The 59,697-nt window shown below is 47.7% G+C and overlaps 2 protein-coding genes across 3 annotated transcripts; both read right to left on the bottom strand.

Annotated features, from left to right (window-relative positions):
• Window positions 1-5,412: 5,412 nt before the first annotated feature.
• DHDDS (dehydrodolichyl diphosphate synthase subunit) lies at window positions 5,413-40,932 on the bottom strand. Of its 2 annotated transcripts, none has more exons than XM_086716123.1 (15): window positions 40,796-40,932; window positions 40,185-40,302; window positions 38,142-38,258; window positions 34,955-35,097; window positions 30,972-31,088; window positions 29,953-30,054; window positions 22,996-23,110; window positions 20,654-20,761; window positions 10,300-13,177; window positions 9,564-9,686; window positions 8,513-8,557; window positions 8,282-8,311; window positions 7,868-7,918; window positions 6,700-6,795; window positions 5,413-6,261 (listed from the first exon to the last, which is right to left on the bottom strand). In XM_086716123.1, the coding sequence occupies exons 2-9, from the start codon at window positions 40,245-40,247 to the stop codon at window positions 12,938-12,940; spliced, it is 1,005 nt and encodes a 334-aa protein (XP_086572249.1). In that variant the 5' UTR covers window positions 40,248-40,302; window positions 40,796-40,932; the 3' UTR covers window positions 5,413-6,261; window positions 6,700-6,795; window positions 7,868-7,918; window positions 8,282-8,311; window positions 8,513-8,557; window positions 9,564-9,686; window positions 10,300-12,937. The 2 variants fall into 2 exon arrangements, with proteins under 2 accessions (XP_086572249.1, XP_086572250.1); XM_086716124.1 differs by having other exon boundaries at window positions 10,300-13,174.
• Window positions 40,933-45,255: 4,323 nt separating this feature from the next.
• LIN28A (lin-28 RNA binding posttranscriptional regulator A) lies at window positions 45,256-56,147 on the bottom strand. Its single transcript, XM_025912103.2, has 3 exons — window positions 56,038-56,147; window positions 46,232-46,416; window positions 45,256-45,549 (listed from the first exon to the last, which is right to left on the bottom strand). Exons 1-3 carry the CDS (start codon window positions 56,113-56,115, stop codon window positions 45,330-45,332), a joined length of 483 nt encoding a protein of 160 aa, XP_025767888.2. The 5' UTR covers window positions 56,116-56,147; the 3' UTR covers window positions 45,256-45,329.
• Window positions 56,148-59,697: the final 3,550 nt, after the last annotated feature.

Here is a 59,697-nt window from a genome sequence, read left to right as displayed (position 1 = left end):
ATATTCATATATATAGATAGATAGATAGATAGATAGATAGATAGATGGCAGCAAAAGACTCCATTTTTATAAGTTTATTTATTTATTTATTTATTTATTTATTTATTTATTTAGAGAAAGCACGCCTGCGGGAGGGGCAGAGGGAGGGAGAGAAAGAATCCCAAGCAGGCTTCCCACGGTCAGTGCAGAGCCTGATATGTGGCTTGAATTCACAAACCGTGACATGACCTGAGCCAAAACCAAGAGTCAGACACTTAACCGACTGAGCCACCCAGGCGCCCCAGGCTTTGTCACCTTATTCTTTTGCACGTATTTGAAATTTTCCATGACAAAAAAAATTTTCCAAAGCCAAGTCACCACGATTTAGGCTCTCACTGGAAATGTATCATGATGGGGAGGGAAGGAAGTATCTGTCGTAACTTTCAGGTTTCTTGCTCGAGGAATGGAATGGGTGGTGGTGTTTTACCAGATCTAGGAAAAGTAGGGGAGGTGGGTTTGTGAACAAGAAGAGTTCTATTTTGATCATGTCGATTTGGGGTGCCTGTGGTATATCTGGGTGGGACTGCACAGAAGGTTGGTGGAAATACTCAAGAGAGATGTGGGCAGGGAATGAAAATGTGAGTCACTGGATGACATCATAGGGAGAAACTGTAGAGAAGGGTGCACAAAGGGATTTGAGGAGTGGTCAACTAGACTTACAGTATCTTAGAAACTGGAGGGCCCCAGAGAGGTCTAGAACAGCTTATATATATAATTTATTTTGAGAGAGAGAGAGAAAGAGCACACATGAGTGGGGAGGGGCAGAGGGAGAGAGAATCCCAAGCAGGCTCTGCGCTGCAGCACAGAGCTGGATGCAGCGCTCAATCTGGCAAGTCACGAGATCAGGACCTGAACTGAAATCAAGTCATACGCTTAACTGAGCCACCCAGGCCCCCCTAGGACAGTTTTTTTTAAGTTGACTATTTTAATATAATTTATTGTCAAGTTGGCTAACACTCAGTGTGTACAGTGTGCTCTTGGTTTTGGGGGTAGATTCCCATGGTTCATCACTTACATACAACACCCAGTGCTCATCCTAAGTGCCCTCCTCAATGCCCATCACCCATTTTCCCCTCTCCTCCACCCTCCCATCAACCCTCAATTTGTTCTCTGTATTTAAGAGTCTCTATGGTTTGCCTCCCTCCCTCCCTGTTTCTATTTTTTTTCCCCTTCCCTTCTCCCATGGTCTTCTGTTAAGTTTCTCAAGTTGAACAGCTTTTAAAAGAAGGGAACAGAGTCTTACCTCACGCTGTATACAAAAATGAACTCAGAATGTTTTAAGACTTCAATAGAAGAGCTAAAATTATTTAAAACTCTTAGAAGACACAGGTTTAAATAGTCTTTATGACCCTGGACTGGGCAACAGATTTAGATAGCACATCAAAGCACAAGCAATAAAAATTTAAGTAAACTGGACTTTACTAAAAACTGCTTTGTGTCAAATAACACTATCAAGTAAGTGAAGAAAATGCACAGAATGGGAGAAAACACTTGTAAATTGTGACTCTGGTAAGAATCTAGTATCCAGAGTATATAAAGGGGCTCCTGGCTGGCTCAATTCGTAGAGCGTGTGCCTCTCAATCATGGGATCATGAGTTCAAGCCCCATGCTGGGCGTAAAGTTTACTTAAAAAAAAGGTGGGGGTGGGGGGCATGGGCACCTGGGTGGCTCAGTTGGTTAAGTGTCTGACTCTTGATCTCGGTTCAGGTCATGATTTCTTGGCTACAGTTCATGAGATCGAGCCCCATGCTGGGCTCTGCACTGACAGCACAGAACCTGCTTGGGATTCTCCCTCCCTCTCTGCCTCTCCCCAGCTCATGTGCACATGCTCTCTCAACATAAATACACATTTAGGAAAAAAAAAAAAAAGGCAGAGGATTTGAACACTTAAAGTTAACAAATGTCCAATAAACATGGGAAAATGCCCAACATCTTACGATTAGGAAGATAAAAATCAAGAGGTGCCTGGGTGGCTCAGTTAAGCATCTGACTCTTGGGTTTCAGCTCGGGTTATGATCTCACAGTTTTGGGAGTTTGAGCCCCACATTGGGCTCTGCTCTGGCAGCACAGAGTCCGCTTGGGATTGTCTCTCCCTCCACTACTTGTACCATATCTCTATCTTTCATGGAATAAATTTAAAAAAAAAAAGGAAAATGCAAATCAATGCCACACCAAAATATCACTTCATACCCACCCTGATGCCTATAATTAAAAAAAGATGGGAAAATATGTGATGAGGATGTGGAGAAATTGGAACCCTCCTACATTGCCGGTGGGAATGTAAAATGGTGAAGCTGCTATGCGAAAGTGGTCTGGCCATTCCTCAAAAAATTAGAGATTCAACCCAGCATTTCTACTCCAAGGTATAAGCCTGAAAGAACTGAAAACACATGTCCACACAAAAATCTGTACACAATACAGTAGTATTCATAATAGCCCTAATGTGGAAACAACCCAAATGTTTGTCAACTGATCAACGAATGTATGAAATATGGGACAGGTTTTCCCCGCTACCCAAAAGTAGAGCATTCCAGTGAAACCTTTCCTAAGCCAAATGGTACAAAGTGAAGCAATTACCATTAATTATTAGGGAAACATTTTTGAGCTTTCCCAGACCCAAAAAATGTCAGGCTCTTCTGAGACCTTAGGATACTCTCGGTAATGGAAAACACAGGATAAATGGAGGTAAAGCAGAGATACACACAGTTTAAAGCTTAGTACAGTGGTTTGATGCAGAGTGTAATTCCTGGGGAAGGGGCCTTGCAGGGCCACCCCGGCTGCTCCGGGTGAGTGCTGCCTGGAGATGTGCTCATGACAAAACCAACAGCGAACACTATTTCCGTTTTGCCTTACTTTTTAGGTCTTTTGTGAAAGCAAAGTGGCATACTGTGAACTTTTAAAAAGTGGGAGATAGATCCGTAAAGTAAGGTTATCTGACAAGTAGAACGAAGAGCACTCTGTAGAAACTTGGTTTCTAACTACCCCATGCTAGGGCACCTGTCACAGGATGACACATTCTAGGATTCCCTGTAGGAGAAAGGTCCAGAAGGGGGGAATGGGGAGTGACTGTGAAGCACGGCGTTTCTTTTTCGAGTGATGAATATTCTGGAATTAGTGCTGATTGTTGCACAGCCTTGTGAATATCCTAAAAACCACTGAATTGTGTGCTTTAAAGTGGTGAATTTTTAATGTGGATTCTATCTCCACTTTGGACTTGTGCTCAGCAGATGCTGCAGTGAAGCCAGGCCAGGGGGTGCTTGGAGACCGTGGGACCCCAGCACAGCAGCGGCTGTCCACTCACTCACTGCACCTGCCCTCTTCCATCATCTACCCCTCCCCTATTTAAGTCCAGGGACTGGCTGCATCCTAAACAGATTGTGGCTTCACCTTTCTTGCCATGATTGGTTTGGGAGTAGGCAGGCCATCCAGTTCTGCCCAAAGAAACTCAGGTTGCCGAGGGGCTTCTGGGAAATAATTCAGGATTTTCAGGACAAACAGGTCTTCTGCCTCTGGATACTGGAGTGTCAAGTTGAGGCCCAGAGCAGCTGCCTTGGGAGGTGAGGTGGTTGGACAATGTACTGAGGGCAACAGGGCAGAAAAATTGGAAATAACCAGCTGGGTCCTTAGAACCACCCCACCTCAGGACTTCTCATAGGGAGACAGATCTTCCTCCAGTTGGAAGTCATTTTATTTTACTTAAAAGTCCAAAGCATCTATCCTAATACAGGTTATGGTGACTGTTCCCCACGGATGGGATAAAAGCTTGGGGATGGGGCCAGAGGGAGATGTGGCCATCTTATTATCGCACTGTGATCAAACTTAGTTCAGGTCAAGGCTGGCACTGAGCATGGTATTGTGGCGGTCTAAAATACCCTTACCATGTTTCCAAGCCTGGTGTCTTGGTTTCTAAGCCCAAGTACTCTCACGGTCCATAACTAGTCGAGTCGAGTCAGCCAAGTGTATCCCATGAAGGAAAAATAAAGCTCAAGCTCGCTCTACTCATCCAAATTTCTAGGTAGCAAAAATAGAGGGTTACTACTGGGTTTAACTTCAGCCAGTCACTCCACATCTGTGTTAACTAGAAGATGGGGGTTAAGACCTATACAAGATTGACACAAAGACTGTTAAGTAAGAGTATCTGGCTGAGCTCCTAGCATGGTCTATAGCTCAACACATTTTATTGCATATGAAATCCTACAAATATTGATTACAGGAACCCCAATTGTGGCTTTCTCAAATTCTGCAACTTCTACTCAAAGACCAAGCTGTTGTACCCCTAATAGTAGTCACGTTCCACCCTGGAAGACAACACCTCCCGAATAAGAATTAGGAATCTATAACCTAGAACTATTTCAGCAATAAAGAAAGCAAGTGGCTGCAAATTGCCCAGGTGGACAAATTTTACTTTATCCAAAAGATGCCTCCAAAAAGAAGTCAGAAGTTATTTTTAAATAAAGCTGGGGGGTTGAATCCAGATTTTGGCTACTCGCTCTATGTACACAGAACCCTGAACAAGTTTCTTCACCCGAGCTCATTTCCTCACTCATAAAAGGAGTGTTAACACTTGCATTACACAAGCATCCCGAGACCGACGACTGGAGGTAATACACAAAAAATTCACCAAGGAAGAGCTTAATAGGATAGCTCTACTCTTTTGACTAAGGGGATACACAAAGCAATCTAAGATATTTTTTTACAGTCTCCAATTTACTTTATTTCCCCCAAACGATAGAGGTGACCTGTGAAAGTGAATTCAAACTGCAAGCAACAATTTATCTTCTTGCTAGGTCACCAAGAGGAAAGGGGTTCTCTGCAGGGTTGCTAAGCTGAAGCAATCAGAAAAGTCCTCATTAACATCTGTTTTTGGAGCTAGAGCAGTTCACCAGCAAGGACACGAATTTAAGAAGTCCCAGAAGACTTGCAGGTCCGTTTACGAACAGAGTGTCATGATCGGTCTTACACACCCAATGGCCAGCTGTGTATAGACACAGAAGCACTTTTCCCTGACACAAGGACTAGAGCCGGACCTATTCATTTTCTCATTCTAGAGACTTTAAATGTGAATGAAGTGGAAAGGCTCTTCTGCTGTCAGCTACCAGGCCACAACCTCTGCCCTATCCAAAACTCTGCCTTTAAAAATACGCTTCAGAAGCAAGTACAGAAATCACTCCTCTGCTCCCAGCCACTCACCCCCAGTCCACTGCAGGGAGTTTTCCTAACTCCACCTAACACTGTGCTCTCCACCTACAGACGGACTCAAAACCAGAAACGGCCATCCCTGAAACCTCCACACCTCACACCAGAATGCATCCTGTCCCGAGAGACCTGGAGAAACCAGGCTCCCCCACTCCTGGGAAAAGATTAGAGGCAGCATTCCAAGCCAAACTGTATCCAGCTTTATTAAAGATACTTTTCATAAACAATCATGGTATTTCAGGCAGGACATGGGCAGACAATCGTTAACAGTATACAACAACTTTCAAACTCCCTTCTTCAATGGACTACCAAAATCAGAAAGCCACTATAAAACCCAATGAAATCTTCATTTGATGCTCTGAACAGGGAAAGTTTAGAGTGAGGGTTGACATTTCACATTTAGCATGTTGTTTAACAACTTTTCACAAGCCGACCCTGACTTTCAGGAAATGAAATGAAAATGGCAGAATTATCAATCTGAAGCTCCACAAGCTAAAAAAGGAACTCTTTTGAGGGATGCCATCTCCATGGTGACACTGTAAAGTCCAGATTGCCTGACATACTGGGAACCATTTCTTGGGGTCAGGTTCCAACAGGTCTCTGGGTTTAAGGGAGTCAAGTCTATGTTGAAGGCAGAGGGAGAAAAGGACATAAAAAATGAATTTTAGATTTTCCACCCTACAAGGCGTTTGTGCCAAGGTGGCTAATGTGTGTCAACATCAAGGAATTGCTCCTCCTGGGAACCAAGAGGAAGTTTCTCAGAACTAGAAGGGAATGGTGTTTTTCCCCTTGAATCAATCTAGCTTCGGAGATATTCTATTAGTGACATATGCCCTTCCCCCAAAACAACAATGAAGTGTTCTGTGTGCTAACAACATAGCTTAAAAAAAAAGTAAAACAAAATTCTGCATTTTTATAAAACTTGATAAAAAATAGTATTTCAAACTGTACAGTCACCAGAAGTACACAGTTATCAAAAATGCACACACTTCACTTGGCGTCTCCGGCACCTTCAGCTTTCTGTGCCTGGAAGAAAAAGATTAATACAACATTACCACCTGTAGATTGCAAAACTAGTTGCGTTCACATTCCATCCCTAGCATCACTTTGCTCCCAGGCCCAAGTTTGGGGTCTAGATCCTTGGTTACCTTGGTAGGTAACTTTCCTTCTGGACCTTACTGTAAAATTGGGAAAGGGGGCACATTAGAAGACTGGAGTTTATTCCCAGCTTGAAAACTCTACGGTGTAGCAGGAGCTTAGGACAAGGATCTCACACTACAGTGCCCTTTATTGGACCGCAAAGGTTTTAAGAGTCCAGAATTTAAGTTAAGAGAAAAACCACAAGCGAACTCTGGACTGAAAACCATACTTCAAGTGAGAGACACAGAAGAAAGGCAAGAAGAGCTTTTGGGATCACTAACGGATTCAGAGCGGACTTAACAAAAAGTGAAACGGCAGTCGTACCTGGTCTGTTTTGGCATCTCCATTCTCTGCTGGGTTATTCCCATCCTTGCCAGCATCAGCTTTCCCCTTTTTCCCTTTGGGTACCTTCTCTCCCTTCTAAAAAGGGGAGGGAGAAAAAAAAAAAAAAGCAGTTTCTTCTAACTTCCTATTAGCAGGGTATTGTCTGTAAAGTTCTGTTAAGTAGTAGAATTATTTATCAAAAGATAAAACACACACACACACACACACACACCCTATAAACCCCTCCGCACTGGGAAGGCCAAATTATCTATCACTTACTGTGGTCTTTAAGTATATGTGTCTATGTGGATGTAAAAGATAACTAAGCAGGGGCGCCTGGGTGGCGCAGTCGGTTAAGCGTCCGACTTCAGCCAGGTCACGATCTCGCGGTTCGTGAGTTCGAGCCCCGCATCAGGCTCTGGGCTGATGGCTCGGAGCCTGGAGCCTGTTTCAGATTCTGTGTCTCCCTCTCTGCCCCTCCCCCGTTCATGCTCTGTCTCTCTCTGTCCCAAAAATAAATAAAAACGTTGAAAAAAAAATTAAAAAAAAAAAAAAAGATAACTAAGCAAATAAAAATACTTGGGTTTCAAATGTACAATTTCCTCTAAATGGAGGACGTTCTCCCTGACTCTTGTTGTTTACGTATTTTTATTCTGATAAGAGTTCTTGATTAGAAAACATTACAAATGTCAGGAATAAGGCAAGCTAGCCAAACAATTTAGAAGATCCATTAATGGGGTGTCACCATGATGCTGAATTAAGACACTGAAGGACAGACCTCACTTGGTGAAAATGATCAATTCCAACGTTTTTTATTAAAAAAAAAATATCTTGAGAGCGGAAGAGATCACGAGAAGGGGAGAGTGGGGAGAGAGAGACAGACAGAATCCCAAGCAGGCTCCACGCTGTCAGCGCAGAGCCTGACGCGGGGCTCCATCTCCTGTGAGATAGTGACCTGAGCCGAAATCAAGAGTCAGGCGCTGAACCGAATGAGCCACCGAGACCGCCCCCCAACATAATTTTAATGCCCAGTCCAAATTAACTTTCTCACAGCTCAGGTTTGTGCCAAAGGGGACGCTGTTCTACAGCAGTACTCCCGTCAGCAACATGGGAAACTGCACAGCGTTCTGCAACACCTAGAAGCATCTGGTGTCTCCGCTCCACTCACCTTTGCAGGGGCCTTTTTAGGTTTGGGCTCTGGCTTTGGAGGAGCAGGTTTCTTTTATTTCGGAAAAAGAAGACGACACTATTAGTATGGTGGACCCAAGAGACAACCCATCCCCAAACCACGGTACCACTGGCAGAGAAGTTTCTCTTATTTCGTAAAGTTTTTCAGGCTGGCTTTCAGTTGGAATATCCGGTCTTCAGAAACCCACTTAACTAACACACGCAGGTGTCCCGCTCTCGCTACAGCCATCAGCATTTCAGAACCAGCAAATGTATCAAATGGGTGAGCGTCCACAATAGAGCGGATCATTCACAACCAGCCACTGACCCAAACCCATGGGACACAAAAGGAGATTGTTCTTAGTACTTTTTTAGTTTCAGGGATAAACACGATAATTTAACAGCAGACACTTACAGCAGATAACCTTGCAGATCTTCTCTGTGGCTATTAAGATAACGAAAATAAAAAAAATTAGAAATAGGGCAGTTGAACCACTCAGGAAAAATTATTAAAATTAAAAAATCCGTTTGTTCTAGACGACAGAAGCGGAGGGAGCTTAGGGTAATTCAGCACTAGGGGTATGGTTAAGCAAAGGAGCCCAAAGGCTTTGTTAAGACTCCAGAAGAGAGACGAAGAAAGACTTACCTCATCCTTCACCTTGGCTTTATCTCCTTTAGCATCCCCTTCAGCCTATAAAAAACAAACAAGACCTAAGAAAGTTGTAGCTTCTGAGGCCATTCTTAAAGGACTCACTAAGCTTAATTATCCCAAGGGAAAGAACTGAAGGGAAAGCCTTGCGCACAACTTCTCTAGGACAAGCAAATCTTCCGGTTTTAGCATCCCCAGTCCCGTGACGATGCCCAAAGTGCTCGGAGAGCGGACTGCTCTTCTGTGTAAGCGTCGCGCCCGAAGTGGCCCAGAGAGCGCAGGGACAGCGGGTCCCCGGGCCCCAGCCTGCCCAGAGTCTCCGTCGAGCCGCCCCGGGCGGCGCGCGCTAAACTGGAGCGAGAAGCGCGGACTAGCGCGGCCCGCGCCGCCGCGCCAGGGAGAAGCAACAGCTGCAGATGGTGCAAACAAACCCCTCCGGAGGCGGGGCCCGGGCGCCGTTACCATAGCAGCCGTCGAGGGCGGGAGACTGGAGGCGCGCGCAGCCGGGGGAACTCGTGGGCGGCAGCGGCGCGCACCGGCGCGAGTCTCGTGCGCCGGGGCCGTGGGCGGAGGCGGGGCCACACTGCGAAGCCCCGCCCCAAGGGACATGGGCCCCGCCCCCCTCACGGCGGCGGTTTTTTGGCGGCAGCGCGCTCCCCCGCCCGCCAAACCCGAGCGCCGCCTTCCCGCCCTTTCGGGTTTGAATTGCCCGCCCGCGGGGAGGGGAGGGGGCATGGCGATGGGGGAGGGGGCGCGGGGCGGGCACGTCGATCCCGAGGGGAGTGGGATAAACAGCCGCCAACATGGCTCCTCCCGCCGCGGCCGCCGCTCCTCCAATATGGCCTCTGGCGCCCGCGGGCAGCCGAGCCGCGCAGGGTTAGCCCGGGGCAGCCTGACACCGTCTCGAGCTCCTGTGTAGGGCGCCTGAGCCTGTCCCGGCCCGGTGCCGATCCTCGCGCCCCAAAGCCGGGGAAGCGGCAGCGGCGGCAGCAGCGGTGGTGGCGGCGGCAGTGGCGGCCCAGCGCCTGAGGGCCCTCGCGCCACGTACCTTTCTCTTGGGCATGGTGGCGACGGCGGCGGGACGTAGGCGCTGGACGCGGGGATGCAGCGGCGCGCGAGCTTTGGCCGGTCCGGGGGTCGTTCTCGCCTCCTCTTCTTCACACTGCTCGGGCTCCGGGGGGTTTATAAAGTTTTTATAGCGCTGGGAGCCCCGGACCGGTTAGAACCGGATTTCACCTCCCGCCGCCGCTCATTGGCCCAGCTGGGGTCACGTGGGCGGGGTTTAAACTCACCTCCTCTGGAGGGAGTGAGGAGGGGGGTACGGGGGGGGAGGGCGCGCGAGACGGCGGCGCGCCTAGGGGGTGGGGGCGCAGTGGGGGAGGCGCGCGTCGAAGGCAATAAACGAGGAGGGGGGGAGTGTGTGCGAGTCGGCGGGCTCTGCGTTTCGGCTCCCGCCAAGAGCTGGCTCTTGCAAACTACCAAGTTCCTTCCACCTTATGCAACCAAGCTACCCACTTCTCCAAGCCATGCGACACTTAGGGCGCATCTCGGCCGCTTTCCTTCCTGTTCCCGCTGGGGGCCCCAGAAGAAGGGTTCTCGAGGCCTGGCCGCACCACCCTTCTCCGCCGGAGGCGGGAGGAAGCGCGCGGCTTGGAGGCACAGGCTGCAATTCCCAGGGCCAAGGCTGACGCTGAAGTGGGGAAAGAGCGGGGAAGCCAGCTTGGCGCAGCCGGACGTGCATCCTTCCAAGCTGCCACTCCAAGGAATCCCTTCGTGCTCCTCACCTGGAAGGCGGTCCACTCGAGGTGGGGTGGGGGTCCGAGGGGGAGACTTGACACGCCGAGGTCCCTTTCGGGCGCAGTGGGGCAGGTAGGAGCTGTCCTTTCAGCACCCGTTTCTCAGCCGCCTCCCCAAATGCCAAGGAAGCCCCCCCACCCCGAAGCCTGTCGGGTGGCTCCTTTAGGTCCCTGTGTTCGCGGACCTCAAGACCCCGCTACAGAATGACGGAAAGCAGCCGCCTAGGCCTACCAGCACTCCCCTCCCCCTATGCTCCACCCGCTCCGGAGACATCAAGCTCAGCTGCCCCCACCCGACGCGGCCACCAAGCCTGGGCGCTGCAAACACAGCTGGCGAAATCCCTCCTTCCACACTGGCAGGCTGGCTTCCTCTCACTTGCGCGAGGACAAGGAGGGTGGAGGAGAGAGTCCGGGGATTAGGAAACAAGTAGAGGAACAGGTGTTGCGATGGCAAAGGGCTCTTCCACTGGCTCCCCCACCCCATGCGCCCCCAAAGCTGAGGATTCCGGAGGTCGCCAAGCGCACCTGCGAGAGGGCAGGCCATTGCAGCCGCAAAACAAGGTGTTCCCTCTGCTGTACTATTTGTAAACAAGTTATACATCTAAGAATTTTTAAAATTCTATTTGAAACCCAGGAGAACACGAGAACACAATAAATATCCTCAAGTGGGGGATTGGCTCACAGGTGAGACATTTAAATAGGTCCCACTTAGTTTCTTGAGGCAAAGGATGAGCCGGTTTGTACAAATCCTACCGGTAGAAAACAATCACAATGAGTTCATATCAACTGTTTGCAGCCCCTGCTCCTTGGCAGTGGTGATCCCTCCACCCCTACCCATCCCACTCTGTGTATCTTTCTCAGAATACAGGACCTAAGGCCAAAGAGATACCAGCTCCGTTAATCATCTGTACCCCATTCATATTGGGGCAAGTCAGACACAGAACGGAGACAGGACTCAATAGCCATGCTCACTGGGCAGATTCCGTTTGTTGCCTCCAGCCCCTCATTCCCGCCTTAATTGTAGGGCTCTGCATTATAGCCGCATAATTCATGCCTCCCTAATTAAGGCTGTCAACAGCCCCATTGTAAAGCTGGAAAATGTACAGCACCTGCTCTCTGGGAACCCTGTGCCAGGGATTGGTTGTGGGGAATGCCAGGTGTGTGTGGGGGGCTTGCCAAAGGGTGCATTGATTGGCTTCTCAATCGCAGTGTCTGGCATTTGTTTGATTCTGGGAGCAGGGATGATGGCCAAGGGGTCTCTTGTGCCAGGTATACTGGCACAGGAAGGGGAAGAGGAGACTGGAATACAGGGCAGTGGGGGGTTAAAGACTATGCTCTGAGCACTGCTTGCAAGACCCCACCTCTCCCCTAGAGGGAGGTGCTGGGGAAACAGTTCGCAGAAAGTGAAATGGGAAGGCTAAACGGAGTGGTGTTTGGTCGGTGTTAAAGGCTGGTGCTTGCTGCTCCAGGCACCTGAAGCAGAGTTGCTCAGGCAGACAGCTCTTCAAAGGCACTAATCCTCTCAGCAGCTCCGAAGCAAGGCCTGGCAGGGAGAGGACACAGCCCTTGACTTGGCCTTCTCCCTGCTGGGCAGCCCTGGCCCTAACAAGCTGAGACTCTGCCACACGGAGAATAAATCGTCTCGGGGGGACTTAAGGGGCCAGGTCCAAAACAGAGAAGCCTCAAAGGCTGAGGCGGTGGGAAGCAGAGTCTGGGATGGTGAGGACAGGCGTCAGTTGGGAGAAGTGCTTGTTCCTTTGCTCCGGGTCCTGTGAGGTGTTCCGGGGAAGGAGGCCTGTGGTGGATTAGATTCACCAGGGCCTAGAGGCCCTCCTGTTACCCTGTGGCCATGAAGGGGGCTGGTCGCACAGGGGCGTGGAGCCTGGCCCCGTGCCCTGCAAGAGGAGGAGAAAAGCTTGTGTGGGCTGAGTCGACAATAGGTAATTGGATTGTAATCACCCGCCTGGCTTCTGCGCGCCATTGGGGGCGCTGAGCCTTTCAGTGAGCAATCAGCACTGTGTGGTGGGAGGGGGTAGAGATTCAATAGCAAATCCCAGGTGGAGAGCCCAGGGGGAGGAGCAGCAGATGGGCAAATTTTCTTTCTGTCTCTCCCTCCCCTCCCTTGCCCAAATAACGCTGGCTGCCTATTAGCTATTTACCAGCAGATCCAAGGTGGGGCCAAATCTTTTGTGAAAGTCGGGTGGAAGGCTAAGATGGATGGGTAAAGGGCCAGGGTTTTGGGGAGACCTCCTCCCTGAAATTCTGTTATGTTGAAGGATGTGCTGGTGGAAAAGTGAAATGCATCTAGAACACAGGTAGAGGTGGTAGAGGCGGAAGGAGAGGGCAGCGAAGAACTGGGGCTCCCTGCTCTCCAAAGCTACAGGTGACCAGAGCTGGGTTTAGTGTACTTGTGGGAGGCCATCCCCTCAGTCCTCCCCAGGGGCCACTGTCCCGGGCGGCCCAGAAGGTGTATCTCTGGCCAGCAGACCTGGCCTCTGGGGCTCCCTTGCAAAGTAAAGGAAACACAGTTCATCCTTAGGAAGGAGGTGCCTTTCACCAAGAAAAGAAAGGGGAGTGGGGCCCTGGAGGCAGAGGGCAGGGCAAAGTGGCAGGAGGCCAGCCCCACTCAGGCTGATGCAGTGCCCAGACGTGCCAGCCAGTCAGCCCGCTTGAGTTCCAAGGCCTGCAGGAAGCCTTGGACCCGCTCTTCCCGTCTGGCTGAGAGTTTGTGCAAGCGAGTCCGTCGGAGCTGGGCGTCCCCACTGGCCTGGAGCCCCTCTTGCAGCAGCTGCTCTGTCACTGCGGCCTGGTCCCTCTCCAGCTGCTGCCTCTTCCGCTCCTCTGCATACATGTCTCGGGCCTTCTGCTAGAGGAAAAGCAGGGATTGGGAGATCATTTTTTAGGTGTGAGTGAACTGGGATGGAGGAGGTAGGGGGTGGGGCACCAGGCGGGCCAAGCTAAGTGGAACAATGGGGAGTTTGTACCAGATTTGGAAAAGCTTGGGAGTAGGTGTGCAGAGGTGGTGCCCGTGATGTATAAGCACGGCAGTTGGGGTTCTGGGTCCATCTTGGTTTGTTTTGGGTGGGAGCCTCTGTATTTCCTGAAATTCTTCTCAGGTTCACACTTGGAAGGGAACCAGGCAAATATGAGTCTGACTTCTGGTTCCCCCACAAACTAGCTTTGTGGCTTTGGGCAAATCCTCTCCTAACCTCATTTCTTCATCTATAAAGTGGGGGATGTGCCTACCTTGAAGAGTTTTAAGGATTAGCGATAATATATGCAAAACCCTCTCTAGCATATTAGCAGGCTCTCAAACAGAAACAGCAATTTCACAAGTTATTGTCTATTCTCTGCTGCTGGGAAGGCTCTATTCCTGCCTGGGGCAGGTCCGCTGGGTCATTTCCTTTGGCTTCCCAGGTCACTCTAAAGGTGCCATCCTCCCAGCTCCCTAAGCTGTTTTTCAGAGTTTGGCTCCAAACTTACCTCCTGTATAGAGACTGGCCTGACTCTTACAGCAAATGATCCTCCTATGAACACTGTGAGAAACGGGTTCAGCTCTCTTAAGCCACTTGCTGTTTTCTGCCTAGTAGAATAGGTTTTAGTGTCCATAGTCCATTTTTTTGTTAGAAACTCAGCACTTGAAGGCTCGGCAGAGCACCCTGGACTCCTGGAACCAACTCTCACACAGGTGATCGTGCTCCCTGGCAGCACTTCTCATATGTTTATGTATCTTCAGACAAACTCCTAAAAGGCAGAGACTGTGTGGCTTTTCCTCTCCGGCACTTGGGTGCCCTGTACTTGTGAAATACTTAATCGGCCGACCATATGATCCCAGGACGGCAGGGGAGATGCTCCCGGAGAGGGGAAAATCTCTTTGGAACAGAACCAAGGCCTTGCTGTGCCTCACTGATGGGCTCTGCTCCTGCTGTCCTAACCGGCCGCAGCGCCTTTGCACCAGAGCTCCTTCTGCCAGACCTATTCCATGTGTGAGAAACTAGACTTTGCTGCCGACCTGGCATTTCATACCCTGATGACCCTTACCACAGTCTACCTTGTATTTCAGTATTTGTGTACCTGTCTGTGTCCTGCTCAGCCTGTAAACCTGGATTGCTCTGTCTTCCCCCTTTAAAGAATATCTTACATGTGCACAAGCACTTGACCCTCACACGGGAGCTACTTTTTATCTGCTGGAGATGGACCTGGAAGTTCAGAGTGGAGAAGTGATTTGCTAGAGTCTCTCAGCAATAAAGATTCACTGCATGAATAAAGATGACAAGTGGAAATTCTGGAAAATCCCTCCCTAGGGTCCTACATGAACCCAGGCATCCAAGGGTACTCTTCTGTTAGGGTGATGAACTCACATGTGGAGCTACAAAGACTAAAATGGGTTTGAGAAGTCGCTGTGAATGCCTCCCGTCTTGCTGGAAGGGCTTCTTCCTGGCCTTGGTCAGGAGGAAACCTGGGTCTTGCATACAGGACCTTACTAGTGTGTGACGTACAAGATACGGTCTCAGCAATCCACGTGCTTGTGGGCCGATGAGGACACAGATCTATATACAAAGTCCCATAATACTAGGTAGAATGTGTAAGGGTCATCAGAGAAGCAAGAAAAAGGGCGATGTAGCTCAAAGAGAGACACTGTGGCTGATGGAGGTCAAGGAACAGTGACGCCTCATGGACAGACAGAATCTGAGCTGGACATGAACCAACGTGGAGGATTTGGATAAAGGTGGGGTGCATGGTGCCGGGGCGCGGGGGCCGGGGCGGGGGATTGGGCATCGGTCAGTGAGAATAGTGGCAAAGACACATGGAATGGATTGAAGAGCTTGACCAGGCCAGAGTGAGTCCTCTGCACAATGGGCAATCTGAGGAAGGATGAGGAAATGAACGCCTGACCCACGGCTGGCATTGATGGTTAGCTGCTCTTCCATTATCACTGCTCGCAGCCAGAGCTAAGTAGGTAAGTTCTGGCAGGCCAGAAAGGAGGGGAGTACCCGGCCACAGAGGGAAGAAAACATGCTGTGTGCAAAGTCACTGTGTGAGGCACAGGCTTCTTCTGAACGGCAAGCTCCAGACTGAGCGCTGGGAAGGAAGAGACTGCAGTCGAGGGAGAGCCTGGCCCCTAACTGCCAGGAATCAGTGATTCACTGTTAAGATGACACAGCCAGGGGAGATCCTTAAGACATTCTGTCCCACCTCCCCACTGTACAGACAAGGACACTGAGGCCAAAGTGGGGAGGGACTTGGCCTAGGTTACACAGAGGGATAAAGTTCCCTCTATTGGTTTCTCTATTACGGGAGCTTCTTGAGAGGTCTATGGGAATCGTGTGTTGTGCCTCTGGATGAGCTGCACTTTCTAGGGGTGGAGTGGAGAACCAGCGGCCTGCATATGGATGCCTGTCTGTCCAGCCTCCAAATGCTCTGGATCTACCTGCACAATTCAGAGGTGTTCGAAGTCTTCTCAGGTACTCAGTGTCAGAAAATCCAGGATCAAGAAGTCCTAATAGTCAATTTCTCTCTCCCTGACCATACTGCCCACTGTCCCTGTATAATGGCAAGTCAGGGCATTAATAATTTCCTTAGAGACTTTTTGTGCAGACCTTATGCGGTCTTGGTGCAAGAGCTCCATGGAGCTTGCTTTGAGAAATGGGGTTCTAACCTATTCATCTAAATCTCTCCTGGGCATTAAGCCTCTCTGCTCTTGTTTTCTCCTCAGCAGAGTGAGGGAACAAGATGTAATAGCCCCCCAGCACATAAATCCTTCAGTCCTCCACTACATTGCCTGGGCCTGGGCTGCAGGCATTTGGTTTCAAAACATTCATTAGCCAATGACAAGTCCTCCCATAAGTCCTCACTTGCCGCAGTCAACATGCCCAGGTCAGTAGCACGGGGGATGCATTACTGAGGGCTGCCTGAGACAGCTACCCCTGCCAGAAATACAATATACTGAAGCACCCCCAGGGGCTCCCTGCCTAGGGAACTGTACCAGGGACAGGATGAGCAGGGTGCCCTGAGTCTATGGCTTTTCTGGAGACAGGAGAACTCTGATGAAGAGCTCGGAGACACACGTGGGGAATGATGTTGGCCACCGTTCTCTGAAAAGGAACTCCTTTCCAGCTCTGCTCTCAGTATTTTAGGTGTATTAGCTTACTGAACCCTATCACAAACCAGTGAGGCAGGTATTATTATTAACATTACTCCTCTCATTTTACAGAGGAGGAAAATGATACTCTGAAGGGTGACAGTCAGTCACAGAACTAGTAGGCAGCACCATGATTCAAAGACAGGAATGCCTGAGACGATAGTTCAAGCTTTTAACTTTTCCAAAGAAGAAGATAGTGATTACCTGAGTAAATAAAATAAAGTAAAATAAAATAAAATAAAATAAAATAAAATAAAATAAAATAAAATAAAATAAAATAGAAATAGAAATAAAATAGTTGACTGATTCAGCCTTGTGTTTAATCTCTGACAAATGCACCAAAGGAAGTTCAGTGGAAGGGATGCCTGGGTGGCTCAGTTGGTTAAGCATCCAACTTTGGCTCAGGTCATGATCTTGTGGTTCATGGGTTCAAGCCCCATATCGGGCTCTGTGCTGACAGCTCAGAGCCTGGAGCCTGCTTCAGATTCTGTGCTTCCTTCTCCCTCTGCCCCTCCCCCCTTTCAAAAATGAATAAACTTAAAACAAAAAAAAGGAAGTTTAGTGGGAACATGTATCTTCTGCAACACCATTCTTACAGACTAGGTGAAACAAACACTTCAGTGACCCCTTATGGACCTTCCAACCATGCAGCTTGTAACTGAGGATCAGAGGCTCTGCACTGCCAGCCCCCCTCCCCTGCTGATGTTTTCCCTGTCCTACTGCATCTGAATCAAGATTTTTCCTTCTGCCAGCCCCCATTCTCTAGGGCCTATGGGTGATCACCTGGAGACCGCCAAGGTCCCCTCAGATACCAAGGTCTGGCCCCAAACAACTTGTAGCTGAGTCCCTGCGTCCCTTAACACGCACCAGGTACGCTCATCCCAGTGAGCTGCTCTAGGTCTAGAAGCCACTTTCCTGCCCTCTGCCCTGGCTTCCTGCAGGAAGAAAGACACACCATGCTGGGCTTAGAGCTACGGCGGCTCAGATTTTAACAGTGGGAATTTGGGAGATGGGACGGGAGCACAGACATGGAGGCAGAAAACTGAACAAGGAACCGGGAAGAAGAATCCAGTTTGGTCATACAATACAGGGTACACAGAAGGGAGACACTGGAAAGATCAGCAACCTGGTCTGAGGCCAGACTGGCGAGGATGTTGTTAGTTTGGAATCTACCCTCAGCTTCTGCTGAGGTGCTAAGATTTCTAGGAACAGAGCTCTGAGGACTCCTGGGTAGAGAAAGCCTGGCCAGGATCCCCAAAGGGGCTGCTAAAGAGTCAGGACAGTCAGTACCTCTGCTAGAACTTTGGTTTCCTCACTTTAAAAACTGTACCAGTAACGTTAGTATCTTACCTTCTTGCACTACATAGAATCTATGTCAAGGATGCCTGATGTGGTAAGAACTCAATAAATGTCTGCGGTTATGATTCACAGGTATATGACGGAACTCTTAATAGTCGTCCTCGAACATGTCCCCCCTCACCCCAGAAAACAGCAGAACTGTCCCCCCCAGCTGCCCAGGCCAAAGCCTAAATGTTTTGGTTCCTGGTAACATTAATATTTGTACTCATTTGTTTTATCCTCCAGGATACGTAAGAGTTTCAGACTTACAACATCAACATGATCACTAACAAAAACCTCTTAAATAATGTTTAAATTTCCTTTTGGTTTGTACTATCCTTAGAATACATCCCCCTAAAGATGTACGGTAGAGAACTATGTTTGGGTTACGTAACTTGGAATTATTTTCTCTATGGGTTCTATTATTGACTTAGAGTTACTTTCATTTGTTTCTGTTTTCACATTTCTTTTTCCCCATCTTGGTCCACTCAGCCCTCCCCCTCCCTACATCACTCCCCCCCCCCCCCCCCCCCCCCCCCGCCTCGAAGCACATTCTCTCACCTGGACTACTGTAGGAGCTTGGTCCTTGACTCCTGCCTCCCTGAAAATCCTGAGTGATTTTTGCAAAATGTAAATCAGATCCTGTCAGTCCTTTGATCGAAATTCTTCAGATGTGGTGCCATTGCCCACAGGCTCTATATAACCAGAGGCCTGACTCCCTCCCAGCCTGCCCCACACCCTTCTCTCTCACGCATGCTGGCCTGTCTGTTCTTCCGCGACCCAAACTTGATAACCTCCGTATCCTCGCACTGCTGTTCCTTTTGCAGAGAATAATTCCTTACCCCCAGGTTTTCACACGTTTGGCTACTTCTCGTCTTTTATATCATGGCATAAAAACCACCTCCTCAGAAAGGACTTCCTTGGCTGCTCCATTCAGTATCTCTTGCTTTCTTCATTACTAGCACACCACTCTACTTTGTGGCTTTATCACAATCTGAAATAATCTTACATATTTGTTGACTAGGTTATTATCTTCCTCAAGTAAGATTATAAGCTCCACGAAGGTAGGGACTCTCTAGTACCTGACTTATACTAGGCACTAGAGAAGAATGCAATGAATGAAATTGAGTCCTCTGACAGCCATGTGGGAAAGCATCTCAGAAACCCGAAATTACTATAAAAGGCTTCTGAACAGCCAAACCAGAGATAAGAATACCCATACACAAAAGCTCAGGCACCAAGAATTCTCTGGGCTTCAGAGACCGTTTACTCTTACTTCATAGACATATTTCTAACAAGCTTGACTGACTGGTTTCCTTGCCTATAGCTGATTTAAATCAGTAACTAGGAAGAGAAGGTGGGATGCTGCCAAAATTAGCCTCTTGACTGGTAAAAAAAAAAGGAGATGGAAGACGTACAAAAGCATACAAGAAATCCCAAAGCCAAGTATTTGGGGACCATCTAGCTTGGGCAAACAGTCCCCCCTTCAAGGGCATCGCTGTCCAAGGAAGTGCTTCAAGACGGCAGTTGCCATTATCATTATTAGCATCACTAGAATGTGATTATTCTAATCATCATCATCGTTAGCAAGGGCCTGGTATATAGGTGTCAAGGATTATGTACAAGACACATTTCAGAAAGTTTCCCATCAAAAAAGGATAGAGCAAAACAAAAAGGACAGACAAAAGTTTTGGTTCTTAAAGGAGCTTTGGTCATGTAGAAAATTCTGATACTCCTTCCCCACTGAGGGTGGATAATTGAGACTGTTGTTTTTCCCTTTACTTCAACAGAACTTCCTCTTTCAATTCCTCATATTCTGAGAAAACTGACGAAGCATATGACCAAAGCTTCGTGATTTGATGGACTTATTCCAGGAATTCTGGACTTGGGATTCATGGACAGGTTCTAGGGGTTATGTGAACTAAGTGTTTCAGTGATAGGTAGGATCCTACGCAAAATGCCACATGTTGGGTGTGATCTATGCAACTTTTCTAGGGAGATGGTCTACGGTTTTCATCAGATTCTCCAAGAGGATTAAGAAGCCTTAACTTAACATCATTGTTTCCTCCTGGCCATTATCTCTCTAGACTCAAGCACCAGCACCAGCTAAGGGTTCCAAAATCTGTGGCCTGGAGACAGTTACTCTGCCCCTCTCTTTCCATACTTGGAAAATGAAGACACCAAACCTGTGGGATTGCTGGAAGGGTTCAATGAGAAAACTTCCGCGAAAACAAGGAAGTGCCTCAGGAGACCCTCAAAGTTAGCCGCCATCATCACACACACTCCCATTATGATTATTAAGAATGCTCATCAGATGCCGGCGACTCTGCCTCCGAACAAAACCTGTTTCAAGATCTGGTGATCAAAGCTGAACTTCAACTCTTGGCAGAACACAATTTTGTATAATAGAAAGACAGTGCTATCTTGTCCTTAATCCCTTCTGGAAGAGGCTTGAATCTCGCATACTCCCACTTCTACAATCTTTGATTAGCTTAATACCGTCAGGAAATAACGGACAAGCTCACCGAGAAGCCTTTCCTGGGTTTCTGTGGCAAAGAGACTAAAGATGTGTAAGTTGAACCCCAGTTCCGTCTCTTATTGGTTATGTGTCCTTAACAAAATAATTTCGATGTATTCACTTGCACGAGTGGGGCTGATAATACCTACGTCATTGGGATCTTGGGGGCATTCAACAAGATGGTACCTATAAAATGTTCACAGTGCCTGACCACAGTAAATAAGCTGTAGCTACTATCATCACTAACATGCTTAGTAGCAAGTGCCTTGTGTAAGTAGTAGGTGGTCAATCAATGCTAACCTTTTCTTCTCTCACATCCAGTCAGACCAGCCCTGAGCTCTTACCTGGAGCATGCTATGGTTCATCTGGTACTGCAGGAGGGCCTCACAGAGGTTCCAAAATGTGTATTCCGGCCACAGAACGGGTTGGAACACCAAGCAGGAGTGGGAGGTCTGGTAAGCGGGGGAAGGAAGACAGTATAGTTTAGTAGCAGGTTGCTGGAACACCCTCTGGGTCAGGCTTCCAAAGGAGCGGGCTGAGCATGACCCAGGAGCCCGGAGATGAGCTGACACAGGCACCTTGAGCTGCCGCTGCCTCCGCTGCCAGCCCCAATTTACCTCACTCGTGGGGAGGGGTCATCTGAGGCACCTGCCCGCAGCGAGGCAGAACTAAAGCAAGACTAGATCAACATTCCCACCAGGATTTTTCTAAGAGCCAATTTTAGGACGATGAAATAACATCTGGATTATGTTATTGGCTCTTGGCCCTTAGAGGTCATCTGGGAGACATGTTGTCTGATAAAAGTCAGCAACGAACAAATGGTAGCTGCTGTTGTTATTTTTAAGTAGCAGAGCAGGGCACAGTGGTTAAGATCACGGGCTCTGGGGCCAGACTGCCCGGCTTTGGATCCTAGCTCCAGCATTTACCATCCATTTGACCTGAGGCAAGTTACTTAACCTCTCTGGGCCTCAGTCTCCTTGACTGTAAGACTGGGTAATAAGAATACCTGGTTTTTACAGTACTGTGAAACTTAAACGAGATCATGTACGTAAAACAGACTACAGAGCTGGGTGAACTTTAATAATAATCACTGATATACGAATCCCTTTTGGAACATCTTGACAGCCACTGCTTGATCCCCTCAGTAGTGAGGAATTCAGTGCCTCAAGAGGGACAACTTGAGTTGTCAGACAGCTTGTTATGCAAAACCAATGTCACCTTCCTTGGAACTTCTACCAAGGTCTCCGGTCTTTTCTCTGGAACAAGTTTGTTTCTTCTTCAAAGCGACATTCTTTCAAATATTTGAAGGCTAGATTACAGCTGCCTGTTATTTGTCCTCAAGGTTGTAATGACTTGTTCAGTTTGCCTTTGCCAACTATAAATTTGAAGACAGCAGGGATTATTTCTGACGTGGCCATTGCCATATTCCCAGCACAAAGGAGGAACTCTATTTTTTTCCGAGGGAATAAACTGTCACCATGCCTCCCTTTTTCAGACCTCTATCCTTCACTCATTCCTTATATATGACATGAGTTCCAGATTCCTTGGCATCCAGGTTGACAGGCTCTGTTAAATCCTCCAGTTTACCAATGCAGTCTTTTAAAACTCAGTGCCCAGAAGTAAACTTTCCAGACATGATCTGACCAGCAGAGTAGACCACAGAAACGTAAGCTGCACATGCTTTCTTTCAATATAGCCAAAGGCTGAAAGTATCTTCAGTAGCTAAATCATTTAAGACTATAGTCCATTAAAATTTCTGGAACTTGGGGCGCCTGGGTGGCGCAGTCGGTTAAGCGTCCGACTTCAGCCAGGTCACGATCTCACGGTCCGTGAGTTCGAGCCCCGCGTCAGGCTCTGGGCTGATGGCTCGGAGCCTGGAGCCTGTTTCTGATTCTGTGCCTCCCTCTCTCTCTGCCCCTCCCCCGTTCATGCTCTGTCTCTGTCTGTCCCATAAATAAATAAAAACGTTGAAAAAAAAATTTAAAAAAAAAAAAAAAAAAAAAAAATTTCTGGAACTTGCTTCTAAGTGGAGTCCCTCCGACCTCTCCTTGAACAAGGACTTCCTACAGTCATGTGCCACTTAGGGGCCAAGTTAACAGATGACGGGGATTTTCTAGCAAACGCAAACTGATTCGGCTGTGAGCTTTAGGGGGACCACTTACACTGGGGTAATGGAGCTGAGAGGCAACAGCAGGCCCCTAAGAAAGAGTCTGCATAGAGTTTATATTCCTTGTGGACTGTGCTTGCATAGACGCGGACATTAGTCTGAAGGAGACAGATGAGTAACTGCTCGAACCCAACGCAAGGTTCCAGCTCAGAGGCGCTGAAGTAACTGCTAGATTGCCAGGGCAGCAGCTTATGCTCAGGGACAGGGCAGAAGTCCAGTGCTTTGAACAGGGGCACAAGTGAGGTCTGCATCACAGCTGGATAGCCTTGATTTTCCTCTAGGCACTTTAGACAGCAAGAACCACCCAGGCTGGCAAAGCCAGGGACAGATGAGGAAGGGACAGCAAATGTTCCCAGGCACAGTCTGGACACACTTCTCCAGATTCCCCCAACCCCACAACCCCGGTTCTCTGGTATTAGCACAGCTTGGGGTGGGGATGAGCCCCACTTAATCCGCCCTGTGGGCACAGTCATGGCTTTCAGGCTGACATAAACACAAAGGTGGTTGCAAACGACTTACCTGCCAGAGCAAGAAGTCGCTGAGCCTCACTTCCCCAGAAGTCCGGATCAAGATGTCAGGGTGAGGGGAGTGGTTGGTATAGAGGCACTTATCAAGCAGAGACTCAGAAATATCACTAAGGTGAGTGAGGAAGAGACAAAGATAAGCACACATCTCTTTCTAGATTATTCTCGTGGTGAACTCATACTAAAGGCTTCCCAGTTTATAGAACACCATTAGCCAATACAAGCAGAAGGACCCTAACATCTAAATGAATGCATGATTTGAATCCTCACAACTACACAACGTATTTCTATCTTCATTTTATAGATAGGGAAACTGAGGCTAAGAAAAAATAAATAACTTGCTCAAGGTTATTTCACTACAGGCCTAAAATCGGATGCACCTATGAGACTACGTCCTTCACTTAAAACGTCTTGTTTTTTAAAATGCACATATCTGATCCTGCAATTTGATGCAATACTAACACAACTATTTTTAATAAGTATGAATCTAAATGCACTGATTGGGAAAGATGTCTCAGATCTAACGTTGAAAAAAGCAAGCCTCAGAAAATACACAATGCAGAAAACATATGCACACACTCAAATACTCACATATATGAATCTACGTATCTACAAAGAAAAAGTTTAGAAAGACACACACCATATTATTAATAGTGATCACTTCTGGAAGGTTGGATAAGAAGGAAAGACTATCTTTATGTACATTTGTTATTGTTGGAATTTATTATAAAGAACATCTTTTAAAACTTTTAAGTCATATGGGCCCTGAAACACTGCAAAAAATCCACACTACTTAGGGTTTAAAATGGGGCGCCTGGGTGGCGCAGTCGGTTAAGCGTCCGACTTCAGCCAGGTCACAATCTCGCGGTCCGTGAGTTCGAGCCCCGCGTCGGGCTCTAGGCTGATGGCTCGGAGCCTGGAGCCTGTTTCCGATTCTGTGTCTCCCTCTCTCTCTGCCCCTCCCCCGTTCATGCTCTGTCTCTCTCTGTCCCAAAAATAAATAAAAAACGTTGAAAAAAATATAAAAAAAAAAAAAAAAAAAAAAAAAGAACAGCAATACGCCCACCCCTCCTGTGTTTGTTAAGAGCTACTTTCTCAAGCAGACAGACATTTAGAAAGGTGAGATGGAATGGAGACAGAATGGGGACCGCCACTATGGAAAGAGGGTATTTGCAAGGCTGGTGTCTGCTGGGTCCAAGAACACTGTTTACTGGTCCTTGCCAAGCACCAAGAGGCAGAATTTGGAATCTCTAAGTGGTAAGACTTGTATCTTGGGAAGGGTCTAGCAAGTAAAAATTCTTAGTGGGAAGATTCTTCCAGGAGCAGGGTGAAAAAGAGAGATCTGGGAGGAGTATGTAAAACAAAACTCTACACCTACCAGCAGTGTGCCTTTGGGTAAGTCATTTCATCTCTCAGAGAGAGTGCTGCAAATCAGAGGGAGCTTTTTTTTTTTGGTAACATCATATGGGAAACGATACTCACTTATGACTTGCAAAACGAAGGGCTCTAATTCAGATTTCCCTGATAATCTGATAGTCCTGTCTTAGCAGCATGGTCTTAATCCTCTAATTAAGAAATTTGAGACGCTGTATAATCCATGTAATTTCTCGACTCCCTTATCTTTGAAATGGGCAAATCTGTCCTACCTACTTATAGGTTGTTTTAAGGGTCAAATGAAATGAAATACATTTTTTTAAAAAGTGATCTCTAGACTCAATGTGGGGCTCAAGCCCACGACCCCGAGTCACATGCTCAACTGACTGAGCTAGCCAGGTTCCCTGAGAAGTCATCTCTATTAAATAAAGTAAAATACCAACTTTCACCTATAAAATTAGAGCAGTTCACATTAAAAAAAAAAAAAAAAGCTTGACAAGAATAAGGCGAAATGGACACATCCAGACCCAAATCTGGAAGAAGCCATCTAAAATGCTGACAAGAGTTAAGTTTATAGATTTCGTTGGAGCCTTATTTGTAATAAGGAGAAATTAAAAACATCCTACATAACCAACAACTAGAATGATTAAGTAAATTAAAGCAAGATATATTCTGCGGCCATTAAAAACAACTTGAAAAATTATTGAAAACATGAGGCACGTGGGGCGCCTGGGTGGCTTAGTCAGTTAAGTGACCAGCTTAGGCTCAGGTCATGATCTCATGGCTTGTAGGTTCAAGCCCCGCGTCGAGTTCTGTGCTGACAGCTCAGAGCCTGGAGCCTCTTGGGATTCTGTGTCTCCCTCTCCCTCTGCCCCTCCCCCGCTCATGCTCTATCCCTCTCTCTCAAAAATAAACATTAAAAAAACAAACAGGCATGGAAAAGGGCTCATATTACAACATCAAGTGAACAAAGCATGATTCGGGTTGCAAAGTGTTCAGTGTGATTTCTTTGGTTATAAATACTTATGTCATTACTAGATTTGTGTTTTAAAAAGATGACTCTGGCTTAACCTCCAACCATAGCTGATCACTACTTTTGTGCATCCATTACTGTGGTACACAGCACCGTGGATTACTCATTTGTATACACGAACCACACTGTGGAGCTGCTTGAGGGCAAGCCCCTTGACACACTCATCTCTGTATTCTTGCTCTTCTAGCATAGGACCCTCTTGGGACAGAGACTCCATGTGTTTGAATAAATGAATGAATGAATCACTGAAAACAGATCTCAGAAATAAATACATGCTGGTTTTTGGAATGTGAGGAGCTTATAGGCTAAAAAAGTTTTTGACGGGCGCCTGGGTGGCTCTGTCAGTTAAGCCTCTGACTTCAGCTCAGGTCATGATCTCACAGCTGGGGAGTTCGAGCCCCGCGTCAGGCCCTGTGCTGACAGCTCAGAGCCTGGAGCCTGCTTTGGATTCTGGGTCTTCCTCTCTCTCTGCCCCTCCTCAGCTTGTGCGCTTCCTGTCTCTCTCAATAATAAGTAAATAAACTTAAATCAAACAAATTTTTAAAAGTAGAGACTAAAAATAACTTTTTTTTTTTTTTACGACGTACCTGCAAACACCCCAGAACCCCTCACAAGTAGTAGACATTGTCACAGTTTGATGGGAAAAATCAACTCCGTTGATTAAACTCACACACAAATACTTAAGCATACAGGAAGAGCTAGAAAGACATATTTAAAATCAAAGTATTGCCAGGAACATTGGGGTGGGATCCTGGAAGATCTAAATTTTCACCTTTATATATCCAGTAGTTTGCAAATCTCTGAACATGTATGGCCTTTATAAAAGTATGTGTGTACCGGGGCTCTGATCGGCCCAGTGTGAGTAGAACACCAAGCTTTCTAAGGTTGTAGCCTCCTTACCCTGGTGACCCTGCCCAGCCCATGCCATGTCTGCTTGACTAATCCCATGTAGGTAAGTTACTAAGCCATGCAGGGCAAAGAAAACAAATACGGGAAAACTTACGGAGCAAGAAGAAGAAGATAAAGGTCAGCGATTATAGCAATGTGTTCTGAGTATCAATACACTGAACTAGGAGGCAAGATCAGGCTCTAGTTCGGGGCATGAACACATACAAATCTACTTGCTAAATAGCATTCTTTCTTTGCAGAATAAACGTTTGTCTCTTTATTTATTTTTTAAGTTTATTATTTTGAGAGAGAGAGAGAGAGAGAGAGAGAGAGAGAGAGAGACACTATGCAAGCGAGCAGGGGAGGGGAAGAGAGAGAAAGAGAGAAAATCCCAAGCAGGCTCTGCGCTGTCAGCACAAAGTCCAAAGTGGGGTTTGAACTCACGAACTATGAGATCATGACCTGAGCCAAAACCAAGAGTCGGATGCTTAACTGACTGAGACACCCAGGTGCCCCAACATTTGTCTCTTTAAATGAAACATTCGGGGCGCCTGGGTGGCGCAGTCGGTTAAACGTCCGACTTCAGCCAGGTCACGATCTCACGGTCCGTGAGTTCGAGCCCCGCGTCAGGCTCTGGGCTGATGGCTCAGAGCCTGGAGCCTGTTTCCGATTCTGTGTCTCCCTCTCTCTGCCCCTGCCCCGTTCATGCTCTGTCTCTCTCTGTCCCAAAAATAAATAAACGTTAAAAAAAAAAAAAATTTAAATGAAACATTCACTATACAACACAATAATACTGTGAACAACTTTGAAATCACCCCACAAGTCAAGAATTAGAAAATTACAATGCACGTGCATCTACTCACACATCCTTCTTCTTACAGATCTCATCTTCCTGCCTGCCCTCTGCCAACTTAACCAGCATTTTCATTTTTTCCCCCCAACAGTTCATTTTCAATCCACGACCTAATTGACCTGTAGGAATCCTGTAGGATTCGAGCCTGTTGCTCCCACCAATGCTCCCACCCTCCCAACCTGCACCAACCAATTCCCTCTTCTCTTGGCTTCTGTAATACTGACTGCCTGGCTTTCTTCCTGCCTTTCTGGCGGCTCATCTTCTTTTCTCCTCAAGGCTCATTCTCCTCTACCCAGACAGCAGAGCTTAGAGTTTCTCGAAACTGCATTCTCAGCCCTCTCTCCTTCTCACTCTAGACTCTCCTCAATGTACTCATGCCCTCTTTGCTTCGGTTACCAACTGCTCACAGATGACCTCCACACTGATATGTCCAGTCCCCATCCCTCCTCACAACTGTCGATCTGAGAGCTATGTTCTACATCTACCATATATGCCAAATCACACTCCTGACCTTCCTCCTCATACTGGATCTGCCCTCAGGGGTCTGTGGCACAGGAAGGGCACCACTCTGCACTGTTCCAGAAGTCAAAAACCCTGCAGTCACTCATAACACATCCTTTCCCCAGACCCGGTCCATTAAGGCCTCTCGATTTTATCTATAACACTTCATGCAGTCGATTCGACCTCTTCCTCCTCCTCCTCTTCCTCCTCCACCCCCCCCACCCTCAGTTCCATTCTGGGTAATCTATACCCGAATTATTCTAACAGCCTTTCTGCAACTGACAAACTCCTCACATTACCTCTTCTGTCCCCAGTTACTGCTTTTCCTTCCTTCTTTCGTGACTTATTTCCTTGGCAAAGCCTTTCCTACCAGGTCTATTCCTCTTGCTATAAATTCTTTTTGTACTATACGCCAATGCTCATAGCATTTATCACATTATAATTGTATATGAATGTGCAAAATAGATTATTGTCTGTTTCCTTTACCAGAGCTCCTTGAGAACAGGAAATATGTATTTTTATTCTTACCACTGTACTCCCTCTGTGCAACAATGTGCTCGGCCTTTATGTGGCACTTTTAAAATGTTTGTTGAGTGAATAAATGACTGATTGAATGAATGAACTATGTGGCACAGAAAGACCACCCAGCTGTTGGAAAGAAAAAGGATTTATAGAATAATGTTAAAATCTGTCTCCTTATGGGGCACCTGGGTGGCTCAGTCTATTAAGTGTCTGACTTGATTTTTGCTCAAGTCATGATCTCATGGGTTCATGAGATCAAGCCCTGAGTCGGGCTCTGTGCTGACAGTGCAGATCCTGCTTGGGATTCTCTCTCTCCCTCTCTCTCTGCCCCTTCCCTGCTCTCTTGCACACATTCATTCTCTCTCTCTCTCTCTTGCTCAAAACAAGCAAACAAACATTTAAAAAAAAAAACCAAGGGGCGCCTGGGTGGCGCAGTCGGTTGAGCGTCCGACTTCAGCCAGGTCACGATCTCGCGGTCCGTGAGTTCGAGCCCTGCGTCGGGCTCTGGGCTGATGGCTCAGAGCCTGGAGCCTGTTTCCGATTCTGTGTCTCCCTCTCTCTCTGCCCCTCCCCCGTTCATGCTCTGTCTCTCTCTGTCCGAAAAATAAATAAATGTTGAAAAAAAAAAAAATTAAAAAAAAAAACCCAAGAAACAGAAAAACACCAAAAAGCCCCCACAAAAACCCTATCTCCTTTTCTTCTAATTCTATTCTCCCTGAGCAACTTTTTGATTTTTAATTAAGTTTCCCAGGTAAATCAAATTATTCCCAAGAAGGGAATCCAAAAAATTCCTGGGTCCCAAGATCCCAGATGCTAGAGGTAAAGGACAAGAACTCTGGAATCAGACAGCATTAGAAAGGAGTCACCTCTGGCGCTGACCGGCAGACTAGCCTGGGGGAAGGTCACTCTAATGCTCGGCTCAGTTTTCTCATCTATAAAATGGAGTCAAACACTCAAAGCTCTCACACAGGGGATTAATGACTGAATGAAATACAGCACATTACACACTGCCTGGGTTCTTTCTGCTGTTATTTTATTCTTGCTCTTATCAGTTTATTAATATTATTACCAAAGGTTACACTAATAATAACATGAGAGGGACCAAGTGGCTAGATGACTTCCAGCTCTAGAAATTAAGATCTCACATGTTATTTATGAGGAACAATTTTCTTTTCGAAAAATACCTGAGTCTTGCGTGAAACTGTAATATGAAGAGACCTAAGGACTATACCCCCCAACAAGCTGTGTTCCTGAAAAATCATTCTAGGAAAAACACTGCCAAAGGGCCAGGAGGACATCTTTTTCTTCTTCTTTTTTTTTTTTTCTAAAGATTTTATTTTTAAGTAATATCTACACCCATGTGGGGCTTGAACTCACGACCCTGAGATCAAGAGTCTCATGCTCTACGAAGTCAGCCAGCCAGCCAGGCGCCCCATGGAGGCCTATTTTTTTTTTTTTTTTTTTTTAATTCCAGTACAGTTAACACACTGTTATATTAGCTTCAGGTGTAAGAACATCATTTTTTAGTGAATGTCTCGGACGTGCTATCCATTATACCATTTTTCTGGGGCTTCTTAGTGTTTGGTGAACACAGAAATTCTGAAGTGGGCTATAACAAGCCAATCCTAAACTGTATGGGGGGGGGGGGGCAGGGGGGCAGGGGAATCATGCCCCAAATCTGTCCACATGTATCCCCGATTTGACTCCTGGCCCAAGTACATGGTGCGGGAAGTACACGCCTGGTTTCCCTACCAGTTACCACGCTAAACAACTAAGGGTACCTGGGGTCCAGCAGGCCTTGCTCCACTCCCCAGGCCATCTCTCTCACAGCATTACTGATCTCATGACGGGACGTGTATGCAAAGCAGACATTGAGGAAACACCTGAGAAAGGAAGATGAGAATAATTTAGCAGAGGACAGGGACTAAGGACTGGAGTCACTGCTTGCAGGGCACTGCTTCCCCACAAGAGCAAAAAATACCAAATGGCAATCATGGCTATCACTGAAAGGTGAGATGATGAATTGTGTTTTCCAAGTTTTCTTAGAATGACCATGTCATTAGTTTTGTAACAAGGTGAACACTAAATGACACATACGAGCCTCCCTCCTACTGCCAACCAGCTTTCAGAGGATGTAATCTACTGTGATATTAGCACAAGCAAAGTAGAATACGAGGCAAATCTCATGCAAACTAATCCACTGCCAAACACATATTATAATCCAAAGGCACACATAATGAAGTCTGGATTATTGAACTCTCTTCGCCTCTGCACCTGCGTGACCTCCCAATATCAACCTATTCATGGGTTAAAGGAGTGGAACAGGAAAAAAATTTCTTCAAGGATCTGTCTTCAGAGACAGAGATACAGTGTAGACAAAGGTGGGGTATCAGGTCCTGGCAAGTCCGGGCCGGTCCTCAAGAACCCTGATCCAGAGCTCAAGGCCATATCCACAGCTCATCCACCCTATAGCCCTCATTTCCGCCCTGTCCTCTGACAAGTAAAATAGTAATTATTATTATGTACATGTGCATATGTAAACATACATGTATATGTATATCTTGCGGGGGGATAGACACATGAAGGAAGAGAATGAAAAACTGTAAGTATGTGCACATTTAACATGGTATTAAGGACCATCTCTGGGCTGTGCAGCAGATGCAGGAAGTCTCTAAGCATCTCAAACCCCTCTTTGCCTCTTGTACCAAATGCACACCCAGAAAGACCCAGCACGTCTCCTTAAAGCTAGCAGGGAGTCCAAGATTGATACAGGTCCCTCAGGGGAAATCTGAACACTTACTTGTTGTAGTTCTTGGTGGCCTGTACCGCCTGTGCAATCAGCTCCTGGAGATCCAAGGGCAACAAATGCAGATCGCCCAGGACCCGGATGCATACCCCATGCTTCTGCAGTTTCTCCCTGGTCAGGAAAAGGAGGCGGGGTTGGAACAGAGAGCCTGTGGAGCTGGAAAACTGACGACACTCACCTCCCGGTTTCTAAGTGCTTTCCTGTGTGTGTCAAGCACTGTTCTATGCAGTATTCTGTGCAGTATTTCACTGCATCCCCTCCATGACTCTGACAGGAGTTCAGCACATTCCCCATTCTCCAGCAGGAAACTGAGGCTCAGGCACTATAGTCAGAGACCGCCCAAGGTCAAACGGCCATCAAGCGCGGTATCAGAAAAGAACGGAGTCCGTCTGGGGTGCCCAGGTGGCTCAGTCGGTTAAGCGTCTGACTCCATTTCGGCTCAGGTCATAATCTCCCATTTTGCGAATCTGAGCCCCGTGTCGGGCTCTGCGCTGACAGTGCGGAGCCTGCTTGGGAGTCTCTCTCTCCCCCCAGCCCCTCTCTCTCAAAACAAATATAAATAAACTTAAAAAAATAATTGGAAAAGAAACCCAGGTCTGTCTGATTTGGGAACCCGAACCCAAATTCTTTACCACACATTACACCGCTTCATGTGTCCTTGTGGGCAAGTTGCATTTTATGTACTTAGTCCCATTTTGACAGGAGAATAAACTCAAGGGGAGGAGCTGTATTATTCATTACTTCTGTACCTTCTGGTGAAATACGTTAATAACAGCAACATCTAACATTAAGTTTATGTTTACTAAGTGCCAGATGTTGGTCTAAGTGCTTCACACGCATCAACACATCCCACCCTTACATCAACCTTTGAGGCAGAGACCACTATCATTCCCCTTTTATTGACGAGGAAACTGAGGCACAGGGAGGTTAGGTTATTTGCTCAACCCCAGACAGCTGGTGGGTGGAACGCTGAATTTGAACCTAGGGAGTCTGGTTCCAGGGCCTGTCCTCTTCATCATGGCATTTCACTGCCTCCATACCGTAATTCCCAAACTCTGCACAGTGAGCATGAATTCAGTTACCCAACCAGCTTCCCTCACCTGGGGATGCTATGAAGAAACTCAATGACTAGCGTTTGGAAAATGGGAACTTAATAGCAAGAAGTATACTGTACGGTGGGGTATCAGGCATGTCCTGGAGAACCCTGATCCAGAGTGCAAGGCCACACCTTAACAGCTTATCCACTCTATAACCCTCATCACTTTTCTTCGAGGGTGAAGCAAGATCTAACCACCTATTTTTGAGAATCCACTGAAGCGGCCACGGTAGACAAATGTATACTCAGATCAAAGCAAAACCAGAATGAAAACAGATAGATTCAGGCCTAGAGCCAGCACTTACAAGCAGACCTTGTATAACCAATTAGCCTCTCTGAACCTCAGTTTCCCCTACCCCTTGAACTGGGGGGGGCGGTGATAACCATCCCTGCCATACTCTCCACACTGGCTTGTGTTGAGTAAGATAAAGTATGTGAAAGTGCTCGTTCTCAGACACAGACAGGTGACTTGAGTGACATCTATAGGGAAGGAGAGGCAAAAGCCCTGGCAAGGAGCCAGGAGATCTGGGTTCCCAATCCGGTTCTGCCATGAGGTTGCTGTGTGACCATGGGCAAGTCTTTCACTTCTGTTCATTCTAGGGTTGTTTCCCAACTGATGAAACTGAATTAGGTCAGTGGTTTTCCCAACCTTCTTTTCGCTAAAAGCTCTTTCTTCATAATAAGAATTACTCAGAAACCCAATATATACGACAAGTAAAATGCCAACCGGCACCCTGTGCCCTATTCCCTCTGGCTTCTTTGTATACCCACTGCTCAGAACTCTGAGGTTCTGGGGCACATTGTTGGAAAGCCACTGTTAAAATTTCTTCTTGTTCTGTCCAGGACTTTAGAACCTAAGACTGTTTCCTCTACTGCTGAATGAAGACAGCGATCTCAGTAACTCCTCTACCTCCGTGTATTTTGATCTTTCAGGAACTGTAAGATTACTTCCTGTGTTTCGGACGTCAGCGTAGTAGACCACAGCTCAGCTCTGGAGTTGGAAAGATCTTGTCTGTCTTGGCTCCGCCTATCCAATAGCTGTGTGACCCGGCAGGCAAACCTGAGCTTCTCTGGGTTTTACTTTCCTCCTCGCTACAATTGGGATGATAATATTTGTCTCACAGGATAATGTGAATATGAAATGAGAATACATGTTAGGCTCAGGACCTGGCACGTAGTATAAGCACTTTAAAAAGGTGAAATTAGGGACACCTAATTCCGTGTGGCTCAGTAGGTTACGCGTCCAACTTCGGCTCAGGTCATGATCTCACGATCCATGAGATCGAGCCCTACACCAGGCTCTGTACTGACAGCTCAGAGCCTGGAGTCTGCTTTGGATTCTGTGTCTCCCTTTCTCTCTGCCCCTCCCCTGCTCGCGCTCTGTTCTCTCCCCCCTCAAAAATGAATAAACTTAAAAAAAATTTTTTTAAAGGTGAAATTAGTGTGAATAACAGAAGAATCTGAACCACCCCCAGCCCCTTGGGTGGGAACTCTGAGCCACACGGGCTCTGCTGGGGACCAGGAAGCAATGTCTCTGGCTGAGTCTCATTATCCAATATGGACAGAGAAGCCTGGCCACCCTCCCACTACCAGACCCAGACAGGGACAGAGATGACAAAACTGTTCTAGGCCCAGCTCCACTGGTCTTCTAGGCTCTCTATTCTCTCTATTCTCTCCCTGGTCTCGGTATGGGAGGAGCTGGGCAGAAAAGGGCTGTTATGAAGACTCTGGGACAGTCCTGGCTGGAAAGGCTTCCACGCTTTCAAGCAGATAATCTCCATCAAACTTCTTCTCTGCCCCTGTCTGGCATTGCTCCCTACGTAAGCTTAAACTTCATGACAGCTAAGGATCGTACTGACTCTTCCCCGTAAAGGCCTCTTAGACATCATCTGTCCCTTCCAAGAGAACATGCAGAGCAATAGAGTAACTTTTCAGGGATGACTACGTGGCAGAAAAGGACTTTTTCAATGTTTCTCTCATGCTACTCCCTGATCACGGTTTATCGGTCATGGGGTAGAAATCTGATGCAAGTGGGCTATTAATTAAGGGCTTTAGTTCATTCTGGGCTGCTGTCTTGAAGCAGAGAAAGGTGGAATGCAGAGAGAAGGAAGAGGCGCCATCTAATGGATTTCAATTCCTGGTTTCAGTTTTGCCTGAGGCTGGCTATACTCATCCTTGCATTCTGCGAAATACCTCTATATCCTCAGATAATTAAATGCCCCCTTTAAAAAAGGGGGTGGTGGTGGTGGTGGAGAAAAACTAGCTTGCCGTCAAAGAGACCTGACTGGGGTGCCTGGGTGGCTCAGTCAGTTAAGCGTCTGACTCTTTGTTTCAGCTTAGGTCTTGCTCTTGTAGTTTGTGAGATCGAGCCCCACATCAGGCTCTGCATTGACAGCATGAAGGTGTTTGAGATTCTCTCTCTCTCTCTCTCTCTCTGCCTCTCCTCTACACACTCTTTCTCTCTCAAAATAAAATAAATGAATGGGGCGCCTGGGTGGCGCAGTCGGTTAAGCGTCCGACTTCAGCCAGGTCACGATCTCGCGGTCCGTGAGTTCGAGCCCCGCGTTGGGCTCTGGGCTGATGGCCCGGAGCCTGGAGCCTGCTTCCGATTCTGTGTCTCCCTCTCTCTCTGCCCCTCCCCCGTTCATGCTCTGTCTCTCTCTATCCCAAAAATAAATAAACGTTGAAAAAAAATTAAAAAAAAATAATAATAATAAAATAAAATAAATGAACATAAAAAAAAAGAGAGAGAGAGAGAGAGACCTGACTAACATTAAAAGGGTTTAGAGGTCCCTAAATAAGCCTCAGGTAAGAGCGTTGAGGGTCAGTGTGGGGCTGGAGGTGGTGTAGGAACACACTCCCCCATCCCATGGCATCTTACTGTTCTTCCATCAAGCGGCTGAACTTCTGCCGGGCCAGATCCATTAACCCGTCTACCTCACTCTTGGAGCGTTTGAAGTTCTCAATGCTGAACGCGTAGACCGTCACCTCTAGGATGCCCAGGTTCAAACACCAGCGCAGAGTCTGAGAGGGAGAAGGCAAGGAGCTAGGATACAAGGAAGGGAAATAAGAGATGCCTCCGCCCCGACTCAGTGTTGGAGGTTGAGAGGCAGACTCTTCTCCCCAAACCAGGTAAAGCTAGGACAACACCAGTGTTTCTGTCAGAATAGCAAACCAAGTAAGTAGAAAGCCACCACTTGAGAATATGAAAAATGTGAACTTAGTGAGGGAGTGCTATGCTGGTATTGTTGGTTTACTGGAAAGAACTCTTCACTGAGAGAGTTCTAGGTTCTAGTCTCAGACTCCACCATGCGCTTGCTATGTGACTGTAGGCAAATCATTTAACCTCTGTGGGCCTCAGTCTCCTTATCTGTAAAACAGGAGCACAGTCCATCCCTTGCAAGGTGGCTGAAGACCAATATAAAACACAAGGTTTTATTATTCTCAGCACAACTTCATTATTCCATTAGACTGAGAGGCTGAGGAGTTCTAAGAATACAGGCATCAAGTGCACAGCCGTGTAGCAGTGAAGTCTGCAAAGGGTTTTCGCATTCATTATTTCATTCGATTCTCCCAACAGCCCCTTGAGAATGTCATTACTGTTTTCATGCTTACTTTATAGATGAGAAAACCCGAGGCTCAGACAGTAGATGAAATGTGTCAGAAGGCCACAGCTCTACTATACGAGTCTGTTCTGTGAAGTTCTAGAACAGCAAGACCTCAACTCTAGTGACAGAAATCAGAACAGTGGTTGCCTGAAGAGGGGAAAAGGAAGTGGGACAGGGTTTGACTGGGAAGGGAGGGGCACAAGGGAACTTTCTGGAGAGGTGGAAATGTTCTGTCTTGACAGGGGTACAGATTAGACAGGTAAATGCAACTGTCAACCACACCCCCCCCCCCCCCCCATTCTGTGCATTTCACCGGATGAAATTATACTTCAGTGAAAAGAGAAGTGAAACTCCTATGTAAAGCCGGGCCCCTGGGGCTGCTCTAATTCAGAGTCACTAAGGGCAGAGAGCGGACTAGAGCTGAGAACGGCAGTGTTGAGACAGGGAGCCTGTCTCCACAGGGGACACAGACATTCAATCAGAACTGAACTTGAAGAAACAAAGCAGAAGAGCTGCCTTTCTAATCCCTTAACACACATACATGAAATTCGTTGCCACCTTGGGAAAATTACCTGTGAGAGCTTCACACCGGAACAGGCTCAGGCTCTACACACCTTACAGGGAAGCCACCCTTCGGCTGGCACATCTGGATCAGAACCTACCACTGACTGGAGTCAATATAGCTGTTAACAATCACAACTTCAACTTTTTGAGCGCTTCCTTTATGCTAAGTCCTGTGCTACGTGCTTTTCACTGTGCCATTTTGTTTATTCCTCGCATCATCTCTGGAGGTAGAGATTATTGCTGTTCTCATTTTACTGACGAAGAAACTGAGGCAAAGGGAAGCTGTGTAACCTGCTGCAGGCCGCAGCGCCCGGAAGCGGCAGAGCAAGGGTTACAATGAGTTCTGAGCGACTCCAGACCGTAAGCTCCTCGGCGCTAGGCAAATCTGCCTCTTACTTAGTCACAAAAGAGAAGCTGGGGTCAACAAACCAGAAGACCACCTCAGCGTGTTAGGGAGCCCCACAGCCACTTACTCAAGGCAAAAATATCAATGCTCTGGCATCAGGCCATGTTCTTGTGCTGGGAAGCTGAGGTCTGTCCAGACCATATTTCCATTCTTCTTAAAGTCAGCTTCACAACAACAGACAATATTCCATTCTTCTTGTTAAATTTAACGTTTTCCAATTTACAACAGGTATTAAAACTGTAAAACGGGGCACGTGCATGGCTCAGTCGGTTGAGCGACTGACTTCCGTCCAGGTCATGATCTCACGGTTCATGAGTTCAAGCTCCACATCGGGCTTGCTGCTGTCAGCACAGAGCCCACTTAGGATCCTCTCTCCCTCTCTCTCTACCCTTCTCCTGCTGTGCTTGCTCAAAAACAAAAAACAAAAAACAAACATAACTGTAAAACGCCCATGACCTTTGCTTAGAGTGATGACTCGGGCTGTCTGGCACTTTTCCCAGTGTAAGCACTAAAAGGCCTCAGGCAAATCAGGATAGGTATAGTCACCCTACCTTTGTTCCAGAAATGTCACTTCAAAAAATTTATTCTAAAATTGAACTGTTTAAGGGGCGCCTGGGTGGCTCTGTCAGTTAAGCATCTGACTCTTGGTTTTAGCTCAAGTCATGATCTCACGGTTCATGAGTTCGAGCCCCGCATCGGGCTCTGTGCTGACAGCGTGGAGCCTGTTGGGATTCTCTCTCTCTCCTCTCTCTGTCAAAACAAATAAGCTTAAAAAAATATATATTAAAAAAAATGAACTGTTATAATGTCTGGTAATAGTGGAGCAGCTAAACAAGTTATGTCAGATCCTTATGATAAAATATTCCACAGGCATTAAAACATATAGGTAGAAAACCTATGTATATACACCTAGAAAAGGACTTGCCAAAATCTCGTGTAAAACAAGGTGTCATTTTTTTTTTTTTAATTTTTTTTTTTTCAACGTTTATTTATTTTTGGGACAGAGAGAGACAGAGCATGAACGGGGGAGGGGCAGAGAGAGAGGGAGACACAGAATCAGAAACAGGCTCCAGGCTCTGAGCCATCAGCCCAGAGCCTGACGCGGGGCTCAAACTCACAGACCGCGAGATCGTGACCTGGCTGAAGTCGGTCGCTTAACCGACTGCGCCACCCAGGCGCCCCACAGATGTCATTTTTAGAAATGTTAAGTCATGTTAGAACATATTACAAGGACTGGGATGAGGCCCAGAAAACTATAAACTATTGATACACTAAGGTGTAAGGGAAGTCAATTTTGTTCTTGTTTCTAATATTTTGTGATGATTCACTCTGCAATTTGATTTCTGTTAATGTTGATATGAGACCCATAACAAGCAAGCAAGTGATAAAGAGCTATAAAAAAAATACTCTCAAACCACAGCAAACTCAGCACCTGATTTTCTAGCTACAGTCCAGCTCTCCATAGACCGTTCCCTGCCACCCACACTCACCTCAGCCAGCTTGTTGAAGCCCTGTGAGTGGCCTTCCTGCCGCTCTACTTGGCACTTCTTGGCGTAGCGACGGTTTCCATCCATTATAAAGGCAACGTGTTTGGGCACTGGGCCTGCCTGGGAAGTGAGAAGACAAATGATCGGCACAGAGAGCCACGAAACCCCAAGCTGATAGGCTTGAGTTCTATGATAAAAGCCCCCTGAGGAAGGGAACTGGGTATTCTGTGCTTTGGCTCAATAAATGGGTATTAAGCACTTTTTACTTATGTATGTATTTATTTATATGGAGCACTTACTATACGCCAAGTACTATGCTAGGCTTTTTATACTTCATCTAAGTTTTTTTTTTTTTTTCATATAAACCTATAAAGTAAATAGCAGTGTCTTCATTTCTTTTTTTTTTTTTTTAATTTTTTTTTTTTCAACGTTTTTATTTATTTATGGGACAGACAGAGACAGAGCATGAACGGGGGAGGGGCAGAGAGAGAGGGAGACACAGAATCGGAAACAGGCTCCAGGCTCCGAGCCATCAGCCCAGAGCCTGACGCGGGGCTCGAACTCACAGACCGCGAGATCGCGACCTGGCTGAAGTCGGACGCTTAACCGACTGCGCCACCCAGGCGCCCCAGCAGTGTCTTCATTTCACAGGTGGGAAAAAAAAGTCTCAGAGAGGTCAAGTGACTTCCACAAGTCACACAGCTAAGAAAAGGCAAAGTGGGAATTCACATTGAGGTCTGTATGCTTTTAGAACTCATTTTTAACCACATGCTCCTGACCACCACTTTGGTTTCGTGTCTCCACCTGGCAGGCACAGGAACGATATTGATGGCTGTGCAAGGGTATCCTCCACAGAAAAGAGGAATCCACTCGATCCAATCGCTGCCACACAGGAATGGGGGCCCGACGTCACTGATCTTCCAATTACATAAGAGAAGCCAAGCATCAGGACTTGTATCAAAATGTAAATGTCAGGAGCCATTTCAAAGCAAACAAAAAAGACATTTTGGGGGCCAACAAAACTTCTCATCTGGCGTATAGCAGCCTTTAGTTGTCTATCACAGCAAAAATTCACTCCTTAGCCTAATTCCACTGGCCTTAGGGCCTCTTCACTGACTGCTTCCTTTGCACCTCTCCAACAGTTTTGACTTTTGTCCTCAAGTTGTAGAATAAAAAATAAAAAAAATAAAAATTTCCAGCCAAATCATGTAGTTTGTTCTTCCCAACACATGACTGCAGTAGTTCCCCAAAAAGATACTTTCTACTTGCTTGCCTGCTTGAGATCATTTGGCATATGTGTGTGAGTGTGTATGTGGGGGGGAGGGGAGTGGGGGGAGGTTAGTATAAGGCTTTGCTGACTCCTAAATTCACTGCTACCCACTGCTTGACAGTCTGTGGTTGAAAGACAAAAATCAGGCTGGCTGGCTTAAATCTCAAACCTGTTATATGGACAAAATATAAATTGTTGCGATTCCTAGAGAAGAAGCAGAGGCAAGATTTGGGGAAGTAAGGGGGTGTAGAAACTGGAATGATCATAGTCCTCAAATGGCTGAAAACAGCCCCAGTAATAGCAGTAATTAAGAACTGCTAGACAGAGTGCTATTTTTGGTGTTATGTTTCCTCTCATCCAAAAACCACTATATAAAGTCACAGGTTAATACATGATACACTGGGACTTTTGGTCTGTTTGTCTGTCTCTAGAGCCCAAACTCTTAACCATCATTCTCTACTGCCACATCAAGGAAAGATTATTCTATCTAAATCCAGAGAACAGTACAAGGAAAAATAGATCAAAGTTCCAAGTAACAAACTTCGAACTGTAAGGAAGACCTAACAGTCTATGATATTGGGAGGTCCCGGTGTTCTTGAAAGCATGAAAATTAGGACAATTACCTGCCAGAAACACAGACCTGGAAGTTACCTTGCAATTCAGACTCTTCGGTTCCATTGCTAAATTCCTCTTAACATCATGGATTACTACTCCATGTTAATAACAGGTTTTGACACAAGATTACCCAACTAACCAGCAGGCCAACTGGTACTCACCTTTATGATGTTGGCACAGAACCGCTCCCAAAGTGACAACTCTCCTTCCTTGATCCATGACATAGCTCCTGCCCTGGCAGAGGATGAGCCCAGAACAAGAAGACACCAGCTCGGTAACCTTGGATAAACAAGAAAGAGAACAAATCACCAAAGCTTGCAAACAGCTTCAGATGACTGTGCAGAGTAGCCAGCATTAGGATCCAAAGACACTGGTCTAAGCCTATAACTCTTCACCACCCAGAGTTTATAGCGAATGAGACCTTTGGGGTAGAGGCCTTTCCCTAGTTCTGGCTTGGTAGACGTTGCTGCTATCCTCTTTTCCTTGGAAACTGCACCGACTTTTCTCGGACATCCAAGTCGCCTTCCTGCCACACCACAGTGCCTGCATCCTGATCCTTCCCCGCTTCTTCCTTCTCCATCCTCCCAGAGACCCTTTCTCATTCTGCGTTCCAACACACCAACCCCTTCAGGGGTTGCACCCGACACCTCCAACCTCAGAGGTCTCCCCATTATCATTCCCTCAATCATCTCCTCCACTAGCCCCTTTGTTTCTCCCACAGCCGCCCCCCCCGCCCCATCCCGCCCAGTCACCTCTCTCCTCTCTCGCTCACCGCTTAAACCCAGCACCTGCTCCACTCCACCCGGAACCTTCCGGCTGCTCCAGTGGCTCGACACTTCCTCACGACGTGGCGCTGGAAGAATATGTCATCGCCGGGCGCTGGAACACGCCCCCTCCCGCCACCCAATGGGCGGTGTCGGGCCCTGCGCCTGCGGGCTTGGAGGAGGGGCGGTGCTAACGTTCCGGCCAAAAGTCGCACTCCCGGAGGCGGGGCAGGGAAGAGCTGCGCTCACGTGACCGAGTGGGGCGGGCGGGTTCCGGGCCACGTGCTTGGGGACCCGGCCGGGAAAGGCGGGGCCGAGATCGCCTCGGGGAGCGGAGAGGTCTGTATCTCTCCGCAGATCGGGAGGCCTCGGGCGGGCTCCCCTAAAGAGCGAGAATTCGGGGATCCCCATGCCGAAGCGCAAGGGCGTTACAGCCGCTGGTGGCAGTTTAGGACTGCTGAGAAATGAGTTTGGGCGGTGTCCCGCACGCTGGAAGGCCTAGAGACCTGGCCCAAGTCTTTCAAATCCTGTATTTACTGTTTGCAGTTTTGTTTAGTGGATTTTAGTCATTTGGTAAATTCCTAGCTCTAGTCAGTCTCACAGACGCACTTACTATCAATCCATTTTGTGCTGATTTGTGCACTCATATTTTAAGATTTTCAGATTCTCAGGACCTACCCAGAGGAACTCAAAATAGGGTTGAGGCCAGAAAGCTCTGCTCTAAGAATGACTAATAAAATAACTGAGAGGCCATCGATTAACCTTGATAGAAAAATCATAGGCATTAAGCTCTGTACCAAACCTTTAAGGAAAACTGTTGCAGGAATTTGAGCACTCACAAAAGGAACTGAGTTCAATTTTCTGAAAATTAGAAAAGCAGGGGGAAAAAAACCCCAACTTTACAATTTCCAAAGAACCTTGTAGTTTCTCACTTTGTAATCTCATCCGAGGAACAAGGTAAGGAAGAGTTGCTGCACTGGTAACTCCTTAGTTCATCATGTGTCTGATGAAAGGGTTACTTTTAACACACATGATCAAAGAAAGCCCTAGAGATGAGTAACCCACCCATGAATAGTCTTAAGCTTTTCCATCCTTCCTGCTTTGCATCCTGGGAGCTAAGTTTCAGCCTAGCTGATTACTTCAGTTTTGCAGAAGACCATTTACTGAAGCCCTGTAATAGTTTGCTACTTTTAGCAGCTTCCATGGTCAGCTTTGACTTTTGGGCGTGAAATCTCTGGAGTGGGTATGTAATTTCTTGGCCTTGTTCTGCTGTTTCTGTGCACTTTGTGTAATAAATGGCGTGCCTCCAAGCAAGTTTTTTTCTTCTTAAATCCTTCCCTTGGGGGTGGGGGAACTAGATGTTTTAAAATACAATGTTCATTAGAAGGCTAGCACACTTGCACTCCAATAAAATGTTAACGTTTTTGTATAGCTAATCAGTGTTACTTCCTCTGGCCTCAATTTCCCTAGTTCCACATATTCCCCTCCCTGGGGTGCTACAGGGGGTTAATTAATTAAGATTTGTAAAAGGCTTTGAGGAGCAGGGGAGAAAGTATTAGGGTCTCATGCCCCAAGCCATGGCCCCATCCTTTCATCCCAGCCAGTGGCACAGGCAACCCCATTCTTATGCATGCCAAGCTCCTAATCCCCTCTTGAATGTGGCAGCTTCCAAGGAAAAGGACAAGAGGCCTTAACTAGAAACAAAAATCCACTGTAATGAGGTGCTAAGAGGACTGAATTTTCAGGATTCATTTCTAACAAAATGGCTGAACAGGAAACTTAATGGTTCTTCTGTGACTTCTGAGTCCCAATCCAAGAAGGTGGGAATTATGGAAGAAAAACACCCTAAATATCCAACAAGAGGACAGTTTCAGTACCAATAACTTTTTATTTATTCATTGGATTTTCCCAGGGTAAAAAGAGAAGGGAAAAGGGTCAGCATGTGTATTACAAAACAATAGCAGGTGGGGAAAGGAAGTACCCGGCACAGCAAAATCAACCACATAAACACCCCCCAGAGATGGAGTCACTAAAGCCCAAGGGGGGCTCAGTCTCCTGCAGTTCAAGAAATGAGGGGAAGGGATCAGGGAAAGAACAGATAGGTACAAGCTTTCCTACCCCAACCCACCCCCATAAGTTCAAGATTTCACACAAAGCTTTGGTTTCTAGCAGTAAACATGGAGTTACATTCGTTCGTCTCCTATTAAACAATCTTGTGGCCACTTTGACGTAAGTTTCTTGCACCTGCATAAAAATTCCTGAGTGACTTGGATTATACATTCATCTTCCCTTTCTTGGTCTCCAGACCCTATTTCTACATGGAAGGCCCCCCTCGTTGCTTTTGCTTCTCTCTACCCTAAGATTAGAGATTAAAGTAGGGTTGATCCATTCAAATACAAGTGTATTGGTATGAATCACATCAAGGAATGGTCTTGACACAAGATATTAGGAACAAGGGATGGAGTGTTTATAGCTTTTTCAGGGTTTAAAGGTATATGTGGGAGGGGGGCTGTTTTGGGGAGGGGGATAGGGTAGGAGTCAAGTTTTAAGAATAGAAGATCTGGTCCGAAATAGGAAATAGGGGAAGGAAACACAAAAGAAAGGATGGTTCAAGACCACCACACTTTAAGAGGGGTCACCAAGCTATGTTCCAGATTCTCTTCCTGGTGCAGAACCTTTTGTCAAAGATGCTTTGGCTATTTTTCTCAATACAAAAAAGTTTGTAAACAATAAAACCCCAAAAGAACATGGAGAAGACCAACACTTTATATTTACACAAACCAGACCACCTAGCAATCACCCAATCAGCTATTCGTGAAGTCCTACAAAACCCAGACAAATACGATATAACTAGCAGTTGGGGGGGGGGGGGGGGGAGCAGCGATTGGAGGAGACAAGAACCCAGGATCAGACACACATCACCCAATGCGTTCTATTGCATTTGCCCCGTTTCAACACAGTGAGGTAGGTTTGTGGTGATCTCACAGCATGTAAACGAAACCTTTTCTCCTTTAGCTACCACGACATTAATCACTGCTACAGCAGGGCAGGACACTGGCTCTGGGCACCATAACGCCATGGCTTATGGTCTCTCTGGAAGCCAATAAGAAAAGCCCAGAATTTACAAAAGTTGAGAAATTTAGCCTTTGCTTCATACATCCATCCCTGGGCAGCTCAAGATGGGTACAGAGGTATTGTTCTTAAAGCTATTCTTACCAACTCTTTTTTTTTTTTAAACACACACACACACACTCTCTCTCTCTCTCTCACACACACACACACCCTGTTGTGCATGGTAGGCCTAGCCCAATCCAGTGAAGGATGGATCTGGTATGTAAAGTGAGTCCCGTGCCCTGGGATTAGAAGTCTGGAACAGAAATCCTTTACTATACTTATAGACAGCCCTCTCCTAACCTTGGCTTTGGCTCTGCACCTTTTGGCTCGGTGCAGCCTCTTCAAACCTTCCTGTACCACCTTTTCCTGTTCGGACCAATTTCCAGTCTTCCGGTAGAAAGAGATCAAGTCATGGGGGCAACTGAGCCAAAACCTAGTCTCCCATGGAACATTGAAGGCGGAGGGGTTTTTAAGAGGACACTATGGCAGAAAAGCCAGTTCTATTTGGCAAAAATGAGGTAGTTCAATAGGCTATGCACTCCAAATAGTTGTTCTCCCTGATGATAAAACAAACAGTATTCCTGCCGTGCAGACCTGAAGCTGCTGCCGACTTATCCCTGAGATCGCTCATGTACCTGAGAACACAGTGCAGGAACGAGGGCCTTAAGATTAAAATACACAAAAGTACAAAACCAGAACATTTATATTACGAAAAAAAAAAGTTAAAATGCACAAGATACGTCATTCGCACACAGCTAGTGCAGTTGGCATCCTGGAGAAAGTGGGGCCCAAGGTGCGGTCATCCAAGGGAGCAAATAAATAAAATTCTATTGGCCCAGAATGGGGTGGGAGTAAGCTTAGGAACAGCAGGTCTGCAGCTGTTCACCCAACAGTCCCTTTGCCTGCGGTCACAACCCATTGCTCGGGAGAGTTCTCAGCATCTTATCCCAAGAGCAGGGTAGGGGACAAGTTGTGGAAAAAACCCTGCCTTACCCTTGAGAGATTCCCTCCCACAGAAAGTAGTGCTCCGTGGGTTGGGCCCATCCATCTGGTCTCATGCTTGATCTTTACATTCTGGCATGGGAAAAATTATTACTACGTATCCTTCTTTGAAAGGAAAACAACTTCCCTATCCAGACCACTTTCAGAAGCTGGAGATCTGGGGCAGCTAAAGCACATGGGGAGAGATTTTCCCCAGAACACGCTCACAAGCATTTGGATAGAGCATGGTTGGAGTTCATTTGCCTCACCCCTTCCCCCTACCCTGCCAAGAAGGAAGAGGGGGTGATGCTGTGGACCCCGGCCTGAGACACATGGCAGCGCCAGCTGCCCCCTACCCACCCTGTCCCCACTTTCTCCACTCTGCCGATTGATGCCTGCTCCTCAAAACTTCCTGATCACAAAAGCATAGCCCCCACCCACTGTAGCTCAATTCTGGGCCTCTGGGAGCAGGGCAGGGCTATGGATCTCTTCTTCTTCTTCCTCCCGAAAGTAGGCTGGCTTTCCCTGTGAGCTGGGGGCCTGCTGGGCTTTCAGTGGACACGAGGCCACCATGTGGCTGATGCTCTGGCAGAAGTGGCACTTCTTAGGCTGGGGTGGCAGCTTGCATTCCTTGGCATGGTGGTCTAGACCTCCACAGTTGTAGCACCTAGTACAAAGCAGGATGGTAAAGTTGAGAAAGGTGCGAGAGCAGAAGCCTTCCTCTGAGTGAGGACACCTGGGCTCTGATCAGTTACTATACTCACTCTCCTCCCTGGAAACCAATTTCCTCACTTACAAAAGGAAGACTTAGGACTAGGACTAGATACCTCTAAGTTCTTCCCAAATCTGTCATTGTCTAGATGGGATCTTCAGATTTATGTCCACTTGAAAATTCTGAAATAATCAAGGATGGGAAGTCATGGACCCCAACTGGGAACCGCAATTCACGAGATAGGGAAGACACTACCATACGCTTAAGAAACTGTACCAGTCATTCACTAAAAAGAGAGAAAATTAAAGGAGTCAGGCAACTATATGACCTGCTCCAGCACAGAGCAAAGACAAAAGAAACTAGCCACTTGGAGACCTAGTGAAGAAGCAACAGGTACATCCACCATCTTGTCCCCATCACTTAGACTTTCCCATCTGTGATCTTCTTTGCTTCTGAAATAATTAAGTGCCCTTCTCACCTACAGCCCTTTCCTCATCTCCCATACCCTAAGGCAGAAACGCCAAACACCCACACGTTGCCAGGGACTGCAGGCTTCATTGTGTCTTTGGCATCCTGGCCCAAGAAAGGGGCCAGATTGGGAGAACTCTCCCTAGTCCAGCCACCTTCCCGTCCATACCTGTCTCCCTTTGATCTGCGCTTCTGCATGTTCTTCCCTTTGGGCCGCCTCTCGCTCCCAATACAGAACACCCCACCGGGGCCCGTGACCCGGATAGATTCCAGGCCCTTAGCAGACTTCTTAAAGGTGAACTCCACGGCCTCACCCTCCTTGAGGCTCCGGAAGCCCTCCATGTGCAGCTTGCTCTGGGGAAGGGAAACATGGTAGATTTTAATGTTAGTCTCCATTCTTTTTTTTTTTTTTTTTTTCAACGTTTATTTATTTTGGGGACAGAGAGAGACAGAGCATGAACGGGGGAGGGGCAGAGAGAGAGGGAGACACAGAATCGGAAACAGGCTCCAGGCTCTGAGCCATCAGCCCAGAGCCCGACGCGGGGCTCGAACTCACGGAGCGCGAGATCGTGACCTGGCTGAAGTCGGACGTTTAACCGACTGCGCCACCCAGGCGCCCCTAGTCTCCATTCTTCCACCAAAAAACTGCATACACGCATTCTTTAAGGTACAAGTGTGATACTATTTCCATGTTATCAGTAAGAAATTATCCACTCAAAGAGCTACCACAATTAAGAACAAGCGATCCATGTTACATTAACAAAGAATAATCATTACATAAACAGATGCCATAACTTTTTTGCAGCTCTTGTCATTTAGACAAAAGTAGAACAGATGGAAAATTCTTAAACGTAACATTTATGAGAAATCAACAAATAGTGGCGCCTGGCTGGCTGGGTCAGCAGAGGATGAAACTCTTATCTCAGAGTTGTGAGTTCAAGCCCCATGCTGGGTGTAGAGTTAAAAAAAAAAAAAAAAAGATAGGTGGCTCAGAAGGCTGAGCGGCTGACTTTGGCTCAGGTCATGATCTCGAAGATCGTGGATTCGAGCCCCACGTCGGGGTCTGTGCTGACAGCGCAGAGCCTGGAGCCTGCTTCGTATTCTGTGTCTCCTTCTCTCTCTGTTCCTCCCCTGCTCACACCCTGTCTCTCTCTCTCTCTTTTTTTTTTAATTTTTGTTTTTGTTTTGAGAGAGAGAGAGAGAGAGAGAGAGAGAGAGCGCGCGTGTGAGCAGGGAGCGGCAGAGAGAGAGGGAAACACAGAATCCAAAGCAGTCTCCAGGCTCTGAGCTGTCAGCACAGAGCCAGCGTGGGGCTGGAATGCACGAACCGTGAGATCATGACGTGAGCCGAAGCCGGACGCTCAACCGACTGAGGCACCCAGGTGCCCCCCCCAGATTTTGATCTTTGCACTGAGATTGTGAAAGACAATGACCTGAGTTTTAAAAACACACACTGAAATATTTAGTGATAATGGTGCTTGATACCTGTAACCTATGATTTAGACACGATGTTACTGGCAAGTTAAAGGGAAAAGACAGTATGACCAAACCTGATGAATCAGTAAGTTTATAAGGGAAAGCCCACTAGGAAGTTCAAGTATATATAGAGAAATCAACAGGGAAGGGCAACAGTTCAATACCGTCAAGAAAATTACCTGTTTTAGCTATCAAGCCAGAATTCTACACTTTTATAGCACTTGTATGCAAACTACATTCCAGAGAAATTAAATATCAAAATGTTAAAGTATGGAACAACCTGTACAAGTCAAGACAGATAGACTGATAAAACTATAAAAAGCTACTATAAATCAGTAAGAAAAAAAGAATCACAGAATATAATGCCTAATACATTTTTGGATGAATTAATGAACCAAGAGGTAAATCTGAATTGTCTGACTTGGAAAGACAACCGGGTCATACCGATGAAGGAAAAAAGATCTAGCATGTTTGGAACAACCCCATTAATAGACTACATGTTTATATTAAAATTTAAAAATATCGACACTTGCAGAGAGCCCGGCAGCCTTCCCCAAAATAGGGAGTTATCACATAGCTAGTTGAGGCAATAAACGGGTCAGAAGAACCCAGGGTCCCGATTCAAAGCTCACAGTCCATTCTACCTTGCCACTTAATGCATCAACAGCAACACATTAGTGGAAGTGAAAGCCTCTCCCCAGAACAGACTTCATTATGGCTTACTCCATTAGAGTAAAAGATCCAAAGAGTGTGTCAAATGTCAACAAGGTGTAGTCGTAGAAAATAGGGATCAGAGAAGCAAAAGGGATCACTGTGCACCTAGTCTTGACATGAGGGAACATGAATAAGCAGCACTCTTATATTACGCAGGTGGTGGTTGGTAGGAGGAATATTTCAAACTGGGACTTAGGTGAGACATGCTCTTTAGCCAGCCTGGATCCCCACTTTCTCAATCGTGGACATTGTTGTTTTAATTTAGATGGCATTGCTTAAGACAAAGATCCCATGGAGGTAATTGGATAAAAGAGCATAGGGCTGAGTGCCAGACACACCGTAGAGTTCACGAAATGCTGGTTGTACCAATTTTTGGCTGCATGACCTTAGTCAATCATGCAGGTCTGGACCTCAGATCCTTCAGAGAATTGGGGTAACAGTAAGTTACCCATCTAGGCCTCTAATGAAGATTACGTGGGCATGGAAACATCGGGAATGTGCTCAGCAAATATTTCATGTATTATCTGTAGCTTTTGTCCACCAGTTCCACCATACGAATATCCTTTCCCTTCCTTTTTATTCCCCCAGGAACAGCCAGGGGACGTGATGACCTCTCCCCTCCCCCAATGCTGATGTGAGGCAAGGGGCAGAGCATTAAGACAGGAACTAAAAACACGGCAGAAAGGTGAAGGGCCCTTTCCCCTTTCCTGTTGCACAGAATCGACCTTGATTTGAAGGCAGATATGGCTGGTCTCTTATTCAGCTGGGATAAACCAGTTGTCAGGAGGTACAATCCCAGGTCCTCCCATTTGCCTAGTGGACTCGGAGGCCGGGACACTCCTAGTTCCAGCTGTGATTCAGCAGAGAAGTGATTAAGAACAAGGGTTTGGAGTCTGAGACCTGTTTCCTCCTTTCTGTGCTAACCTATAAAATGGAGCAAGTATTAATTTTATGGTGGCCCTATGAGGTTTTATGCATGAAGAGTAGTTAACACATAGCCTATCACACATAAATCCTCAGTGAGTGGCAATTATCATCAACCTCTTCAGACTGGATCAGGGCAGGGTAACAGTGAGAACGGAGTGTCAAGAGGCTCAAAATTTTAACTCGGGTTTTTAGTGCTAACTGTGGAAACTCAGATGGGTTTTTATACCCATCTACCCCTCCTAGGCTCACTGTGAGAACAAGAGAATACCAGTGGGGGCAATACGAAACTGACTGGTCCTCTCAGGTCACCCACTCCATCACTGGAGGATTTGAGGTTTATTTAAGACTGTCAAATTTAAAAATGTAACCCTGCAGGGACCTTACCGCAGAGATTTAGACTGGTGGTCTGCAGGGGTGGCTCCCTGCCCCCCCCCCCACCCTGCCCCTTTCTACAACACATAGTTTGAATTCCTCTCTTATCAGATAGGTAATCGCCGTGCAGCCCCACTGAGCTGGCCTCACAGGGCCAGCATCAGAAAGGAGCCTGAAATTCTTGCTACCACCCCCACCCCACCCCCAACCACACACAAAGCAGGGCCCCGCCCCTCTCCCCATCCCCTCCAAAAAAGAAAAGGCCTGGGGTGGGGGGGGAGGGGCAAAGCTTGAGCTCCCCCAATAGAGCCCAGCCCCAGGAAACAAAGAGTTGACACTGGTTGGTTCTGGTGGTCAGATTCCTGGAGTTCCAGAGGCTGTAGCTTCCCCGGCTCCCCCGACTCCCCCCTACCCCACATTCATCAGTTCCTTCCTCTCCATAATGGGGTTATGGTCACTGAGAGAAATGGATAGAGACACCTTTCTTCCAGTCAAGCCTGCTGGGTCGGCCAAAGTCACCGCCAGCAGGCATCCTCACTTCTCCCTGCCCTGCCATCCCAGGCTTCCAGGGATAGAAGGACACAGGAACCCCTCTATGTTACCTCCGGTCAAATCCTCTATGCGGGAACCCGAATGAGGGCCATTTATTCAGGTAAATTATTTTCAAGGTTGGTGGGGGAAGCAGGTTTCCTTCCTATCTTCCTCACCCAATTTGTTCAAGGCAGGAGGGCAGGCAGCCCACAAGGAGCCCACTCCGCAGGGGAGGATGGCATTTAATCAGACAGGAAACAGTTTGAAGGAGACCTTTCTTTTTTTGGATGGCAGGGAAGGACTTAGGCCAGTTAAATACTTCGACCTTCTGCTTCCTTAATACCTCACCACGGCCTCCACCACCCTTTCCCGTATCAGATACTCCATCCAGCATCGACCGCTGGCTTCAGCAGCAGTTGATACGAAGGAGCTTAGGGAACATGGTGTTGTGAAAAGCACACAGGAACCGGAGTTTCCCACAACTTGCTCTGTGGAAGTCAGACACATGCTGGTTCTTTAATCATTTGCAAAAGCAGGGGATCAGACTTCATGATAACCAGCCCCAACATTGCCCGGTTTTAGTCACATTGCTCCTTTCTACAGAAGTGGCAGGCAGAATTTGGGGGAAACTTGCTTTGGTCCCAGCGATCAAAGGTTGCACTCCCGGTTTTTCTGCATCACTCAGGCCCATTCCAGCTCCAGACTGTCGAGTGAGTGTCTATCCACTCAGTTCCAAGTGCCTAGCCATACACAAATATTTGTGGAATAAACCAAGTTGTCCACCGCCCCAAACTGCTGATATTCATCTAAGCTTACTATAGGCTAAGGAGAGCTCTAAGCACATCACATGTTGTAATGCATTGAACCTTCATATCAAGTCTGTCAGATAGGCCTCATTATGACCCCATATTACAGCTGAAGTCATGGAAGCAGAGAAGTAAAGCGTTCTCCAAATTCAGTGCACTGATTGCCATCAGCCTGACCCTACAGCCAGTGCTATGCAGTATAATGCAAGTCATATTTGTAAATAAACATGTTAGATGTAGATATTAAAACTTTCTGATAGCCACATAGAAGTAAAGGAAGCAGATGGAAGAAATGACTCAGTCCCGAATTGTCCCCATAGTCCTACCTGGGCTTCATTCCTGAAGGTAGGGTTTGGTAGGGGCTAGGAAACCAACCGGTTCTACCAGAAGCAGTTTATTTGATGATATGTCAGGGAGGGTTGAGGAAAGAGATCTGTCTGGAACCAAAGGCTGCCAGCAGAGACAACCCCCACCAGTCACCTCTGCTCAGACACAGCCAGGACTACCAGTTACTGCCTGGAGTTCTCCACCAGATGGTGCTGCTCATCAGCTGTCAGCATAAAGGCAGCCAGAGGGAGACTGGAGAGGAGAGTTGCTTGGTTTTGAACTGTGAACCAGAGATTTATCTCCCCAGCTTCTTAGGGCAGGCATCCTCGGTCCTCAGGAAGCAGTTAAGGGGACTGAACTTTCAAGGATAGGGCGCTGACTTCTCACCAGGTCCCCACCCACTCAAAGGGTGCAGAAGAAAGCGTCCTGGAGTTTTAAAGCCAGAAACCCAATTGTTCTTATGTTCTCTGCCGTTTACAAAAGCCACTAACTCTTCTTGGACTTTGATTTCCCGTCTGAATTAATTTAACTCCAAGCTGAGATAATTTGAAATGAATCTGTACAAATTTCATACTGTTCCTGAAAATTCTCTCTTCCTCTCCCATACCTCCTGACCCCAGACTTTAATATAGATAGTAATTGTTACTCCAGCTTGCAGGAAGAAGGGAGGGGTGGTGGTTTTGCCTAGAGCAGTTTCCCCCAAATATAACAGGGAATTCTAGTAGGGTGAGGACCTGGTGATAGTTTGGTTAGGAATGTTCAAGAAACAACCCTGCCCTGGGGAAAGTCACCAAAAAACCACTTCCGGGGCAAGGCAGTGTCACCAGCTAAAAAGGTTCCAAGTTTCTTCTATTGAAAACTTGCTCAGGATGGTGGCACAGCCTTTACTCGGGCCACGGTCAAGAAAGCATGGCTTTTCGGAAAGACAAGGACCCAAGAAGATTCCATAATGCTCAAACTCTACCAACTTTCTGAAAATCAAAATGATTCACTTACTTTAGTCTGATTTCTTTCCTATTAAGGTGAAAATGAAAAACTAACAAATCACCACCAAACCTGTGGCTTCACGTCCATAAGCAAAAATTAGAGAGTCCTATCTGGGTCTCAACACTTTTGACATTCACTCCAGTTCATGCTGCATGAAGAGCCCAGCCCTATTCTAGACATCAGTTCAGAGAAAGAACAGTAACATTCCCTCCCTTATTATGTCCAGTCTTTCTCTCTGGAGGAAGACCTCTACTGACCAGGACCCCAAACTTGTCCTCCCAATTCAGGAACTCCTTACTTCTTCATATTAGTTCCTTCTGCCCACCAAGTCCATACTAGGAAACTAGACAGCTAGTCCCTTTCTTCAAAGAGCTTATAGGTCAGAGGAGGAGATAAGACCAGCACATCACTGACTAGATATGAGGTGAGTAATCAGAGGCACCAACAAGGTTATAAACCAGGTGGGAAGAAAGCTCCCTCTACATTCTCCCCTCCCCACCCCATCCAGAAATTCCTAATCCAGATCCTGCCTGAGGTCGCTCTCTCCCACTCATCCTTTTCAGAAAAAGCAAGCCACGTGGCTTCAGCTGTTTCCACAGTTTCTCTATTGAAATTTTTTCTCCTGACCAAAACTCGGTCCCTCGGTCAGATTTGGGATCTTCTTTTGCCTCCAGGCCTTCCAATACAGTATTTTAGCTGGAAAGCCATTTTAAACATATTTGGATTCTGAGCAGCTGTAGAAGCAGGGAGGAATTTTCTTGTTTTCAAATTTCTACAAGTCTTGGGGGTTTGGGAGTTGAGCCACAGGAAACATGAGTTAAACCAAAACTCTTAAAATGGCTATTAAGATTTCAAAATTCTTAGTGAATCTTAGGAAAATAGTTTAGTGCTTTCTTGCACCTCCGTTCCCTGTAGAACTGCGTTTCTCAATTGAGGGGGGTTTTGCCTCCCAGGGGGCATTTGGCAATGTCTGGAGACATTTTGGGTTGTCACAACCGAGGGATGCTCTGAACAAAGAGTTATCCTTCTCAGAATATGTCAACAGTGTTGAGGTTGAGAAACCTCGGTTTAAGGGCTGGCCATCTGCCAATATTAGGATTCATAAACTCACCTAACCCTGGGGACAAGCAGAGAGTTCTAGATCTGAAAATCTGTGTCTGAATAAAAGGATTGTTTAGAGAAATCTCTTCACCTTTTTCTTTTTTTCCCCTTTAAGGCGAAGGGCAAGTTTTCTTTCCTACTTATCCACTGCTGGGGGTGCATAATGCATTTGAGAAAGAAGAGTGTGTCGGGAACCAAATAAGCCCAGCCTTGGAAAGGAAAATGTTAAATTGCTTTCCCCCCTTCTTCCTCTTTTCTTAGAAAGGGGCTTCCCGATCCTCCCTCCTGGCAGATGTTTATCTTAGGACAATTATCCTTCTCACCACATCAGGCTCCGAGGTACCCACCACCAGCAGCCAAAGGAGGGGAGGTTTTCTTGCTGAAGAGAGTGCCTTACCCCCCATGCACACACTGGGAACATTTTCCTTCCCTAGAAAAATTTTTAGGGATCATCCTTCATCTACTGAATTCTTCTCCAGTAGAGCCCCCAAGAGATATTTCACATTCCTCAAGTGCAGGGATTGTAATCACCAGTCTAACCGCTACCATAGAGTTTTGAGATCACCCCAAGCTCCGGCCGCTTGCTCCATAGGCTCAGGGAACTTCCAGTCATTGTCCTTCTAGAACTGTTTCGTGGAGGGTGTTGGGGGACTAAATTCTCAAGTCCTTATCCCAGCCCCACTCCCTCTTGATAACTTATTCCACTGTGGAATGTCCTTGGACATTCCAAGATCCCCAAGTCCAGGTTATCTCCCAGCTAACCCATCTGAAGGAGCATGGCGCAGGCTCCCCTCCCCAAAACCTGAAGGTCCCTGCTTTCCTCTATGCCACCCAATATTTTCCACTTGCTTTTGATCCTAAGGTTAAGTGGACTGAGGCACAGATTCATTTGTTCGGGAACACCTTCCTTGGGATTTGGATATCACCAAGGAAACCCAGATGATGAGGGGCTACATTCCTCCCAGATCCTATTCAGCAGCCTTTGGAAGGGAGGCAACAAAATTTGGGGTCTCTTTTACTCCAAGCCTCCCAAAGTTGGGGAAGCTGTCCAGTCCGTCTCCAGACCAAGAGATTTTAATCTCTTTGTGATCAGATAAATGGAAGAGTGGGAGAGCTGGCTACCCCGCTGAGGAGGGCCATTCAAAGCTGGTTCCTGTAATAAAGTGATTTAATAGATCTAAAGAGGCCAATTCCCTGCATTCTCCCACAATTACTTCCTGAGGGTTATCATTCACATATGTAAATGAGACAGGGAGGGGGGCAAAGCCACTAGTCAGAACTAGTTGTCTGATGGGGGGGGGGGGGCGTTAAGACTGGGGGGGAGGTCGAGGACACAGCAAGGAGGTGGCTAAGCATCCTGCTGTATACCCTCCCAGCAGATGTTCGAGTAGTCCAGTGACTCCAAGGTACCCAACATTAAGTGCCTCCCTGCATCCCATATCTCCCTTGTTTCCCCCCACTCTGTGTCCTCATTGAAGGCCATGCTCGGGGGACTTCCCTGCTGCCTCGGACCAGTCCACCCAGGATCTCCCTTCTTCACCCCTCCCCCTCCAGAATACCATCCCTCAGGCTCCAACCCTTAATCCCCACATCCTCCTTTCCCCTCCCCCTCAGCTCCTAAAGCCTACTTCCCTGAAGTAACCCCTCCCTGCCCGGCCTGGGTGTCAACCTACTGGACCTGAGATCATCAATTTCTCCTTCCCAGGTCCAACATGAAACCTCCAAAGGTGGAAGGGACACCAGCAGCAACTTCCTTTATGTGGTTGTTATGGGTGGCTGGTGTCCCAGGACCTCTGGGACACTTCTAAGATATTTAGGAGAGGGTGAGAGGAAGAGGCAGCCAGGGAGGAGGGAAACCTGAAGTCTCTGGCTCCTTGTTCGAGGCCGGAATGTTAGGACAGCAATCAATGGCTGTCTGGGGCCATAAATGCCAAGCAGAGAATAGGTCCAGAGGCTAGCCTCCCTCCACCCCCTGCCCTGCGACACTGAATTTCACCCCCACTGGGCTGCCTTGCTTTAACTGAGAACTTGGGGTTGTGACCTAACTCCCTCCCAGCCTGGACCAGGAGTCTAAGGCCTGGGCTCCTTAGGTTTTCCTTCCTGGAAGAAGTGGACGGCAAAAGCCCAGTAGGTGAACTGTGTGCCAGAGGCGGGTACTCTGAAGAGGTTTCAGGCCCCCAAACAGATTCTTCAAGGATCTGCCAAACTCACTCAGGCCTCAGGGCTTTAGTTTTGGGTGACCACCTGGGTGCTGGAACCTAGCTGACTTTTCAGCTTTACCCCTGTTTGATCCTAGAGTGGTTTGCCTGCCTCTCTCCCGCCAGGGAGCTCCATTCACATGTTAGTGAAAGACGCTGGGCGCTCAGGGCCCTGCTCAGAACCGGCATGTGCTTCCCTGGCCGGCCTGCTGGCCCTCCCCCCACCGGCAAGCACAATACAACCTTAGTTTCTGCCACATGGGGTCACCTCCCTGCCCCCTGCCCCCTTCCCAGGGGAAAGAGGTAAGAGACACGTGGTAAGCCAGAGGGGTTCCGGGAAGGGGGTGGGCGTGCTGATAATCGGCTCTGCCCGCCCCCCATCCCGTTGGAATTAATGGGGACTCAGAACTGGGGTGCCAGCGCACAATGAGATCCCACGGTTTCCCTCAATCCAACAGCCGAGTCCGTCCGCCCCAACCTTGAATATGCGCGCCAACATCCCCTTCCCCCGGCAAAGTTGCCAGAATCGGTCTCACCTGGTGCACAAAGACATCCACTGGGGGGTCAAGCGCGACCCCGGCGCGGGCGGTCATGGACAGGAAGCCGAACCCCATGCGCACGTTGAACCACTTACAGATGCCGGCACCGTGCAGCAGCTGCGGCTCCTCGGCCGCCCGGGCGGCGTCCTCCGGCGCCTCCTCCGGCGCCTTGGCGCAGCCACCTGGAGGTTGGGAGGGCGCTCAACTGGGGGGGCCACGGAATCGGGAGGGCCCTCTCGAGACCCAGCAGGGAGACCCGAGTGTCCAGCCCACGGGTGTGCACCCAGGTGGCTGTAGCTACCAAGAAGCTGGCAAGGAAAGACCTGTCCTGGCCGCCTCCCGCGCTCCCCAAGCTTCCACTGAAGCCAGTGTTGCCCCAAAAGTTTTGCTCCTCTTCCCACAACATGTTGCCCGGGGATAGCTGGCCGGACAGGCCCCTCCTCTTCTGTCCGCCCGCCCCCGTAGCCTCGGCGTGCACGCCGCTGGGACACCAGGGTTCCTTGCTCCAGAAATGGCCCCTGAAGCAGGAGGCCGCACAGACTTAGGGTCCTTCGGCCAGGCTGGGGGACATTTCCCAACCTCCCTTTTATGTGGATCCTGGGCGCCCCTGAAGCCTAAGGTGTCCCCAGTAAGTCCCGAGCTCGAACCTGCGAACTGCTGGTTTGACACAGAGCCCATGGTAGTCGGCTGAGCCCGCGGCCCCGGGCCCCTGGTCGGGTGGCTGCTGGCCCCAGAGAAGTCCGGAGGCAAAGGGGTGGCTCGGAGAAGAGGCTGCTACATCTTCCCCAGCACAATAGCGGTGGGAGGGCCCACGGCTTTTCAAAGGCTCCCAAATTCTAAAAGACAATGACCCAACCCCCCGCGGGCAGCCCCCTCCCCTCCCCTCCCCTCCCTCTTCTTTCCCCTCCCTTTCCTTCTGGCTCCAGCTCCGGCCCTCCCCCATCGCTGTGGTCTCTGACACCTCTGGGGTGTCCCTTCTCAGAACCTTGAGGTTTGACACCCCCTCCCCACACACACATCTGGAGATGAGGGCCGTCAGCCCTAGAAGTCTTGAGGACCCTGGAATTTGGGATCCTGTACTTTAAGGACTTAGTGGGGGTCCCCAAAGCAGCATACAGGTGGGGGGCTTGTGGGGGGGGTAGTTTTAAAACCATGTGACTGCTCCCACACACACTCACACACCACCCCCGCCCCCCGCGCAGATAATTATACATTCCAGAGAGTTGGGGGAGGGAGGTGTGAGCCTGGCAGCGCTGGCCAATCAGAGACTCAAACCACCTGTCAAGGGAGAAATGGATGAGCCCTCCCCCTCCCCCAGCTCTTGAGCGCCCCTCCCCCTCCCTTCCCCTTCAGGCCTCCGAGCTGACCCGGCTGCTTGGAGCTGACCCGCTCTCACCCCCCACCCCCGTGTGCTTAGATAGACCTGGAGTTCAGGACACTAGGAAGCCTGGGATGGGGAAGTGGGGGGGGGGGGGGGGGGGCTGGAGACCCAGCCCGGCTGATCTCCAGTCCTGACCAAGGCGCTGCCTGCCTCTCAAGACGCTGTCTCTGACTGAATGTCTCTCCCTCCCTGAGTTTCCGACTGTTTTTTAGATCTCTCAAAGTGCTCCTAATTGATTCTGTGTAAAAAATCCTTCCTTTTTTCCTTCCAAATCTGTGTCTAAAATTGACTCCACGTGGTGCTTCCTGGGAGAGCAGAAGGAAACCTAAGAGGCTTGAAGTGTGTTCCTCTCTCCTCCAGCTGCCCTCATCCTGTTCCTATCCCAATCCCATCCCTATCCGTTGCTGGAAGAGGGACGAAGTGGGTAGGTGGGTGGAGGCATTTCTTCCAGTCCTCCGGACACTCTTGGGTAGCCAGACCTTCCTTCTTTCAGAGTCCCATCCTAAAGTGCGCTTCCCTCCCCATGGTGGGGTTGGTGGGGGAACTGGAGTAGACGATCTCCTTACTTGAAGAGGTAGCTCCCCTTCTGGGAGATAAAGAGGGTTGGTCAGGGGGGGTGGCTAGTGCCCTGGTCGGAGATGGACAATGGCCGGGGGCTCAGTGCACGGCCCTGGCCCTGCCCCTTCACTTCCGGTGCTCAGTTCAAACTGGACAATGCCAGCTCCGGCCAGTTCCCCTCCCCCACTGCTACAACCCATTTAAAGAGACAGAGCCTGCTTTCGGGGGCATCCGCTTGCTCTGAATTCAGTCTTCTCCAAGTGTGTAGAACCTCTCGCGCTTCTCACCCTGAGCGTGTGTGTGTGTCTGTGTGTGCGTGCGCGCGCGCGCCCGCCCGCCCACGTGTATATTTAAGAGAGAAAGAGAATGAGTGGGGGTAGGGAAGGGAAAGAGGGGAGAGCAAGGGGTTGTGGAGAGATTTTTTTTTTTCTCTTTCCTACATGGAGAGTGCTCTCCAAAAGACGAAAACTTGAGTGTACGGGATAGGGGGTAGGACTTTGGGTGATAAAGAGGACAAATGTGGCCCTTCACTACTCAGCCTAAAAAATACATATCATTAAACAAATATCATTAGTAATGTCCCACTCCCAGATGAGAACCTTAATTTCGTTCTTCCAAGAGTTCTTCCAAGTACATCAGCCAAAGCCATTTTTGTTTATATAATCCTCCCCACCTAGGTCTTATCTCCCCTCGGTATTAGGGCCTTTAAAATATATTCACTCCCTGTATCTCTATTCTTAAGATTCAGGAGCAGGTGACTGAGGTCTGGCTGAAGAGAGGGAAAAAGGAATTTAGTGGTTTGGTCTCTCTTGGTCCGCTCTCAAATAAGGGTTGTTCCCTCCGCAGGCGTGACCAGCCTCTCTGTCCAGGGTCCTGAGAACTCCAGGAGCCCTGTCCACGGTGCTGAATAAAGCCATGCTCTCCTGGCTCCCCGCTCCCAGCTTTGAGAATGCCTTATTGATTTCCCACCTCCAAGTCCTTCCCAGAAAACCTCTCTTCTCAAACCGTCAATGACCCTGACACACTTGAGACAAGTGAAGGGATTCTCTTGAATGCCAGAAAAAAAAAAAGGGAATATTCAGCAGTACATGATTCTGTGAGAGCAGTGCAAGTATCTCAAGCTCCCCTTCAGAAAATTGTATGTAAGAATTCATTTGGCCACAAAGGGTGAGGAAAGAGGACATAATATTTTCTGATTCAAAGGAAAGCAGGGTAGGGGCACCTGGCTAGCTCAGTTGATAGAACATATGACTCTTGATCTTGGGGTTGTGGGTTCCAACCCTACATTGAGTGTAGAGATTACTTAAAAAGAAAATCTTAGGGGCCCCCGAGTGGATAAGTTAATTCACCGTCCGATTTCAGCTCAGTTCATGATCTCACAGTTCGTGAGTTCGAGCCCCACATCAGGCTCTCTGCTGTCAACACAGAGCCTGCTTCAGATCTTCTGTCCCCCTCTCTGCCCCTCCCTCACTTGTTCTCTCTCTCTCTCTCCCCCCTCACAAAAATAAACAAATATTTTTAAATATATCAAAAAAATACAAATAAAAATAGAATCTTAAAAAACGTGGGGGCGCCTGGGTGGCTCAGTCAGTTGAGCTTCTAACTCTTAATTTCGGCTCAAGTAATGATCTCACAGCTGGTGGGATCGATCCTCATGTAGGGCTCTGCATTGATGGCACAGTCTGCTTGGTATTTTCCCTCTGCCTCTCCCCCTCCTC

This window comes from Puma concolor, chromosome C1 (assembly GCF_028749965.1).
Source record: "Puma concolor isolate L17-30 chromosome C1, mPumCon1.1.hap2, whole genome shotgun sequence".
In the NCBI taxonomy this organism is placed as follows: Eukaryota; Metazoa; Chordata; class Mammalia; order Carnivora; family Felidae; genus Puma; species Puma concolor.
Note: the sequence above shows the minus strand (reverse complement) of the source record. Positions and strands in the feature narration are given on the sequence as shown.

Excerpts from the sequence above, each read along its gene's own strand:
- LIN28A (XM_025912103.2), bottom strand. The coding sequence starts at position 56,115 with ATGGGGTTCGGCTTCCTGTCCATGACCGCCCGCGCCGGGGTCGCGCTT. Across the intron at positions 46,417-56,037 it reads TGGATGTCTTTGTGCACCAG|AGCAAGCTGCACATGGAGGG; the intron begins GTGAGACCGATT and ends TCCCTTCCCCAG. Across the intron at positions 45,550-46,231 it reads CGCAGATCAAAGGGAGACAG|GTGCTACAACTGTGGAGGTC; the intron begins GTATGGACGGGA and ends GCTTTGTACTAG.
- DHDDS (XM_086716123.1), bottom strand. The coding sequence starts at position 40,247 with ATGTCATGGATCAAGGAAGGAGAGTTGTCACTTTGGGAGCGGTTCTGT. Across the intron at positions 38,259-40,184 it reads TCTGTGCCAACATCATAAAG|GCAGGCCCAGTGCCCAAACA; the intron begins GTGAGTACCAGT and ends CTCACTTCCCAG. Across the intron at positions 31,089-34,954 it reads AGCCGCTTGATGGAAGAACA|GGAGAAACTGCAGAAGCATG; the intron begins GTAAGATGCCAT and ends TTTCCTGACCAG.